The 72089-nt window shown below is 36.8% G+C and overlaps 1 protein-coding gene and 1 non-coding gene across 2 annotated transcripts; both read left to right on the plus strand.

The window, feature by feature from the left end:
• The first annotated feature begins 28234 nt into the window (after nucleotides 1–28234).
• LOC113313155 (paramyosin-like) lies at nucleotides 28235–33797 on the plus strand. The gene is made up of 4 exons (XM_026561886.1): nucleotides 28235–28393; nucleotides 28515–30249; nucleotides 31322–32297; nucleotides 33446–33797. Exons 2-4 carry the CDS (start codon nucleotides 28515–28517, stop codon nucleotides 33630–33632), a joined length of 2898 nt encoding a protein of 965 aa, XP_026417671.1. The 5' UTR covers nucleotides 28235–28393; the 3' UTR covers nucleotides 33633–33797.
• A 1731-nt stretch (nucleotides 33798–35528) lies between these two features.
• TRNAP-AGG lies at nucleotides 35529–35600 on the plus strand. The gene has a single exon. It is a non-coding gene; the product is annotated as a tRNA-Pro (tRNA).
• Nucleotides 35601–72089: the final 36489 nt, after the last annotated feature.

Below are 72089 nucleotides of genomic sequence, written 5' to 3' on the forward strand. Positions count from 1 at the left end.
TACTTGATTATGTGTAGGATATAGGTGTGATTTCATCCTAGAAAACTATGTATTATTCATTGGTTTAAGGAAGTAGATGTATGAACTTGTTTCATAATCGAAAGGCAAACCATGAGAGTGTTGGATCGGTTCTTCATTGAATATATGTGATGATCAACACAAGATCACAAGGTAGAACTTATCTTAACTTATGTTGAGAATCTAGGTATAACCAGTCATAGCCTACAGTGTGTAGCATGTTGTAATCGGTCACAAGCTACTTTGTGAAGCAAGGTGTAATCAGTCACAATCTACTTTGGGAAGCAAGGTGTAACCGATCAAAAGCTAATTTTGGAAGTAAGGTGTAATCGATCACAAGCTACTTTGGGAAGCATGGTATAACTGGTCACAACTTATTTTGGGAAGCATTGTATAACCAGTCACAACTTAAATTGTAAGTCATGGTATAACCGATCCCAATGAGAAAAACCGAGTTTCCAATATTCATGTATCTCTTTACATTTTGTGTGATTTTAGAATTTGGGTTTGCTGAGATGAGAAACTTCTAGATGTCGACATTATTTGAACATGTATATAACTCTTATCATTAATCGTTCAAATATATACCTTGATGCTCAAGGTGATCCCAAAGAGAAATATTGAAAATCATTTAATTATGATTTTCAAATATATATGTTTTAATTACCAACAACTAAAGCATATCCTCTGGAAAAGGTTATTAGTTAATGTGCAAAACTAATAATATAAGTTTTTAAGAGAGATTTCGGAAATATGGTTTGGCATTTAATTGGAAATAAGAAAACCGAAATTTGGTACTTCAATGTTAATATCTTGAGAATATTTTCGGTTTTGGAATTTCCTTGTTGTCCAAACAACCTTGGTCTATAAATACTTGAGTTTGCATTTCTTGCAAACTATCCTAAGAGCCAGGCAAACTTCATTTGTGTTGTGTTTGGTGGAGCTTTCTATCCGGAGAGGAAAGTACCCAAATTAAGCGAATCTCTTACTACCGCTCGTTTAAAGACTTTTGTGGGATCAAGAAGCTCTACGAGTACTGTTGGTGGGAAACTAGATAATTGCATCGTTATTATAGTTTTCCTTGCACCTAGTTTGATTATTCTTGAGAACCTTCTCTTCTAAAATAAGGGTCACTCAAACTAAATCAAAGTATCGATTGGATCTTTAGAATTATTTGCGGATCTAAAGATATCTTGTGATAATCCTTTGTTAACAGACTTCGTTTTGTGTGTGATTGATCATAAGAGGTTTCAAGTTTGTGTTTTATAGGTTATTGAGAAGCCAATTGAATATTTTCTTATTCGTTTCCGTATCTTGTGAATTTTGTGCACACACCTTGATCGGCTGGGATCCAACTAAAATCGTGTTTATCTTTGATAGACTTGATTTTCTAGCTGCGTAAGACCAACATCACTTTGTAGTTACTATTTGAAGAGCCTTTGTCAACATCACTTGGAGTTTATAAGTTTAAACGGAAGAGCCTTTGTCAATATCTCAAAATATCTTTTACCAAAGATTAATTAGAGTGGTTACCAAACAGATTCATTCCTTTGCTGTTTGGAATACGATCCAAAGGAATATCTATTCAAGTGCGTGACTCTAGAATTCGAAGGCGTATGGATACCGAGGAAACTAAGTAGCTAGGGGTAGTTTACTTGATCTCAACTATACAAAGTTGGCATTAGATTTTTTATAGGGGATTAATTCTGAGAGTATTCAAAATTGGATTAGGTCACATGGATTTTCTGCATTTGCGGTTTCCTCGTTAACAAAATCTCGTTGTGTATCAAATGAACACTTCGTTGTTGTATTGTTTCGATTTTATATCTATAGACGATCACACAAAGCGAATACCATAGTTGTCGCATAGGCTCGACTTTGTCCATAAACGATCACACTTGATATGACTTATAAGTTGATATTCAAAATAATTATGGTTTATTTGGGTACCCCGTATTTTCAGCATCGATCATCTAGCGAATATCAATCACTCGGCAAATAGAGAACGATTTTGACTACACTAATTTTATCACTTGCATTCAAAAAAGTTCATTTTCATCTGGCGAACTCTGAGTTAAACATATCAATCACCTTGTTCAAAAATGAGAAATTTCCCATCAAAAAAAAGTAGACAAAAAGTACTGAAAATGATTTAGTCCGAAATCCGGTCCGGGATAAATGGAAGAGTCCCAACTGGGATGCACGGACGCGCGAGATTTGATGCAGTGTCCGCATCTAACGCACCAGGGACGCGCCTACGACGCGGACTCGACGCGTGTCAGACGCACCACGTGCGCGTCCCACATGATTCCTGGGGTGGACGCTAGCTGGACACTAGGATGATTATTGCTGGTGAAGAGTTTCGAACCAGCAACCTCAAATTCGTTACACTGACCCCCAAACCATTGCACCAACTCTGTTGTTTTGATATTAATTTTACATATTTTTTATTTACCCATATTTACATTATTGTATTAATTAATTATTCAGGTTAATCAGATCCTTGAATTACCGATAACTGGAGAGAAAAAGTGCTTTCAATTTAGGAGAGATGAAGAGGAGGAGATTCTGAAACTAAGTTTATACAACTGGAGAGAAAAAATATTGAAATCTCGATTCAAACATCAGGTAATAAGAAGAGGGTGAAGATTTTGGATAGAGGAAGAGGGGGTTTTCGTGTTTGGTTGGAATTTTCGAGGGAGATGGTTTACTGGTTGATTAATAAGTTTAGGGTTATTTTCAAAGGGAAAGGTAGAGAAAAAATATTTGATAGAACTGAGGGTGATTTCGTCTATGAAATGAAGATGCAATCAAATGTTGGAGGAGACTATGTTAGGGTCTCACGACAACTGGTGGAGGATGAAGATAAGGTTTTTAGTTTCTGTATTCCGGCAGGTGAAAAAGGATGTTGTTGGAAAATGTTTGCATATGCTCTTGAGATGTTCATGGTGGATAATGGTATGAGGGAGAAGGAGGTACAGTTAATGCCTACAGACAAATATTTCCCAGTTGTGGAAACTTCTAGGAGGGAGAACATGAAAAGAACTGGTGTGGTCGTGGTTACTAAGAAGATGAATTGAAATCAAGTTGCTTCTCTGATTAAGAGAGAAATGAATATAACAAGATATCTGAAAACTAATTCCTTGACAGATAATGCAGCTCTTGTTCAACTGAAGGAGGAGGAGGAATGGAGAAGGATTTGGACTCCATTAAAATGGATGTTCAAAAATGTTGCTCTGAGACTTTCACAATGGACTGGTAATGTGAGTTTCAAAAATGGCACGAAGGTGGGAGGAGAAGAAGAAACAAATGTTATTCTCATTAGACAAGGTGTGTAGAGATGCTCAATGGTGGAAAATTAGAGGACTTCCAAAACAAAAATGGAGCTCAGATGCAAAAGTCAGAATTGCTAATGAAATTTCTAATGGAGAGGTTTCGAAGGTGGTTGTTGACATACTTAGACTAGAAGGTTTTCACTACTTTGGGATTGGTGTTGCAGGTGGTGTTAATCAGGTGTCGACGGTGTTGATTACAGAGGTGGGTGGTGGTAGGCTTCTAAAAATCCTACAAATGATAACCGCAAGTGCACGGTGTCGATTGAAGCTAATGTGCAAATACGGGTCGATCCACAGAGACTTGTGTGTGTAGTTGAAGTTTCCTAAGCTAAGCAGTGACAGTAAGTGACAGTGGCAGTGAGCCAAAGATGCAAAGATTGACAGTGGCAAAGAATCAAAGGCAATGAGCCTAAGGCAGTGAGAAATAAAGAACCAAGGAAGTAATGGCAGTGAAGCACTAGAACAAAGAAATAAAGAATTAGGGATTGAATCCACCACTAAATTAAGTTAAGTCATCCTAGTTCCATTATGTTCTTGTCCCTGGTGTAGATATCAGTGAGCTTCTAGGCTTGCTGACTATCTAGATGGCAGTGAAGGTTCAAGCCTGCTGCTCATCAAAGGGTTGTTTCAGGAGGATGGTTTAGTATCACTAAGATAATTATCTAATCCTAGTATTAGCTGTCCTCTCACAAAACAAACTAACCGCAGATCAATCACTTAGATGAGTAAGCAATCCTGAAGGATAATTTCAATCCAAGCATTCTTAGCACAACAAGACTATATCAAAACTTGAACTGAACTTAACAATGAATTAATGGTTTCATCTAACCCTAGCAGTGAACTCAGAACATAATTAGCATTAAAATGGAACTAAACATGATCATGTGAAATAACATTGCATTTAAACAACTAAACAGTGAATGAAAATTGCAAATGAAGAACCCTAAAAATTAACAGTGAAATCAAATTGACATTGAGAAATAAATTAACCCAATTAGGGGGTTTCTCGGATGACCCAAGAACAAGTTTTGCATTCTCTACAGCTTCCCTTTTATAGCTTACAACAAAATCCCTAATTTCACAAAACCCTAAATTTGCAAACCCTAACTTTTGGGGAAAATAAAATTCGACATACCCATGTGTGAATTATGCTCGACCCATGCCATGTTGATGTTCTACTGCTCCTCATCTAGCTCTTGTTGCGCTGTTGGCCTAGCCCTAGACTTCTGTGAACCCTAGCTTCTCTCACTGTCGAGTTTGTAGCATCAGGACTCGATGCTACAGACGAGAAAGGAAGAGACAAGGGTGGTGATGGAATACTGAGTTTGTCGGGGAAGGTGGTAGTGGTGGTGTTCGAGGTGGAGATGGAAGAGATGGTGGTGATGGAGATGGCAGAGTTTTCTCTGCAGACGGAGTGGAGGAGAAGAACTCGATGTTTGGGAAGAAGGGTGTGTTTGGTTTAGGTCGATGGGTTCGATGGCTAAGGTGTGAGGCGGGTGTATCAAAGGTTGATGCTCAGCAAAGCGAAAGTGTAGGATGAAAAGGTGATGGAATGATCCAACGACGCGATAGAAGCGACCGTTGGATGATGAGATACAACAAAACTGACGGCTTCAGATGGAGTTAGGTACTATAGTGTTTGACAGGAGCTTCGGATTTTGATGCACAATGATGAGGCGACCGTTGGATGACAAGATGGATCCAATCTGACGACTCTCATGGAAATGGGTATGGATAATGGAAATGGATTTGGGTAAGGGTTTTGGGCCTTGGGTATGCCAAGCCCATATCTTCTTTAAGAACAATTCTTCCTCTTCAAGCCCACTTCTCGTTGATCCAGCTCTTGCAAACATCATTCTTCGCTTCCTCCTAGCGAGAGTCTTTGCCGTTTCTTTGCTCTTTTTCGCTCCGTGAGTTAACCAGGCTTTATTTAGTACCTAAAAATGCAAAATTAATTAAGAAAAGTATTTATTCTTGAAAACAACGAAAATACAGAATATGGGATAAAATGTAGAATTAATGCACAAAGGATGAGTTAAATGCCAAGAAAAATATATAGAAATATGCACTTTTTAGCACTCATCAAATACCCCCAAACCTGAATTTTACTTGTCCTCAAGTAAAACAAAACTAAGGAAATCCTACCTATACCACTGTCGCTGGTCTCTCGAATGCATTTAGCGTATGCACTAAGCCTTTTAAACCACTAAGTGTCCCTAGTGGACGAGTGAAGTCTCGTCAAGGTTTGCTTAGAACGTACCTACAAAGTTCTAGGTCAAAATATAAGCTCAGATTCCATCAAATGTGACATGTGCAAGACAGTTTAAGCTCACAGCAAAATGGAGATGTCAATCTAGCTATCGAAGGCACAATCCTAGCACTGATAACAAATAAAGACATGTGATAAGAGTGTAAAGTGTATCTACACATGTGTAAAGAAAGATCGGATGTTATGACTACTAATCACCAAGAGATAGTTTCTCAGGCTAAGAACCAAGGTCGAAATCTAGCTAGCTGTCCGGACTTTACGAGAATTGTGAATGAGTAGGAGGTATTTCACATTACTCGCGTTGTACATCAATGGCATACACCCTTCCTTGCTTATTACAATGAAACAACAAAATGACTCTTTACATGACTCTTATTTACATTGACTACTCTTTTATTTTTGGAACAAGAGAGGATGGAATTGATAAATACTTGATTGATTTTTCATTTTTTTCATTTTTTTTTTTTGATTTTTTTTGATTTTTTTGTTTTTTTTTTTGAACAAGCAATACTTTTGATACATATACAAAAGGAAACAAAAAATTACATGACACTTTGCAAGAGGTAGCCCTTTTTGATGCACCCAGTTAAATTCGATGGTTGTCTTTCTTAATGTAACCTCCACCTTCTATCCCAACCAACCAAAGAACAAGCTAGTCAAGTTTCGTTCAGTATTCTAAAGTGATTGGCAATCGTGACTTCCTATCAAACACCTTGAAGATCGAGGCTATACATGTATTGGTAGATCGTGCGCGTGCAAATTTCTTATCACTATGTGAATTGTGCTAGAATCAGGGTGCCTAAATATCTAGACTAAGACTCCTAATAATTACATATTTGCACAAGACTATGTTGATTGACTTTCCTTTGCTGGGGGGTGCTTTCACTTGGTCAGATATGAAGGATGATCCCTTGTTATGCAGATTGGATAGATTTTTATTCATTTTGGAGTTGGATGAAGATTTTCCCGAAGCTGTTCAAATGGCTTTAACAAGAGTCTCCTCTGATCACAAGCCTTTGATGGTGGTTACAAAGACTATGGTCAGAAGCAAACCTTATTTTAAATTTGAGAATAGTTGGATTTTTCATAAAGATTTTGTGAAGAAAACTGAAGAATGGTGGGCTGTAATGGATTTTCAAGGTAAGCCAAGTTTTGTGTTCTTTAAGAAACTGCAAAACTTAAATTTTTTTCTTAAAAGATGGAGTAGAGTGGAATTTGGGTCTATCAAACAGGAGAAGAAGGATCGTACTTTGAAGATTGATAATCTTGACCAATTGGAAGAAGCAGGGAGGCTATCTAATGAGCAGTTGGAGGAGAGAACTATTAGTGCCTTGAAGCTTAAAGGCATTACAACTATGGAGGCAAGGAAGTGGTTTACAAGGGCAAAACAGAATGAATTCAAATTTGGAGACTCTAATACTTCCTATTTTCACAGGATTGTCAGTGCTAGAAGGAAGAGGAATACAATAGTGAAGCTAGAGGTGGATGGTGAAGAATGTTTTGATCAGGATAGAATCAAGATGGAGATGAGAAGTTTTTATAACTCCTTTTTTTCTGAATAGAATGATGCTGCCTTTGCCCTGAGTAACTTGGACTTTAAGAATATCGACGAGGAGGAATGTAGGCGGATGGAGAGGGAGTTTACAGAAGAGGAGGTCTTTGATGTTATTAAACATTTTGGAACTAATAAATCTCCAGTACCAGATGGTTTCTCTGTGGAGTTTTATAGATGTTGTTGGCATGTATTGAAGGAAGATTTTATGAAGATGATGCAGGAGTTTTATGTTGCAGAAACTTTATATTGGAGGTTAAACTGTTCTTTTTTGTCCTTGATTCCAAAGAAGGAGGACTCATGTGCACCTAAAGATTTTAGGCCACTGAGTTTACTTGGCAGTGCTTATAAAATTTTGTCTAAAGTGCTTGCTAATAAGCTGAAGATGGTGATGCACAAATTGGTGTCTGATTTTCAAGGAGCATTTATAAAGAACAAGCAAATTCTGGATGGGGTTTTGATTGCTAATGAATGTATAATTAGAAGACTGAAGTCTAAGATTCCAGGTTTGATTTGTAAGGTTGATATGGAGAAGGCATTTGACAATGTCAAATGGAAGACTTTGTTCTGTATTCTAGAGCAACATGGTTTTGGTTCTAAGTGGATTAATTGGTTCAGATGGTGTATTACTTCTTTACATATGTCTGTTTTGGTTAATGGGAGTTCTACTGATAAAATTAAGCCATCTAAAGGATTGAGAAAAGGAGATTCTATTTCTCATTTTTTGTTTCTTTTAGTGGTGGAAGTTCTTTCAAAATTGATGGATGATGCCGTGATGAGGAAACAAATTCATGGTTTTCAAGTGGATAAGAATGGCTTGGAGGTGTCTCATTTGCAATTTGCATATGATACATTGATCTTCATAAATGCAGAAGGGGATGGTGTAAGAAGGTTACTTATTATTTTAACAACTTTTTAAATGATTACAGGTCTGAAACTTAACTTGGAGAAAAGTTCAATGATAAGTGTCTGTGCTGACAATGTGATCAAACACCTGGCTTTGGAGATGGGGTGCAAGACTGAGCAGCTTCTAATTAAGTATTTGGGGATTCCTCTAGGAGATACAACTAGGAATGCTGGTGTTTGGGATGAGATCATTCAGAGGATTGAGGTGAAATTAGATGCTTGGAAAAAGAAATTTTTAAATAGGGCAGGTAGGCTTGTATTTATTAAAAGCTGCTTGTCTAGTTTGCCTATGTATTATCTGTCATTGATTCACATGCCTGCTAGTGGAAACTGAAGCTAACAAGGTTAATCATGAACTTTCTTTGGGATTCTGATGCAACTAAAAGGAAAATGTGTTGGGTTGCTTGGCCAACTATTTGTAGGTCTAAGAAATTAGGTGGATTAGGTATGAAGAATTCAAGACTTACAATTAAAGCTTTGAAAGGCAAACGGATTTGGAGATATTCATAGGAGAAAAAAGCTTTATGGAGGAGAGTTGTTCAAAAGCAGTTCAAGAATGAGGTTGAAAGTTTGATACTTGTTGATGATGGGAAACCTTATGGTAGAAGCATTTGGAAGACAATTCTTAAATCTTCTATTTTTTTACGTCAACATATGAAATTTCAGTTGAAGAATGGAAAGGGTATTAAATTTTGGGTGGATAAATAGACAACTAATGGTCCACTGAAGGACAGATATCCTGCAGCTTTCAAAGCTTGCAGTCAAAAAAAATGCCTCAATTGCAGACATGATTCAGAATGGGGCTCTTTGATTTAAGTCCAAAAGAAACATTACTTATCAAGAATAAATGGAATGGGGTTTGCTGTGTAATGAACTGGGTCCAGTGCCTATTTTAGTGGATGAAGAAGATGAGGTTTCCATTCGTGAAGAATATTCTGTGAAGAAAGGATATAAAGCTTAGTTGGAGGATGATGTAGCTTGAAATTTTGTGAAGTTTCTATGTGTTAGAGCATTGCTCGGTCGAAATCGCATGTGTTGCTATCTCAAGCATGTTTTTCAATTTTAGTTGTCAAAATTATATGTCTTGATTTCTATACTACTTATATTTAAGTCTCGATTTAAGACAGTTTAGTGTGGTTGAGCTCCAGACTTCATGGAGATCATCTTACGAAGACGAATAACTACTCAAGGAACCAGTGGAACTTCATCCGACTCAAAGGTATGTGGAGAATTGAACTTATCTATCACTCAAAAGTCTACTCTATCTCCTACTCTTGAGACAAAGTCGTATAAGTATGATAGTTTTCATACATACACATTTGCTATTTCGAGACGAGTTTACTCGCCTATCTTTTTCTCGAAATATGTGTTGGTAAGATTTCGCTTTAACCACTTTTCATCTTAACCCGTGACGAAAGTCATGATGACGTTTCAATCTTGAAAATAGCTTTGATGACGATAGTTGTGAATAACGACTGTTATAACATTATAGAAGAATGTTTCAATGATTGAAATGTAGAGTTGAGATTATGTAACCAACTATGGATATACGCATATATAGTGTGTTCGCACATTAGTGTATAAATCCATGTGCCGGAAACCTAGTGTGTGCATATGTGTGCATACGGTATTGGTGAAGGAGACATGTTGGGTACTGATAGACGCATTTATGTGTCTAATTTGTCCTCAATGTTCCGTATTGTTAGTACTCGATTTCGTACTAATTATGGTGTTTTGTGTGTTTGTAGGTATTTTTTTGGAAATAAATATTGTTGGAAAATTCGACTCGAAAAGTTGCTCGGAGCACCCCCGGAGGACATTTGTTATAGGGACCCCAGATTTGGCTAAGGGGCGCCCACGGCTATGTGTAGCCCAAATTCATCTTTAGCACCCATCTTCTTTATTTGAATTGTGGTTTTGGCGGGAACTGGTTTTCAAGGTGGAAGAATTAGGGTTGGACTTTTTGGCATGCTAGAAGGAGACTCACTAGATGGAAATTGTTGGGATGACGTGACTTGTCCTAACATGCCTGGTATGGCTTATTTTGTCGGATAGAATTGGCTTGATTATCGCGTTGAAGAAATCAGGGGATCTCGGGTTTGGTTAGTCCATTCCGAGTTCTGAGTGTGATTTTCGTGTGACTGATGCGTGTTTGACACTTCTGGATGATGACTGGATGTATTTGGAGTATTTTTACACGAATCATACAGCTGCAGACGCATGAAGAGGCGAGAAAGGAAAGATAATTGTCCGAGATTATTTTTATTTATTACCGAGCTATGGAAAGATTTTCTGGAGTAATGAGCGAATATTCTTGTCTTTGTGGGGTATATATAGGCTGTTGGGATTACATGGAAGGATTATCGAGAGAATTGGGAGGATTTGGAACATCACAGAGGCGAAAATACGATCACCAGAGAGACTTGATGCTAATGCTGTCATTGAAGAACACGAAGAACATAAGACCCTTACGGGGCAGTCTTAAAAGATACAGAGACTGCGAAAGTTCCATAGAAGTCTTAGAGCTACAGTAACCGCGACAGTTTGCATTTGTCGTTCTCTGTAATTTTAATGAATTAATGGTTTCATCTAACCCTAGCAGTGAACTCAGAACATAATTAGCATTAAAATGGAACTAAACATGATCATGTGAAATAACATTGCATTTAAACAACTAAACAGTGAATGAAAATTGCAAATGAAGAACCCTAAAAATTAACAGTGAAATCAAATTGACATTGAGAAATAAATTAACCCAATTAGGGGGTTTCTCGGATGACCCAAGAACAAGTTTTGCATTCTCTACAGCTTCCCTTTTATAGCTTACAACAAAATCCCTAATTTCACAAAACCCTAAATTTGCAAACCCTAACTTTTGGGGAAAATAAAATTCGACATACCCATGTGTGAATTATGCTCGACCCATGCCCTGTTGATGTTCTACTGCTCCTCATCTAGCTCTTGTTGCGCTGTTGGCCTAGCCCTAGACTTCTGTGAACCCTAGCTTCTCTCACTGTCGAGTTTGTAGCATCAGGACTCGATGCTACAGACGAGAAAGGAAGAGACAAGGGTGGTGATGGAATACTGAGTTTGTCGGGGAAGGTGGTAGTGGTGGTGTTCGAGGTGGAGATGGAAGAGATGGTGGTGATGGAGATGGCAGAGTTTTCTCTGCAGACGGAGTGGAGGAGAAGAACTCGATGTTTGGGAAGAAGGGTGTGTTTGGTTTAGGTCGATGGGTTCGATGGCTAAGGTGTGAGGCGGGTGTATCAAAGGTTGATGCTCAGCAAAGCGAAAGTGTAGGATGAAAAGGTGATGGAATGATCCAACGACGCGATAGAAGCGACCGTTGGATGATGAGATACAACAAAACTGACGGCTTCAGATGGAGTTAGGTACTATAGTGTTTGACAGGAGCTTCGGATTTTGATGCACAATGATGAGGCGACCGTTGGATGACAAGATGGATCCAATCTGACGACTCTCATGGAAATGGGTATGGATAATGGAAATGGATTTGGGTAAGGGTTTTGGGCCTTGGGTATGCCAAGCCCATATCTTCTTTAAGAACAATTCTTCCTCTTCAAGCCCACTTCTCGTTGATCCGGCTCTTGCAAACATCATTCTTCGCTTCCTCCTAGCGAGAGTCTTTGCCGTTTCTTTGCTCTTTTCGCTCCGTGAGTTAACCAGGCTTTATTTAGTACCTAAAAATGCAAAATTAATTAAGAAAAGTATTTATTCTTGAAAACAACGAAAATACAGAATATGGGATAAAATGTAGAATTAATGCACAAAGATGAGTTAAATGCCAAGAAAAATATATAGAAATATGCACTTTTTAGCACTCATCAAATACCCCCAAACCTGAATTTTACTTGTCCTCAAGTAAAACAAAACTAAGGAAATCCTACCTATACCACTGTCGCTGGTCTCTCGAATGCATTTAGCGTATGCACTAAGCCTTTTAAACCACTAAGTGTCCCTAGTGGACGAGTGAAGTCTCGTGAAGGTTTGCTTAGAACGTACCTACAAAGTTCTAGGTCAAAATATAAGCTCAGATTCCATCAAATGTGACATGTGCAAGTCAGTTTAAGCTCACAGCAAAATGGAGATGTCAATCTAGCTATCGAAGGCACAATCCTAGCACTGATAACAAATAAAGACATGTGATAAGAGTGTAAAGTGTATCTACACATGTGTAAAGAAAGATCGGATGTTATGACTACTAATCACCAAGAGATAGTTTCTCAGGCTAAGAACCAAGGTCGAAATCTAGCTAGCTGTCCGGACTTTACGAGAATTGTGAATGAGTAGGAGGTATTTCACAATTACTCGCGTTGTACATCAATGGCATACACCCTTCCTTGCTTATTACAATGAAACAACAAAATGACTCTTTACATGACTCTTATTTACATTGACTACTCTCTTTTATTTTTGGAACAAGAGAGGATGGAATTGATAAATACTTGATTGTTTTTCATTTTTTTCATTTTTTTTTTTTTGATTTTTTTGATTTTTTTTTTTTTTTTTTTTTTTGAAAAGCAAACTTTTGATACATATACAAAAGGAAACAAAAATTACATGACACTTTGCAAGAGGTAGCCCTTTTTGATGCACCCAGTTAAATTCGATGGTTGTCTTTCTTAATGTAACCTCCACCTTCTATCCCAACCAACCAAAGAACAAGCTAGTCAAGTTTCGTTCAGTATTCTAAAGTGATTGGCAATCGTGACTTCCTATCAAACACCTTGAAGATCGAGGCTATACATGTATTGGTAGATCGTGCGCGTGCAAATTTCTTATCACTATGTGAATTGTGCTAGAATCAGGGTGCCTAAATATCTAGACTAAGACTCCTAATAATTACATATTTGCACAAGAGTCAACATTTCAAGGTAAATGAGCTCCATTTTTATGTTTTTTTTCAATTTTTTATTTTTATTTTCATTTTTCATTTTTTTCAAAAAGAAGGAGTTCTTGTTTTCAATTATGGCATATTATCAAAGTATCTACTTTTCACCCCCAAACCTAAACTAAACATTGTCCTCAATGTTTCAAAATATGAACAAAATTATAATACAACATATGAAGAGGATCATGTTGAGTAGAGAAAAAGGAAAGAGAATACCCGATTTCGGCGAAAGCAATATTAGAACTCCGTTATTCAAGGCAAGAATCCAACATATGTCAGCCGAGATCATATTGGATTAAAAATATATACAAAAGGAACAAAAGGTTTTTAAGAAATTTTATCTACTGGATTATATACAAAAATTCACCATACACTAACAATCTAAAGAGTTGAGGATCAACCCAAAAGACAAAGTGTAGAGGTTTCAACAGCTTCACACAAATATAACAGGAAATAAACGCAAGTGAAACTGTGAAACAAAATGAGCTACCCCCAAACCTGGATTTTTCAACGGATAAAATTTTGGAAACAAAATCTCGCAGTTTTGGGGGTTCATCATGTACAAGGTCTAACTCAAAGTGAACTGTGCTAGGGACGGGCAAACATGCTAATTCCAACTGTGGTTCCTCAAATGTATTATACTTAGAATGCAAAATAGTCCAAAGGACTTGGGAAGCACACAGTTCCAAACCTAGATTAGGGACTCTCAGAAAAGTCGGTTTGACAATATGGGTACAAACCAAATCTAGGTTGGGTGGAAGGCCATCAGATTGTGACTTATGTAGGACGATAGGCACATCATTACTAATCACATCAACATCTCCTAAGTCTTCTACACGTGTCACAACATGCTCACAATCATCAAACAAATTGGCAAGATCACAATCAGAGTCATCAACATCATCAACAAATTTATTCTCATGCATCGGCAAATCAGGAGAAATATCACAATGTGACCTAGGTAGAGAATCAGACACATCAAATATATTTTCATGCATAGCATTAGTGTCTACAGAAGATTCAACTATTCCTATGTCATGCTCATCTTCACAGAATAATTGTACGAATCCCATGTCAATATCAAAATCATATGAATTACAATGAGTATTAGAAAAAACAACATTCATGAAGGTCGAGGGCGAGAAGCCATATGTTATTGAACCAACAGGTTCCACAATATTTTCATGTTCTTCTAACATCATATCATCATAATCATCATCATGGTAGCATGCATATTGGTCCTCATTAACAGTGGTGGTGTCATTAGTCGATTCATGTTCCTCTAAATTAGGTTCATATTCAACATCATTTACAGAATGGGACTAGACACTTCATTAGGGACAACATACATTTCCTCATGAATTTCCTCCTTTTGTAGGTGAAGCAAAATCTGATCTAAATATGCATGAATTCGTGATGTAGATCTATCAAAGTTTTGCTTACTGAGTCTTAAAGCTTCTGTGGTGGAGTCTAAATTCATGGGAGTACAAAATTCTTCATGTTCAAATTGTGGTGAATGGTACATGTGTGCATGGTCATTAGGGTTTACAAAATATTGATCGCAACCCTCAAAGGATTGATTATGGTCCCAATGACTACCATTCTCACAATTTATGGGCATTTCATACCTTGGATTTTCTCTAGATTGCCTAAAATTATGCAAAATATGACAATTCTCAACAGGGTGGTCTAAACTACCACATGCGGGACATGCATAGATTTCAGGTTGCCTAAGAAAATTAGATGTGACAGATTCCTCATGTGATTGCATTTCTAAAGCTGCGATTCGAGCTTCTAATTGATCGATCAGTGATGATTGTGTGAGTGAGGCACTAGCAAAATGTTCATTTTCACGTTGTGGTGAATGATGCATGTGTGAATAGTTATTAGGGTTCATGTATTGAGGCTCGGGACTTTGAAAATGTCCATAATAATTCCTATAACTATTGACATCATGGTCTATGGGAGGTTCATAACGTGGAGTATGTCCATACGCAAGTTCTCTAAGGGATTTGTTGTATTCCCCAACTGTAGACCAAGATCTAGACATGATTTGGCTCAAAAGCTAAGTAACTATGTTACAAAGCCCAAAATTTGGTTTTTAATGGGTTTGGATTTTTGGGAAAAATTTGGTTTTTATGGGTAACATTTGGTTTTGTCGGGTTTGAAAAAGAAATTTGGTTTTTAATGGGTTTTAGAAAATTTGGACTAATGGAAAAAGAAAACACTTTGGTTTATTGGGTTTTGAAAACTTTGGTTTTAGACTTTGAAGACAAAGCCCATTTGGGAGCTTTTGGTTTTGATGGGAGCAAATTTGGTTTTAAAGAGGTAGAAAAATTTGGTTTTTAATTGGGAGCAAAAATTTTGGTTTTAGTATTGGGAGCAAGAATTTTGGTTTTAGTGTTGGGAGCAAGCCCACATTGGTGGGAGAAATTGCTTTGCCAAGGGAAGGTGAACTAAGCCCACAATGTGTATGCAAACTGAAGCCCAATGTAGCTTTTGAAATAGCCCAATTGTTGCTTGTTTGGTCTGAGGCCCAGTTGGGCTTTCAAAAGTTCAGTTTTTCTAATTTAAAACTACAGGCCCAAATCAATCTAACACCACAAGCCCACAAGCAATTAATTACAAACCCAACAGAAAAATGGAAAAAATTATTACAAGCCCACAAATTAAAAATGGAAGCCCACAGGTTGGGTTCTCTTAATGGGTTTAGGCTTACTTGCTTAAGCACAGCCCAGCTGTTCAGTTTGGTTGCAAAAGCCCAGTTGGGCTTTGGATCATCCTAAGCTTTTGTCTTTGTTGAGGCCCAGTTGGGCTTGGCTTATGAATGGCAGCAGCACCACTTCAGGCCTAGCAGCAGGAGCAGATCAGCAGCAGCAGCAACAGCACAACAGCAGGCTTTGGGTCAGGTCACACAGCAACAGGTGCAGAAGGCAGCAGCAGGCAGCAACAGGGAAACTAATAGCCTCAGTTCCACCAGTTCACCAGCAACAGCAGAGGCAGCACAAGCAGGAGCACCACAACAGCTACAGCAGTAGTCTTGGCAGCAGCAGAGGCTGGCAGCAGCAACAGGAAAGAGGAAGAAAGTAGCAGCAAGTGGCAGGCCCAGCTGCAACTCAATCAGCAGCAACAACAAGTGGCTCAGCCAAGCAAAACAGAGTCACAACAGCACAGCAACAGGAGCACCTGGAAAGCTCAACAGAAGCTGTCAAGAACAACAAGAACAGCAAGGGAAAATGATGCAAAGATGAAAAATTATGCAAAGATGAAAATGCAAGTTATGATGCACTAAATGCTTATACTAAGATGCAAAGACTTCACTACACGACACCAAGTCCCCGGCAGCGGCGCCAAAAACTTGATAGGCTTCTAAAAATCCTACAAATGATAACCGCAAGTGCACGGTGTCGATTGAAGCTAATGTGCAAATACGGGTCGATCCACAGAGACTTGTGTGTGTAGTTGAAGTTTCCTAAGCTAAGAAGTGACAGTAAGTGACAGTGGCAGTGAGCCAAAGATGCAAAGATTGACAGTGGCAAAGAATCAAAGGCAATGAGCCTAAGGCAGTGAGAAATAAAGAACCAAGGAAGTAATGGCAGTGAAGCACTAGAACAAAGAAATAAAGAATTAGGGATTGAATCCACCACTAACTTAAGTTAAGTCATCCTAGTTCCATTATGTTCTTGTCCCTGGTGTAGATATCAGTGAGCTTCTAGGCTTGCTGACTATCTAGATGGCAGTGAAGGTTCAAGCCTGCTGCTCATCAAAGGGTTGTTTCAGGAGGATGGTTTAGTATCACTAAGATAATTATCTAATCCTAGTATTAGCTGTCCTCTCACAAAACAAACTAACCGCAGATCAATCACTTAGATGAGTAAGCAATCCTGAAGGATAATTTCAATCCTAGCATTCTTAGCACAACAAGACTATATCAAAACTTGAACTGAACTTAACAATGAATTAATGGTTTCATCTAACCCTAGCAGTGAACTCAGAACATAATTAACATTAAAATGGAACTAAACATGATCATGTGAAATAACATTGCATTTAAACAACTAAACAGTGAATGAAAATTGCAAATGAAGAACCCTAAAAATTAACAGTGAAATCAAATTGACATTGAGAAATAAATTAACCCAATTAGGGGGTTTCTCGGATGACCCAAGAACAAGTTTTGCATTCTCTACAGCTTCCCTTTTATAGCTTACAACAAAATCCCTAATTTCACAAAACCCTAAATTTGCAAACCCTAACTTTTGGGGAAAATAAAATTCGACATACCCATGTGTGAATTATGCTCGACCCATGCCCTGTTGATGTTCTACTGCTCCTCCTCTAGCTCTTGTTGCACTGTTGGCCTAGCATGCCTGGTATGGCTTATTTTGTCGGATAGAATTGGCTTGATTATCGCGTTGAAGAAATCAGGGGATCTCGGGTTTGGTTAGTCCATTCCGAGTTCTGAGTGTGATTTTCGTGTGACTGATGCGTGTTTGACACTTCTGGATGATGACTGGATGTATTTGGAGTATTTTTACACGAATCATACAGCTGCAGACGCATGAAGAGGCGAGAAAGGAAAGATAATTGTCCGAGATTATTTTTATTTATTACCGAGCTATGGAAAGATTTTCTGGAGTAATGAGCGAATATTCTTGTCTTTGTGGGGTATATATAGGCTGTTGGGATTACATGGAAGGATTATCGAGAGAATTGGGAGGATTTGGAACATCACAGAGGCGAAAATACGATCACCAGAGAGACTTGATGCTAATGCTGTCATTGAAGAACACGGAGAACATAAGACCCTTACGGGGAAGTCTTAAAAGATACAGAGACTGCGAAAGTTCCATAGAAGTCTTAGAGCTACAGTAACCGCGACAGTTTGCATTTGTCGTTCTCTGTAATTTTAATCATTCACATACTTTCATCATTTGTAAACCATCTTTGAGCATAAATGAAATCAACTTTTGAGCGTGTTTCCAACATGATGAGAGGCTAAATTCTCGCTTAACCAATGCAATGGATGAAGCTATTCACACATGAATAATGGGTAACTATTCCATTTTCTCTAATATTTAATTATAATTCACTCAATCACTGCTTCTGCAAAGTTCTTAAAAGTTTACATAATTTTCTTAATTACTTGTGATTCAATTTGATGGATTATACTTTGTTTAATCAATTGATAGTCTATGCTTAGGGAATACAATTAATATTTGAAAATATGTTTGATTATTTGTGAATTAAGAAATAAAGGATTGAAAGGCTAATTAGAGTTATGAAATATTTGACATCATTCATTCATGTGTAATAGTGGATTCTAATGTCTTGGATATCTTTAATATCTTGAAATTAAATTTTAAGTTAAGTTTTCTTTATTTTTTAAGTTTTATTAAGTCTAGAATCTTTTGCTTTCATAAGTCTCAACGAACTTTTTACTACAACTCAATTGAAAATCCTATCAGGTATGCGTACCAGCGGAAGTTTTTGAACCGAAAATTTCTGCTGAGTTTGTAAGTTTGCAAATTGTTAAACCAGTCACCTTAGGTACCCATACCCGTACGCGTACCCACGGGAGTTTTCGACCGAAAATTTCTGCTGAGTTTCTAAACTCAAATCCGGTAGTTATGGTACACGTACCCGTACGCGTACCCAAGATGGTTATATTTCTCAAATCGGAAGATCATGAACTTAAACAATAAATCAATAAGGAATGCAATCTTTGCAAACCGTGGCTATATTTTTCATGAATTGATTCAAGTGAATCAAACCGATTTTGTTTCAATTGTGTCTATTTATAAAGACCTAAGCAATTGAACAACTCTTCAACTAGTTCTCATGAGTCATTTGAACTAGTTATGTGAAGAAGATGAATATGGTTAATATGGAAGTACTCATATGGATAACCATTGGTAACTATTTGTGAACCAACCAAGTGTACACGTTTAGGTACGGTTACTGTAACCTAAATGAAATACATTTCATTTGTGTGTGACAAGCTAAGTTTCGATCTAACGGTTGAAAGATATTAGCTTGGTTAAATCAGGTTTTTCATCTAATGGTGAATATTGAATGCTTTGTTACCAAGGTAACTTGGATTGCAAACCCTGATTTGAAAACTATATAAAGGAGACATCTAGCAACTGGAAAAACTAATCCCCACACCTAGTTGGTTTTGCTAGAGTCGATTCTCCTCTAACCTTAGGTTTCTTCTCGAGACCCTATAGGTTAACGACTGGAAGACTTCATTGGGATTGTGAAGCCAGACGAAACTACTTTTCTTGTAGTTGAGCGATCTGATCTTGCCATTTTCTATCGTACGAGTTCAATTGAATAATTGACTTGAGATTATATCTCCGATAGGTCAAGATAAAAAGAAATCACAAACATCTTCGTATCATCGTTTGTGATTCCATAATATCTAGTTTCGCTACCATATGATTTAGATTATTATGAGGTGATTGATAATTCTAGACTGTTCTTCGGGAATATATGTCCGGGTTATCAATTGGTTTCTGTTCACCTTGATTTTATCAAAATACGGAACAAAACTCCTGGGTTTATCTGTGGGAGACAGATTTATCTATCATCGAAGACTTTTCTGTGTGATACAGATTTGTTTATTAAAGTCTTCGACTTTGGGTCGTAGCAACTCTTGGTTGTGGGTGAGATCAGCTAAGGGAATCAAGTACGTAGTATCCTGCTGGGATCAGAGACGTAAGGAGCGCAACTGTACCTTGAATCAGTGTGATATTTATTCGGGTTCAACTACAGTCCAGACCGAAGTTAGTTTGTAGTAGGATAGTGTCTGTAGCGGCTTAATACAATGTGGTGTTCAATATGGACTAGGTCCCGGGGTTTTTCTGCATTTGCGTTTTCCTCGTTAACAAAATTTCTGGTGTCTGTGTTATTTCTATTCCGCATTATATTTTGTTATATAATTAAAATATCACAGGTTGTGCGTTAAGATCAATCAATTAGAATATCCAACCTTTGGTTGTTGATTTAAATTGATTGACACTTGGATATTGGTCTTCGGTACCACCCAAGTTTATCTCTCTAATATTTGATAAAGACTCGCAGATTTCCATTTGCTTGAGTAAAGATCAAATCGAGAGATTGAGATACTAACTCTTTGATATACTTTTATCTAGATTGAGTTTGACTGTCTAGTTGATTCTCTAGAAAGTATATTGGATTTAGTCCATACAGATTTCTAATCGAAATATTGGGTGAGGTTGTTAGACCCCCGCTTTTTCAATTGGTATCAGAGCAGGCAAACACGTTCAAGACCTCAAAAGTCTGTGTTTGTAGCAATCTGATTATGTGGACAAAGTAGTATCTCTTATCTACGCATATTCTATGTCTTCCAATACTTCTAACTATGTCAAATGTCTTGGTCCTTCCTCAAAGGCTAACTCCTTAGTTGATTCTTCCGAATCCCGAGAAAGAAATGAGACAGTTGACAGAATGTCAGAAGTAGAAAGGAAGGTCAAATTGAGACGATTGACTTTCGCAATCATGCTCAACTCTTGGATGAATTTGAAAAGTCTTTTGCTCGAGAACGTGAACTATACAAAATCATTGAGTCATTCTCTAACAATATTAAAAAACTCACTTAAGAAAATATGCTTCAACAAGAGAAGATTACTATCCTTGAGAATACTGTTAAAGAAGGGACAATTAGAGAAAAACGTTTAATTGAGACACATTCATCAAATCTTAACAACCTTCGTGTTGAAACAAAGAACATTGCTGCATCTCTTCACCTTGCCCAACAAAAGTCGATCTCCTTAACTAAGGAAAACACTGTAGTGACAAATTCTTCTATATCACGGGCTGGTTCTCAATGTGAGTTGCATGTCATAAAGAAAAACTCATCAAAGGAAGTTCTTGCAGAAAATAAACGGCAGGCTTCCAAACGGGACATGGGTTTGAAATAGTTGCCTTTCAACAATTCTCTTCCACGAAATTGTTCCTTCTGTGGGAAAAGGAATCATAGTGCTAAACATTGTTTTGATAGGAAGAAACAGATCTCCGATCTTCGAAATCTTCTTCTATTTACCGTCAACCAAGTTAATCATCTGAAGACATCAACACTGGATTTCACTCCCACATAAAGCCAGAACTCTCATAAAAAGATTTTTAATGATCACTCATTTCAGAATCTTTACAGGGATCGTGTTTATTCTCATGGTGCAAACTACACCACAAAAACACAGTTTCCCAGTGTCTATGAGAACATGACTGGTAGATCTAAGTCTGGAAGGTGGAGATTTATCTCAGTAAATCCTCTAAAACCAATCTTTAGAGGTCATAGACTTAGTTATCAAAAAGCTCCATTTAATGGACTCTCAAAAGGGCTGTAAAAACTTGCTATGGAGTTGAAAACAGTTAAAAAGAGGTAAGAAATACAAAAGTCAGATTGTCAGGTGGTATTCCCAAATCGTCTCTCAACACTCATGGTGATATTATATCTCATCCTACTACGTAACTTTAGATATTGTCATCCTTGTGTCTAACTTGAGAGTCATAAGGATGTCTGTTTATGAGATGCTCAAGTCTTAGGGCGATTACCATCTGTTCTAAGTCTGATATCTGTTTTACAGGTTGAGATTTTTGTTTATTATTCTCTCTGTATCTAATGTATCTTTTTTTTTTGCTCTATCTATTCTGGTTAGATATTGAGCCCAGTTTGAAAGAGACATTGTGAAAAACAGTATGTATTTACTCTTGGGTCCTTCTTGATCTTCTGGTATCCATTTCGAGCTCACGAACGTCCAAGTCTTCTATAGGAAACTCTAGGGTTTTCACCTAAAGGTGTTTCTCTCTTGATTGATAACACATATATATACTTCTTGTATATGTTTATCCCCTTCCCAGAAAATTATTTTTATGGGAACCTCTGTTGAGCCTTAAGAAGAAGTAAACACTGTGATGGAAGAAGACTTCAAAGGATGTGATTCAGCTCAAGATCTGATCATGAAAAAGATGCTTGAAAGAAAAGAGTATAACTCTTGGATAGGAGAATCTGTCAAGGATTTAATTCTCGTTCAGAATGAAGTAAAGAATGAGCTTGCTAACCTTCAATTGCAGATAAACCAGCTTATTGATGGATAATCAAAGATTCTTGATAATCAAAACATCCTGATCAGGAACCAGACGAAAGTCATCCTTGAGCTAGGCACCTTGCCCGCATCGTTGACCGAAAAACTAATGTTCTAACTCATGAACATGGTGTTTCTACGGTCAAGAAAATCAAGGATATCAGTGATACTTTTTATTATGGACCATTTCAAAGGTATGAAATCATCAAAGAAAATTGTTTTTCTTCTTTTCTAGGAAACTTCTTAAGAGAATTTTTATTCTTTTTTTTTGTTTAAGAAGGATAACTAGGGTTTGGAATAGCCATTATTGTGAGTACATATAGCTATGTCCAACGTTTTCATCATGCAATGTTTTTAGATTTATTTTTTTAAATTCTAAAGTGATTTGGAAGATGATGTTTGCAGTATTAATATTTATGGTTTTATATATTGTAATATGTTATGGGATATGTGTGTTTGCGTCCGTGAACTATTTTTGTCCCATACGATGTCAAAAGTTATCTCTTTCATATGTCGATATGCATTATTGATACAAGATCGATGAACTTTTGACAAACAAAAGTTAAGCCTATTATGTCAATTCTTTGATGGAAGGTAGGTTAAAAAATTTTGTTTACAAAGACTATATCTATTATATGTCGTTATGCAAATAGTGGTGAAGATAGAATGAATCTTTGTATATTCCGCAGTATTGATCTTCCCTGATCCATATTTTATGTATATACTGTGCGGCTCCATAAGTTTTCTTATGTGATTATTTCCAACTAAACAAATCATAGATTCGTTTGTGATTAATTTGTTTGTCTATTCCGATTAAATTAATCATGTGTTCTCTTGTGATTAGTTTGATTGAGAATTTTTTGGATACAAAATCATTTATGGTTTATGGTGTCCAAAGAAATTCTTCTTTCTTGTAAAAGTAAGGTCGCTCTTGTTGTTCTTTCGGGAATGACATCAAATGGGGGAGAGTTCTTTTGAACTTGCGCTTAATTTCCATATCTTTGTGGGGAGTGCGGCTGTGGAATATTTTAGGGGTTATCTTGTATCTTTATAAACTCCTTGATGAATACATTTAACTCCGGCTTTATGATTGTATCTAAACAAGTTGATATGTACTTTTCTTTGGTCTTGAAGCATCTCCATGGAAATTTCATTAGGATCCCGTTTTCGTACTTTTGCCAATTTTATTGACAAAAAAGGGGAGAATTAATATGTAGTTCACGCTACAAATACATATGGTTTACGTGTTTTACAGACCATTATGTAAGGGGGAGTGGCTTTCATGTTGAGATGAAAGTATTGACTAAGGGGGAGTGATACATATCACCATAGTATTGTTGTCGAAGTTGTGATATAAGAACTTTGATACTGTGTAATAATACTATGTCATTGTATAACAATGATCGAGAGCTTTTGTTTTCTCATTATTATGACTACGGATCTTCAACAACTATGATGATAAATTGAACATCTATGGAATCATGGGAGTACTTGGAAAAGACGAAGTTTTCGAGTAATGTTGAAGCACCAAGGAGATCAAGCATGTGGACGAGAAGCTACAGAGTTTTATTTATTTTGTAATCCATATGTATTGATACTTTTGCCACTAAAATTGACAAATGGGGAGATTGTTAGAGCATTGCTCGGTCTAACTCGCATGCGTTGCTATCTCAAGCATGTTTGTTAAGTTTAGTTGTCAAAACTATATGTCTTGATTTCTAGACTACTTATATCTAAGTCTCAGTTTAGGACAGTTTAGTGTAGTTGAGCTCCAGACTCCATGGTGATCATCTTACGAAGACGAAGAACTACTCAAGGAACCAGTGGAACTTCATCCGACTAAAAGGTATGTGGATACTTAAACTTATCTATCACTCAAAAGTCTATCTACTCTACCTCCTACTCTTGAGACAAAGTCGTATAAGTATGATAATTTTCATACATACACATTTGCTATTTCGAGCTGAGTTTACTCGCCTATCTTTTTCTCGAAATATGTGTTGGTAAGCTTTCGCTTTAACCACTTTTCATCTTAACCCGTGACGAAAGTCATGATGACGTTTCAATTTGAAAATAGCTTTGATGACGATAGTTGTGAATAACGACTGTTATAACATTATAGAAGAATGTTTCAATGATTTAAATGTAGAGTTGAGATTACGTAACCAACTATGGATATAAGCATATATAGTGTGTTCGCACAGTAGTGTATAAATCCATGTGCCGGAACCAAGTGTGTGCATATGTGTGCACACGGTATTGGTGAAGGAGACAGGTTTTGTACGCGTACCAGCGAAAGTTTTCGAACTGAAAATTTATGCTGAGTTTGTAAGTTTGCAAACTGTTAAACCAGTCACCTTAGGTACGCATACCCATACGGGTACCCACGAAAGTTTTCGACCGAAGATTTCTGCTGAGTTTCTAAACTCAAATCCGGTAGCTATGGTACACGTACCCGTACGCGTACCCAAGCTGGTTATATTTCTCAAATCGGAAGATCATGAACTTAAACAATAAATCAATAAGGAATGCAATCTTTGCAAACCGTGTCTATATTGTCCATGAATTGATTTAAGTAAATCAAACTGATTTTTTTTCAATTGCGTCTATTCATAAAGACCTAAGCAATTGAACAACTCTTCAACTAGTTCTCATGAGTCATTTGAACTAGTTATGTGAAGAAGATGAATATGGTTAATATGGAAATACTCATATGGCTAACCATTGGTTAACTATTTGTGAACCAACTAAGTGTACACGTTTAGGTAAAGTTACTCAAACCTAAATGAAATACATTTCATTTGTGTGTGACAAGCTAAGTTTCGATCTAACGGTTGAAAGATATTAGCTTGGTTAAATCAGGTTTTTCATCTAACGATGAATATTGAATGCTTTGTTACCAAGGTAACTTGGATTGCAAACCCTGATTTGAAAACTATATAAAGGAGACATCTAACAACTGGAAAAACTAATCCCCACACCTCCTGTGTGATACTAGTTGGATTTGCTAGAGTCGATTCTCGTTTAACCTTAGGTTTCTTCTCGAGACCCTAAAGGTTAACGACTGAAAGACTTCATTGGGATTGTGAAGCCAGACGAAACTACTCTTCTTGTAGTTGAGCGATCCGATCTTGCCATTTTCTATCGTATGAGTTCAATTGAATAAATGACTTGAGATTATATCTCCGATAGGGCAAGATAAAAAGAAATCACAAAATCTTCGTTTCATCGTTTGTGATTCCACAATATCTAGTTTCGCTACCATACGATTTAGATTATTGTGAGGTGATTGATAATTATAGGTTGTTCTTCGGGAATATAAGTCTGGGTTATCGATTGGTTTCCGTTCACCTTGATTTTATCAAAAGACGGAACAAAACTCCTGGGTTTATCTGTGGGAGACATATTTATCTATCATCGTAGACTTTTCTGTGTGATACAAATTTGTTTATTAAAGTCTTCGACTTTGGGTCGTAGCAACTCTTGGTTGTGGGTGAGATCAGCTAAGGGAATCAAGTGCGTAGTATCCTGCTGGGATCAGAGACGTAAGCAGCGCTATTGTACCTTGAATCAGTGTGATATTGATTAGGGTTCAACTACAGTCCAGAACGATGTTAGTTTGTAGTAGGCTAGTGTCTGTAGCGGCTTAATACAGTGTGGTGTTCAATCTAGACTAGGTCCCGGGGTTTTTCTGCATTTGCGGTTTCCTCGTTAACAAAATTTCTGGTGTCTGTGTTATTTCTATTCCGCATTATATTTTGTTATATAATTGAAATATCACAAGTTGTGCGTTAAGATCAATCATTTAGAATATCCAACCTTTGGTTGTTGATTTAAATTGATTTACACTTGGATATTGGTATCTGGTACCATCCAAGTTTATCTCTCTAGTATTTGATAAAGACTCGCAGATTTCCATTTGCTTGAGTAAAGATCGAATCGAGAGATTGAGATATTAACTCTTTGGTATACTTTTATCTAGATTGAGTTTGAATGTCTAGTTGATTATATAGAAAGTATATTGGAGTTAGTCCATACAGATTGCTAATCGAAATATTGGGTGAGGCTGTTAGACCCCCGCTTTTTTCACTATTGAAGAAGGATATTCCACCAAAGGTAAGCTTTATGTTATGGGCAATCTTTCATAATTCCCTTCCCACTATGAGTATGTTGAAGCACAGAGGAGATGTTGTTCAAAATGACTTATGTAATGTCTGTAAGAAGGATATTGAGACTTCTGATCATCTTTTCATGCATTGTGATTATGCTAAGGAGGTGTGGAATTATTTATTTCAGACTTGTCATGTTAGTAGTGGCACTTATATGAATGTTTTGGAGTTATTTGAGTTTTGGGTTGGTGTACCAGTCCAAGGAAGTTGTAAGAAAGTTTGGGAGAAGATTATTTATGCTATTGTGTGGCATCTGTGGAATGAGAGGAACTCTAGAACTTTTGGTGGAAGAGGTAAAATGGTGGATGAATTGTGTTTGAACATTAAGCAGACTTTGATTTTGTGGTTTTTTGAGACTGATGTGTTTAGAGGGTTATCTGTAAATGACATTTTATTCAATTGGGAAACAGTTTTACACATGTAATTGAAGTGTGAGCTGTTTTGCCTAGCTGTGTACATATTTTTTTCTTTTATATAACCTTCTTTTCTCAAAAAAAAAAAGGTTAATCAGATCCTAGTTTAGATTTACTTAACATTTACATATTGTTTATTTTTTTGTACATGAATTTTATACTTAATACATTTATAATATTTTATATTTATGTTTATATATACGTGTCCGCGTTCTATTATTTTCAACATTTGGTCTGGTCCGCATCAGCGTCATGTCCGTGCAATCCAGGTCCCAAGTCCCACCCTCTAACCATTTTTTTTTTTTTTGCTTTTCTCTCTTTGATAAACACCCTCTGCCCAATTCAGAGAAGTAGAAATCAGTTTTGGATTTTTCCCAAATCCCACCCTTTTCTCTCTTTTCTCTTTGAGGTTTCATGCGTTTTAGGAGGTCTCAGGTTCGAGTCCCAGATGGCGCAATATTACAGAGTTTGACATGGACGGTAGAGTTAGCTTGCTCCCCTTTGCGACAACATTAGCCACACTTTCCGCTTCGGCTCCTCGGCTTTGTTCCTCATGAGGCTCGCTGGTACGCTAGCACTGCAACCTGTTTAACTAATGTAGTAGTACGTTGCTTGGAGCTTAGCTTGTCAGGCTTCCAATTAGTTAATTATGTAATAATATTAATAAAATTTAAAAGAAAAAAAAAGAATGGACTTTGCATGCTTCTAAGGCTGGGTTTGGTGATGCTTTTATTTTTCCAAAAGCACTTTCAAAACCTATATATGTCAATAATTTTTGAAATTGGTGTTTGGTAAAAAAAAATCAAAGTGCTTTTTACTCAAAGTACTTCCCAAATTCCTCAATTTTTAAAAGCTGGGGAGGAGGAGTTTTTAAAAGTTACAAAAGCATAAGTTTTGGTCCCACCAAAATTTAATAATTGGTTTATTCTTTTTGTCCCTATTTTATTTTGAAAATGACAAAAACCTTAAATATATGTACAATCAATTTTTATTTCTTATATTTATTCTTTAAATATTATTATATTTTATTTTCAAACTATTTTATGATACCATTTCATTTAATTTGTCAAAAATAAAAACAAATATTAAATAATTACTATTAGTTAATTTTAGTTTAATTTTTCGTTTGAAAATTCTATATATATATATATTAAAAAGTGGTTAAGTAAATTCTTTTTTTTAAATAATAATAACAGTACAATTAGTAAATTTAATATTTTGTATATTTATAATTAATAATAAAAAAAATAATTATTTTAAACTCAATAAAATTGAACAAAACTATGTTTTTGTTATTTGCCACAGTTGAATCTCATATTTTACCAAACACACTTTGATTGTTTTTTTAATGACTTTTAACTTTAATTAATATTTTACCAAACGTTTAACCGTTTTTCTCTCACAGCCCAGCACAGCAACACACATCAGAAAAATTCTTTTACAAAAGCTGCAACAATACCAAACCTAACGGATGCCACGATGGAGAATATGAACCGTCGCGATTCGTCAAAACGCCAATAGCGCAACTGAGTCGGAGTAAACAAATACGAGTAAAACAAACAAAATCAAACCCCTCCTTGTCTCCTCCTTTTGGCTTCACCGGTTGGTCCTACTCCGTGTTGTGCCTTTTCTTCATTTTCAGGGAAAAAGTTACCCAACTCTTTCCTTCTCGAATACAAGTACCACAAGGTTCGATTTTCTGGAAAAAGGTTCGGTTTGTCTTTATTTATTTCTTTTGTAGAAGTAATCTTTAACTATTTTTTCCTATAATCTCTTTTAGTTCGTAAAACCCTAGTTTTGATTTATCTCTGAAAATTGTCTATTTCACAGATGGATATAGAGATTCTAATAAGGGATTTCGAAGGTAGAATAAGAACGGCAGTGGAAAGTAGTGAATATTGGAAGCATCGTTTCTTACAAATGCAGAATGATTTAATACAAATGCAGACAAAATGTAAGGATTTTGAGGTTCAAGCAGCCGCGAGACCGAAATATGAACTTGAACTGTTGAAAACATCGCAAGAGTATAAAACTAAGTATGAGCAATTATCTTTTGAGTTTCAAAAGAAGAAATTAGAGTGGAGTGTAATTGAGGGTAAGTATGAAGTCCTAAGTATCAGTAAGATATCTGTTGAAAACGAGGTCAAGGAGTTGAAGATTACATGCAATCAGTTAGAAACACAGAATAAGCATTTAATGGAGGAACTCAAAGCGATATGCCAAAGAGTGACTGGAGAACGACTAAGAATTAAGATTCTGGAAGATGAATGTGATCAATATAGGGAAAAGTGTTCTCAACTCAGTGGTGAGATCAAAGGTTTGGAAGAGGAAAGGGATCAATTTAGGGAAAAGTGTGTTCAACACAGTGATGAGACCAAGGGTTTCGAAGAGGAAAGGGATCAAATTAGGGGAAGATGTGTTCAGCTAAGTGTTGAGATTAAGAAAATGGAAGAGGAAAGGGATCAGTTCAGGGAAAAGTGTGTTCAACACAGTGGTGAGATTAAGGGTTTGGAGTGCGGGAAGACGAAACTAAATGATGAAATTGAAGTTTTGAAGGAGAAGTTAAAGGAATCTGAGAGTCAAGCAGCCAAGCGGCTGATATGTGGTGTTGAATTGGGGAAAGATCTGGAGGTTCATAAAATCAAGTGCCGTGGTCTGTCTACCGAGCTTAAGGAGAAGGAAATGGAGTGTGTTGGGCTTGAGGTGAAGCTGAAGAACCTAATGTTAGTGAAGGTTGCTGTAGAAGATGAGCTTAACAAGTACAAGACAGCATTCTGTGAAATGCAAGCGAAAATTACTAGTCTAGAAAGACAGCGAGATGTTATGACTGATAGAGAGAGGATGGCTCAGGAAAGAAATGCTTACTTGGAAGGTCTAGTTAAGAAGATGGAAAACGATGAAAGGGAAACTCTGAGGATCACACAGGAAAGAAATGCTTACTTGGAAGGTGTAGTTAAGAAGATGGAAAATGATGAAAGGGAGACTTTGAGGATCACACAGGGAAGAAATGTTTACCTGGAAGGTGTAGTTAAGAAGATGGAAAATGATGAAAGGGAGACTCTGAGGATCGCATATGAAAGAAATGCTTACTTGGAAGGTCTAGTTAAGAAGATGGAGAATAATGAAAGGGAGACTCTGAGGATGGCTCAGGAAAGAAATGCTTACTTGGAAGGTCTAGTTAAGAAGATGGAAAATGATGAAAGGGAGACCGTTGTTCAGCTTAAGACACAGAACAGGGATTTGGAGTGTGGGAAACAAAGCGCAGAATGTGAAATCGAGACTTGGAAGAAGAGGTTTTCAGCGTTGGAAACAGAGGTCTTAAGGTTTAAAGAAGAAAATGCAACTTTGAGAGGCTTACGAAATGAAGTTTGTCGAGATGATAAATATAAGACATATATGAATAAAGAAACTTGCAGGAAAATGGGTGGTGAGGTCAATGTTGCTGCTGTGGATCACTCAAGAAAGAAAGATAATATGTTGAATAAAACTGCAACTATTCTTAATTCTGCTCTTCCACCCAACCCTTCTTCACTAAAAGAAAATATAAGAGAAGTACATAGATCAGGTATCAACAATATTCCTCTTGTTTGACTTTTGTTTTGTTTGTTTACTTTTTCCATTATATCCTCTATAATATATTGTCTTATGAGTTACTGCTTTTTAATAGAGTCGATAAGCCACCTCTTTCTTGGTGTTACCTTAACTGGTAAAACATACAGGGAACAACCAGTTGGAGGTTTTAGTAATTAGTTACCCAGAAGTTAACCTGAATAAAGGGTTTGATAGTTTGGTAACAGTTAGAGTTAGTGCAAATACTTGTTCATCTTTGTTATACTTGGTGTCTGCCACAAAAAAGCTTATTTAACTAATTTTATGCGTGGTAAAAATGGATTTACTAAAACAAATAGCCAACCATTTTCTCTTATAATGACATCATACATATTCTGCACGTCTCCGTTTTTCTTGGGTTACACGTGTTTGTTGAATTTCTATCGCAATCTAATGCATCTTTGCTGCTGGGGAGATCCATTTCTCCAACAACTTGGAGAACCAATAAATCTTATAAGGCAGAGAGGACTTGTCTTATTTTGACACTCGGAGAATTGTGTTTTTATTTTCCCAATATGGCTAATCTTTCCTGGTTAGGATTATTACACCTTATTAAGCAGCTGCAATTTATGTCCTCTTGGTGCATCATTGGCAAGCTAATGGTCCAAACTCTGAATTTTTGATTAATCTAATTATTAGTAGATGGGTAACCCGGGCCTAATGACACCATCTATTCCACCTTTTTGATGCTTATTATACTTGTCAGGCGGCCGAATTTTTGTTAAGAGATAATCTAGAGGAATATTTTTGTAATATTTCTCCATTCAGGTTATGTTGTTCTTGCTTGTTGTAAGTACTAAATAGGATTTGACTTAAAGTATATGCTCTGTGATACGAAGAACCAGTAGTTCTTCACACTATACGGCTATAGCTTTACTCCATAATTACTTTATCTCTGTCTTATATTATTGAGTTCAAAACTCAAAAGAATTCCTTTACCTAACTGCTTATGTATATCACCGCCCAATTTCATTAGAAGCTGATAATGTTATATCTTGATATATCCTACTTTGTTTATTGTTTTGCAGGCCCACCTTTTATCAGTAACCAATCTGAGCCTTCAGAAGCTATCAAGGATAAGCAGAAGAATATTCGGTTAGATTCTAAGGTGGAATCTGTCATTGCAGTTAAAAAGCAGCTAAGTTTTGAGACAGAAGGGAGCTCCAGAGAAAAGCTAGTTTTGATCAATCAAGGTACTGTAGCAACATCATCTACAGGTACTATTGAGATCGACGACAGTGGGGATGAAAAAGAGATTGGTGAAACCTTGAAAAGTTCTTCAGGTAATGGAAATAATCTGAGAGCCAAGAAGTATTTAAAGAGGCCATTATCAGCTAAGAAAAATGAGGAGTGTGAAAGGAATTTCGACGAGAATGTCACTTCAATCCCATTATCTTCAACTACAAAAAGACGTAGGATATGTGGAAGTAAGAGTCAAGATGATGACAAGATTCCAATAGGTAAGCTTCTGAATTTGTGCAATGGAGATGAGAAAGTCGAAAGACAGGAATCCTCTTCCAAGAGATCCTTTTTGCTGAAACAGTGCCAAAAGAAGAAGAATATGGTGAAAGGAACATCAAGAAATGAGAGTGCAACACTAAATGATTCAAAAATGAGTAGGATGTCATATCAGAAAGCAGCCAAGCCAACTTTTGCTGATGGACGAAAGAATGTGTTGGGAGAATTTGGTTCTAATAGAGAAGGTGAACATTTCGGTGGGATGATTGTAAAACCCTCTGAAAGTGCAGATAGCGGAGATAGTTCTAGTGATTCAGAAGATTTAGGAGATAGTGATTTTTCTTTTAAGCAGGTTGCAAAAATTATAAGATTGAGGCAATCAAAATGGCAGTTTGAGGCAGACTTGTTCTCTTCATTACAAAAGGACCCTGAACTCTGTATGAGGGCTATTTGTGCTCTTTATCGACAGCAAATGTCTAAAGAAAAATATACGAGGGGTTCATTGGATTCCAATGAGCGAGGCTTTAACGTGAATGATGCCCTCAGGTATGGTTATCAAGGCTCTTTCTTTTATTATAATTGAATCCAACGAGAAAGTGGGTGGAGCCTTCCAACACTCATGGCTCTGTATGATTTGTCTGGGAAGCATTTTTTTGTATATGCTCTTTTAGTTCGTTTTAGGTTATTTGGACTCCCTGTAAAGATGTAGTTAACTTGCAGACTATGAACAACTGGGATATTGTGTAGTCTGAAGATTAGGATTACCTGACATGAAATTATTCATATGCACATCACTTTAACCTAATTTATTTGCATGAAGTTGAGCCTTAGCTCAAAAATGTTCATGCATGGTATCTAGGGTACAGCCTTATCTCTCCTTAAAGAAACATGCACGATTCACACAAAACACTGATAGGTGGACTGGTTGAAGTATTAGACATCAAACATAGCCCAAGCCCCTTAGATATGTGTTGTGTATACGTCTTAGACAATCCTTCAGTTGCAAGACTGTTTTCTAGGAGAATTAGGTGTGACACTAAGTTGCTGCATCGTTAGCTTCTATTATTTTCTTACCTGATGCGCAGCTCATAGGTATGATATTGATTTGGAAACAGGACCTGCTATTGTAAAATACTATTGAACAGGTCTAGCTACCTTTAAAATAGCTAGACCTGGTTACTGTTGCTGTGATAAAGTATTTTCTTTCTTCTCTGAGACTAACTCAAAATTGGTGGCACTGGTACACTGGATTATGTTCCCTTCAGATATCAGAATGTGATGTAAGCTTCTGATAGTAACCCTAGCGCTTGTATCGCATTGACAGCTTTCACATTTTTTCTTCTTAGTTGTCTGTAAAGGAAAAATCTTCTTAAATTATTGTAAAGATGGAGATATAACGGTTATCATAGTATATATTTAGGGTAATATTGCTTGAACACAGAATGGCTAGTTTTTTTTTTGTTATTTTCTTTAGGCTAAACCATTGTGGTGAAGATCTTGCAACAGTTTATGTATTTACCAATGTAGGTTGAATTTGTGTAGCTATCCTATATATACATTTTGGAGTAGATTCTACGTTTTAATGTTTTATTGAACTAAAAGATGTGCTTGATGACAAGTTGGCAATGTTGCTGCTTCATTATTGTACAAAGTTTCTAGCTTTTATTAATACCTGTCTTCTGCATTTACTTCAGGGGAACCACTTTGGCCGAGTTTCTGATGGATGGGAACCACGAAGGTGACTTGAAGAAGTCCGTAAAGGAGTTGGAGATGTTCGATTCGAAAGCACTTGAGGATTGCAAAAGACTATCTATGTACTACTCGACGCAGTTATTCAGCATGTATCAGAGCAAAGATGATCCTTTCTTCCTTCCCTCCTAGTTCAACTGGTAGTTAAGAGATCAACTCGCAAACTCTTGTATATATTTTGTGTCTGTGAACCTGTTAATCTCCCCAAAGAGGTATTGCAGTCATTCCCTCCCTTTTTTGCTGTTGGTATGCATGTTATATATGCACGGTATCAGATAGAGAAGGGTCCTTTTGTTACTTCTACATATGTCAATCAGTTAATAGAGATTAGACTTCAGGCACCGTTAGGTGATTTGGATGTTGCTTTTGCTTTTTTTTTTTTTTCATGTGTCATTTATTCGACTCTGACCATAGATATACCAAATCACACTGTTAGTTCCCAAATGCGAACGGCGTATCTTGCCCTATCCATACATTCTAGAAGCAGTACAGGATGGAAAACATCTTTATCTTAAAGTTAATTCATGTTATAAACTCTCCAGGAATAGAAATTTTGAGCCACATTGAAAGATTGCTAAGAAAAAAATTATACAGAGTAATTGAATTTGCATACAATATTGTTAGTTGCTAAAATAACTGGACGATTGTCTATGACGGAGTTCTGTTTTCAACTGATCTTGAAAAGCCACTATGAAGCTGCTTCCCATCTACCGGTTTTATACACCATCTAAATACACCCCTATGTGGATGGCAGCGGTAGATGGGAAATGGTGGGTCTGGGAGAGGTTTCGGGGGACCAGTAGGGGGATGGGCACATAGGCGGGGTATGTTTTTGGGTATAAAACTGGAGTGATGCTACCAGGAGGAAATCCCGTGGTTCCTCCCGGGAGAAACAAAACTTCTGGTGGGCCCGCGGAGATTTGCAGGGGGTCAGGCTTAGTGGTGGAGCCCACCAATTTGTTGTTTCATCCTGGAAAAATCACGGGATTTCCTCCCGGTAAACGTAGCATTATTGCTAGATAAAACCGTTAGATGGGAAGCATTTTCGATGAATTTTTACTAACTCTTACACCTATTGGAAAAGCATGGACCGTCCCAAGAGTCATATCTGTTATTAGCTAGATAGGCATAGGGGAGATACAAGTGCTCTAAAACCCCAAACCACATTATTTTCTCTGTTTTTTTTATTTTTTATTTTAGTGATCAAGATCTAAGGACAAAATCCTTCGTTTTCCTCGTAAGCTGTTAAGAATTTAGCGAACTACCTCTTCTTCTTCTTCAATTTCTTTGACAAAACTTCAATTACATATCAATTTCTTATTAGATTATTATCTGTTGTCTAGATTTACTCTAGTATTAATAAGGGTAAATTTGGGTAACACTTAAATTAGGTTTTTATGCTTTCAATAAAACTTATCCTTGTTATACAGGGATTTTAGAATCGGTTTTGTACATATTTATCCTGATCGCCTTCTAATGACTGACTATTGTCATTATGAAGAATATAATAGCCTTAATGACATTTTGTTAACATGTGATGGTATATTCATGTGTATCATTGACGACGATCTCCTCCGGCGTGACGTTGATCTCTGCAACTCGATACAAGATCCATGGTTACCGGTTTTAATCATGATTATGATGTTATGTGCTTATTACTCCTTACTATGGGAGCATCAAGATTTGAAGAAGTTATCCAAATGGTTGGAAAGAGTTTCAAAACCATCCCTCAAAAACATCTGATTTCTATTTGAATATGTACTCAATACTTTTAATGTATCTTAGATCTTCTATTCTTCTGTATTAGGGGCTCTTATTAAATGTATTTTCTACTATTCTTTGTTGATGATGTATGAATTTCTGTCACTTGTTGACAATTTATTAATATAATTAATCTAGGGGCTATATGTAGCCCCTTTTTCTTAAAAAAAAAAAAAAAAAGACAAGAATTTAGAAGTTACACACCCGCCATAAGAAATCCTAAAGTCTGCAGTGTCCTGTGAACGGATAGTAAATAATTTCACTCAAGGGCAATTGGTCTAGTGGTATGATTCTCGCTTAGGGTGCGAGAGGTCCCGAGTTCAATTCTCGGATTGCCCCTATAGGTATTTTTTTTGCCTTCTTTTCCTTCCATGTACAGCAGGGTGATCATTTCATAGGGACTGAGTAGTTTACTTAGTCAATTGACAGCCATGCTTTCTCTTGCTCTGGAGATAAGCCTTCGACTCATATTTTAAACATCCCAAGGGATGCGCGAGTACTTCGAGCAAGTGATTGACTTTTAAGTATCTCTAACTTCGAATTTTGACAGACATTTCACATGATGGTGCACTTCCTCCCCTGATCATAAATCAATGAAGCGACGTCAATGCTTGTGGCGCAAATAGGGATTCTTAGTCGATGATCCAGACCAAAACATGCTGACGGCCGATGTGTATGGATTACTTTAGTTTGTTTCTTTAACTCTTTTTCCCGGTTGCTTCCTTGCCCATCTCACCAACATTTTCTTCTCTTACGCGGACCGCATTGATCCTCCGAGTCATGTCTTGTCTTCCACGCAGTATTATTTTAAACATAAATTAGACTTTTTGATGAAGCAGGTATATTAATTTGTTTTTAAACTTGACTTATACTTGCTTAGTTTAGGGGTTACCGATAAAGGTAGCGGACTATAAAAATATGCGGAAGCAAAAAATAACTAAGTTCATATCATTTGAGAAGAGACACAAAGAAAGACACCAGAGCAGAAATGCTAAGTTTAGTGTGCGATATTCCAATTTTATATCTTTATCATTTTGTCTAAGCTGTGTTCCTTCTAATCAATCCATTGAAGCAATCATGGAAGAAGAAGCTCAATTTCTGAGAGACGATGCAGAAATTAAATTCGAGGCTCAAGATTTTGCTGGAGCATTATGGTTAGCTAACATGGCTCAAGATTTGGATCCTAACCTCCAGGGTATACAACAGTATATCGCGGCTTACAGTGTTCACGTTGCTGCTTATGAAAGCAGTATAACTACTTTTGTAACCAGCAGAACAGCCCAAAATACTGTAAAGTACACCAAGGTTAAAGTACCAGATTGGTACGCAATGTTGGAAATTTTCGATGATTCGGCTGATTCAGATACTATAAAGAAACAATACAAAAGAATGGCACTGTTGGTTCATCCTGATAAAAACGGTTCAATTGCGGCAGAGAGTGCTTTCAAACTCATCCAAGACGCAAATGAAATATTATCTGACCCTACTACGAGAATGGGTTTTGAGTTGAAACGAAACCGATCAAAACCGCCGCCGCGAACACCGACTGCATCTACATCATCAACAAAAGCAAGTACGAAACCCTCTGTAAACCAGCATGACGATAAATCTAAATACAAGTCTGGACAATCGAGTTCTTATTATTATGATGATTGCGAGTATGACGAGGATACTTGGCCCGATGAAGAGGAGGATGAAGAAGACGTAAAGTCCGAAATCAAACCATGCCCAACTTGTTGTTATCCTTGTTATGCGCAGACTTACGAAAGAATGTGCTCTTCCATACTTACTTGCAAACATTGCGACAGGAAATTCATGTTCTCCCAAACAAGTTAAACTCAGTTACGTGTTTTATAACATAGATGTTGTTTCTTAACTTTTAACTTCTGTAGTTTGGTTTGAAAGGTCTTAAATTACTGTATTCAATTTTCCTTCATATGTAAGTATTTTTGTATATATGTGTTAATCTAATAAGTACTCTGTACTCTACTTTTGTTTTTAGCTAATTGTTGATCTTTTAAAAAATGGTTGATTAGCTGAATACCCAAGATGAATAACATGAAGTTAAGCCAAAACATCAAGATTAAGTATATGCTTGTTTGGTAACCATTACAAACTTATTTGTAACCCATAATCCCCCGGGATAATCCTTCGAGTATGGAATTATAGTCTGTTTGTTTTTTTTGTCTAATCCCATTGTTTTCTGAATTGACTGATACTATTAAGTTACCTTGATTTAACAGCATGGGCTATCATTTGGCCCACCAATTTAGGTTTAGCGCGCCAATTGTAGGCAGTCTCGACTCTCGAGCATGAGCCGGTATGGACCGGTTTTCATCTCAGCCACATCCGATCTAATTCTTTACGGATTTTAAATTTGACATCCGTATCGAGTTCAACACTCAATGGATATGCATCAGTGGATGCACGGATTGACCGATTGGATGCTGATAATCCAACAAATTTCTATTGTAATTAAATTTAAATTTGAAAAAAAAAAAACAAACAAAAATGACTTGATCATACAACGACCAATCAAGCAAAAAGCAAAAAAACTTGAATTTGCATCTCAATTTCAAGCCCTAAATGTTTGATGGAAAAAAATGATGAAGAGATAAATTTGTTATATAGTGGACTATCAAAAAACTAAACTATCCTCATATTTTTTTAAAATACCATAAATATTTTTAATTTAATGGGGTGTCCAATGGATTTTTAATAATGTATCCGTACCCAATCCAAAATCCGTTGAATTTCAAAAATTGCATCTGCTCTGATGCATCCAATGCATTGAACAGTTTGACAACTATCATAAAAATGCGATTGGTCCGGATCGAATCGGCAGATTCCGCACCAAACGCTCACCCCTAGTCTCACCAAAAAAATGGTTCTAGTATATGTACACTCGAGTAAGTTAAAAACAAATGACAGCTCATGACCCCTTATGTATGAGATAGAGTGGTCCAATGTAAGAGTGACACCTATACTAACAGACTATAACTAATACAAATAGAAATGAAAAATACACTTTTATTACACTTACAATACTCGCCCTCAAAATCATGTGATTGCAGTCGCATGAAGTTTGTTTATAGGAAAACTAAATCTTGGAGTTGCCAAACCTTTGGTAAAACATCGGATACTTGATGAATTGTGGAAATATACTTAACCTGTAAAGTGTTGTCGTGAACAAGTTTCCTGACAAAATGAAAGTCAATGACTACGTGTTTTATACGACTATGAAACACTGGATTAGATGCGATGAAGCCTTTATTATCAAAGAGAACAGTTGGAGCACGAGGTACAAATATGTGCAAGTCTCTAAGCAATTGACATACCCAAACTACCTCAGCAGCGGTAGATGCAAGTGATCAAGTTCAGCTTCAGCACTAGATCTAGCAATACTCGGTTGCTTAGCTGACCAAGATATAAAACCTCACTAAAAAATAAAAAATATCCACTAGTAGATCTTCTACTATCAGGGTCAGGCCCAAACAACATCAAAATAACCATTTAGAACTTGAAACCCTTTTCCAAAGAATAAACCATGACCAAAAGTGCTCCTAATGTATCTAAGAATTATGTTAGCTACAAGAGGATGAGCAGAACTAAGAGAATGCATAAATTGGCACTGCAAAACAGATTTTTGGCCTAGTCCAAGTAAGGTATTAAGGAGCATTGAATTCAGTTGGATTAACAAGTAAATCAATGTCATCTTCCTGAGCTCGAAAGATGCAGGAGAAGGAGTAAAACATGGTTTAACACCAAATAAATTTTTCTTCTAAAGTAGTTCAAGAGCATATTTAGTCTGAAATAGAAAAACACCAACAAAAGACCTGTTGACTACTAAGCCAAAGTAAATAGTGTGATGGTCCTAAGTATTTGATAGGAGAATATTGTGAAATTAAGATGACTAGTGATATATGAAAATATGAACTGACAGTATTGATAATGTCATTAATATAGACTAACATTATTGTAAGTTGATCCCCCGTACTGTGAATGAATAATTAAGAATCAATAAGAGATGGTTGGAAATCAAATTCCATAAGTACATCAACTAACTTTTCACACCATGCACTAGGAGTTGGTTAAGGCCATAGAGGGATTTTTTCAATTTGCAAATATAATCTGGATGAACAACATCTATGAATGATACATGTGTATCTTCCTCTCTTCGGGGACTAACGATCCTCAAGACGGATTGAGGAAGAATCTGATATTAGGAAGGATTACTTATTTGGAAAGAATTCCTAATTAGGAAAGAGTTCTGTTTTAAGCAATAATCTTAGTTTAGGAAAATAGACTCCTAATTGAAGTCTTTGATCGACTAAGTACGACAGGAAGCTATAAATAGAGATGTTTAGCTCACAGCTAAAAAAATCTCAGTAGTGTGGTTTGACACCTAGGAAAGGAGGTTAAACACAGACCTAGGGAAAGCTTGTAGACAAATACTTGTGTTATTGTCAAAGGCAAGCTTAGCAAACAGTTTAGGTTTAACTACTGTTTAGAGAGATTGTGAGGGTAACAAAGAGAGAATTGTAAATCGTTTTCTTGTTCATAATCTAGAGAAGATATATTTCTTCGAATTACTACTTTGTGTCCTGTTTTCTAGTTTTCGTCTATTATTATTCTGAATTCCGCCTCTATAATAATAGTCACCAAGGTACAAAGATCATACATATCAAGTTGGCATCAAGAGCAAGGTTAGTTACTAGGGTAGATCCATGTGGTTTATGGTTTTCACTAGATCTCTCTACATAAAGCTTGGTGAGGTACTCGAGAAGCTAGAAGACATTAGGAGAACAAGGGGATCAAGGATGACGAAGTCAGATGATGAACCTAAGCAAAGCGAACCACAAACTATGGAAGAAAAGGTGGCTACGCTACAAACAGACATAAAGTCGATTCAAAACACCCTTGAAAAATTGACTGAATGTGTTCGTTCTCATACACCCAAGCCGAAAACGAAGAAAAATATTACACCTTCACCTGAAGTTTTGGAAGAAGAGGACGGGGAAGAATATGAAGAGGATGAGGACGAAGAAGATGAGGACGAAAAAAAGAAGAAAAACGAGTTTCTTAAAAGTCCTACATCAACTAAACTTTATGGTAAGAATCTGAAAATTGATTTTCGTGTTGATATTCCACTTTACGATGGGAGTGTCGATGTAGAAAAATTAGATGATTGGATTGAACGTCTAGGGACATATTTTTCTTTTTTTGAATATGGTTCAAAGGAAAAGATTGCTTTCACGGAATTGAAGCTATAAAAGCATGCTCTAACCTGGTGGAAAGCTTATCAAAGACAAAACCTAGGTAAGGGAGTATTGACGTGGAAAAGATTCAAGGCAGTTGTAAGGATACAGTTTTATCCGGTTGGCTACCTTGAGGAGAGATGGTTCAAGTGATATAACTTTAAGCATTCTTACAACCAAACCGTGCAAGAATATACTTCGGAATTTCAGAATCAAGCTATGTTTTGGATTTATACTTGGGAGATTATGTTATTTATACGAAGTATATCTCCGGGTTCCATGAGTATATACGGAAGGAGTTGAAGATGTTTTCGGTGGATACTATCTCCGAAGCAAGCATAAAAGCTAATGTCATCGAAGGAAGGCTTAAGAAATCAGATGTTGATGGAAACACCAAGGGGAAGTCTGGAAGTTTCGTCATTAAAGGAGATGAAAGGATCAAAGAGGATAGGAAGTCTAAAGACAAAGAAGGTTTGATTTGCGCTCATTGCAAACAAACAGGACATGTTGTCGACAAGTGTTGGATGAAGTATCCTAATATAAAACCAAAATGGTTACAGAAGAGAGAAGCCATGATGGAAACACTAGTCGCACAAGCTCCAAAAGAAATCCAAGGACTAACATAACCAAATAAAAATCTCTCTCTAATGGAAGGAGAGATAGAAGAACTAACAAACGACGATCCTAGGGAACGACTCTTCACAATTAAGATGCAGGTTAAGACAACACTTATAGATGTTGTCATTGACCCGGGAAGTCGGAAGAATTTACTTCCACATTCTTTGGTACATAAGTTGGGTTTGAAAACTTTCAAACATCTGAAACCCTATCCTTAGGGTGGCTTCAAAAGGAAGGTGGGATACAAGTTGCGGAGCAGTGTACGTTCAAGTTTTCTTTTGATGAGTCATACATTGATGAGGTTACATGCGATGTGGTTCCACTAGATTTTTTTTAGGTTTTACTTGGTAGTCCTTACTTGTGGGATCGAGATGCGATTTTACACAGGAGGAACCAGAAGTATACCTTTACCCAAGATGGGAAAGCTTTTGTAATACGAGCTATAGAATCTCCCCTTGATGGAGCGAGCTTGATTACAGCCACTCAGGCTAAACGGTTGGTGACTTCTAGTACGAAGTTCATCATCCTTGTGACCCGTTCTCTTGAGGAGAAGCCGAGTAGAGTTTGTTTGGAAACCCTAACCAAATAACAAAAAGACAACCTAGAAAGGTTGAAGATTTTTGAACTACCATTACTAGATAATGATGGAGATGACAAGATGATCTTACCACACATGGAAGACTTGTGGTTTGACCGGGAAGGACCACTCAAGGAAGATTGCATTATGGAGCGAAGAGTGACTAAGACTCGACACAAAGAGGATAAGATTTTCCTAAAAAGAGGTCAAGGTCAAGTTCCTAGCAAAGAGAGATGGTTCAACAGGGAGAAAAGGGACTCTCGAGTTCCCTAACCTCCAAATCTAACTTTCACATGAGCTCAAGTACTTGAAAGGGGCCGCATGATACATGTGTATCTTCCTCTCTTCGGGGACTAGTGATCCTCAAGACGGGATTGGGGAAGAATCCGATATTAGGAAGGAACACTTATTTGGGAAGAATTCCTATTTAGGAAAGAGTTTTGTTTTAAGCAATACTCTTAGTTTAGGAAAATAGATTCCTAATTGAAGTCTTTGATCGGCTAAGTTCCACATGAAGCTATAAATAGAGATGTTTAGCTCATAGCTAAAAAAATCTCAATAGTGTGGTTTGACACCTAGGAAAGGAGGTTAAACACAGACCCAGAGAAAGATTGTCGACAAATACTTGTGTTATTGTCAAAGGCAAGCTTAGAAAACAATTTAGGTTTAACTACTATTTAGAGAGATAGTGAGCGTAACAAAGAGAGAATTGTAATTCGTTTTCTTGTTCATAATCTAGAGAATATATATTTCTTCGAGTTACTACTTTGTGTCCTGTTTTCTAGTTTTCGTATATTACTATTCTGAATTTCGCCTCTATAATAATAGTCACCAAGGTACATAGATCATACATATCAATGAAGCCTGGTGGATGTGACATTTAAATATCCCCCTTGATACTGTCATGTAAAAATGCATTGTTAAAATCAAGCTGGTTGAGAGTCCAACACTAGGCTTTGGTCTAATATTTGTCCAACGTTAGGGGTTGGTACCTGGACTGAACGTTGACCCTCGTCGACTAGGTTAAGTCTTAACTTTTGTTTAATAATTATTAAAAATTTTACATTAAATATAATTACTAATAAGTTTACTCTCTTACCCTTTAGCTTTTTTTACATTTACAGAATTCTTAGAGTAAAGAACCAAAAATCGTTATTTTTTTCTCTTCCTTCTCCAAACCTTCACCACCACCACTTTCTCTGTCTCCACTCTCCATCTCTCTGGAAATCACCAGCACAATCACAATCTTTTCTTCCATCCAAAAACCTAATAAATCTTATATAAAGTGGAATCAGTAGTTGGGTAATATCAACACACGACTGAATTGATGCAATTAGGGTTTTGATTTTTATTTTTTGATGGGTTTTATGCAAGAATAGTAGGTGAAGAACATGAATCTGTTGATGGGTTTTATGCAAGAGATGATTTGGAGAAGTGATGTGGGTGTTTGATGGTTTGTAACATTCTCTATCTTTGATTTCATATTCTTTCAATTGTAACAGATCTAAATTTGGTGCTGTTTTTTTCTGGGTTAATGAATTTGCTCAAATTTGTAGTGCTGATTTGAGATGATTGTTAAATTTGCTTCTTTTTTTTGGGAAAATTTTTTGTTGTTTGTTGAATTCGCTGGTTTGATGTTGATGAGAGTCTAAGACGATTGTTAATTTGGTGGAATTAAAGATTGGAGGAGTAATGGAGTCTAGGGTTCTATTATGATTGAGAAAATGATGATGCTTCCGAGAAGACAAGGCATGGATGAACTCAAGGGAAGTTTAAATGGGCTTTGGTTAGAGTTTCAATCCATGGAGTTTTTGACAGAGATCTTGAAACCGAGAAAAACAATGGGATTTGGTTCTGTTTTAGTCAGTGAATATTTGATTCGAAAAATAGGGGGTTTGTTTGATTCAGAAATTAAAGTTTCCATTTAGTGAAATTATGGGTTTGATTTGATCTGTAAATTGAGATTTTGTTTGATTCAGTAATTCGGGTTTTGTTTGATTCGGAAAATTAGGGTTTTTGTGAGAAAGAGATGATATTGGGTTTTGTTTGATTCTTTGTTGATGATATTGAAATCAAGGGATTTGGAAGATGAATTTACTGATATGGTTTTGTTGTTAGTTGAGAAATTAAAACGAAGAAACTGAGAAGTTTCTGGATTAGGTGCAATTGAAGAGTATGGGTGTTACTGGAATTGATCAGTGATGGTTGAGGTGCAATTGAAGAGAATGGTTGTTGCAGAAGAAGAAGATCGAGATGGGGATGGAGGCGGAGGAAGAAGAGTTGGGAATTATGTTTAATTGGTCATCCTGGCCGTAGACTATTTTTTTTCCGATCGCTAAATCTTAGTCTCACTTTAGGGATAGACTTGTAAACTCAGTATTTTTACTGTTTTTTATATTACAAAATTAATTAAAATAAGGTGATAGACAGTCAACTCGAGTCAATTTCCAGTCCATGTACCAAGTCCTAATATTGGACAAATGTTAGACCAAAGTCTAGTGTTGGACATAACCAGAGTACCAAAAGCCAATTATCCCATTTGAGTTAGCAATAAATGAAATAACAAGCTTGATGTTAATTATTTTAACAACATGGCTAAAGGTGTCCGTCTAATCTATAAGTTTCCCTGAATTCAACATGTCTTAAAACATAAATCTCACCAGAAGAAATATCTAAACATCTTTATCCTTTATGTTGATTATTATAACTAAGAAAAACAAAAGCTTTGCTCCTAGGTTCTAGCTAATTACTCTTGGTATATGGTTTTAACCAAGGGGAAAAGAGGCATCCAAATACCCCAAGAAACTTATAATGTGGTGATTTTTGTAATAAAACTGCATAAGGAAAATTCATGTGTAAAGACTTAATTAGTAATTTGTTCATTACATAGTTAGAAGAAGATAATGATTTAACTCAGAGTGTGTCTGGTACACCAGATTCGATGAAAAAAGTTCTAGTGATTTCAATGAGATTTTATTCTTTGATTCTGCCATAACATTTTAACTTGTTTATGACAAGTTATCTCATGACCAATACCATGTGCTGGAATAAAAGAGCCTAACTCATTGGTTACAAATTCATCCCTGTCAAATGTTCTCAACATTTTGATTTTGCAAGAAAATAGATTTTCAACTAACTAAGGTCTTAAGATGAAAGAAAATAACTTTGAAATCTGACTTAGCATCAAGAAGATATACCAAACTAAATTTTGTGATATCTTTTATTATATTGACATGGTAATTTTAACTAGATACAAAAGTAACAAGCGTATGACCTCATGCACATCAAGATAAAGTAACTCTAATGAAGTATAAGTTACAGAATCTGACAACATGAATAGTTGTTTATGATTCCTAACTAGCTTACACTCAATAAAAATTATAGCCTCATGTAGAATAAGAGCTAATTATAATATTATACAAACTTTATTCATAGTATTAATTAAAAGAATGTTGGGATAACTTTTGTGCCAGGTATAAGTGGGAACTTTGACACAAGTATTAGAGCACTGCTCGGTCGAAATCGCAAGCGATGCTATCTCAAGCTTGTTTGTCAAGTTTAGGTGATCAAAACTATAAGTCTTGATTTTTAGTCTACTTATAGCTATGTCTCGGACTAGGATAGAATGTGTAGCTGAGCTTTAAACTTCACGACGTTCATCGATTGAAGACGAAGATCTACTGAGGAGAGCTTGGAGGAACTTCATCAACAAAAGGTATGTGGAGACTCAAACTTATCTATCACTCAGAAGTCTATTTTATTCTATCTCCTATTGAGACTAAGTCGTATAACTAAATAGACTTTACATTATATACATTTGATATTTCGAGCTGAGTTTAACTCGCTTATATCTTTCTCGAAATATGTGTTGGAAGCTTTTTGATTTAGCTACATTCTTCATTATTCTTGATGAGTTTAGTTGGAAATAATTTATTGGTTGGAAACTAAATAATGAGTCAAAAGATGATTATGTGAAAATTGCCTTGAAACATCTTACATGATTTGCTTGAGACAATCATTTGATGTAGACTCGTAATGTTTCGTATTGATCATTCGATCACTTGAAAATTACTTATAAGCTAATAGTTTGTGTGAGACATCTATTGTTGTCTTCAAAGGATGTTTCAATGATTGAAATGGGAGTTTAGAACAATTTACCATTGTCTGGATATAGTACAGTATGCATACCAGTATGCAAACTGTTGTAGTATGATTCAGGTCCGGAAACCAAGTTTGCATACCAGTATGCGAACGGTTTTAACTGTTAAAGTCCGGGAACCAAGTATGCATACCAGTATACGAACGATTCTACCCGAGTTAGGTCCGGGAAGACAATATGCATACCGGTTTGCGAACTGTCGGACATGATCAAAGTCCGGAACTTAAGTTTACGTACCCTTTTGCAAACTAAGTTGGTTTAAGTTCTAAAATCGGTTAAGAATGATTTCATACTCATGAACAAATACATATATAAATTAAGGAATGCAATCTTGAAAACCATGGCTTAATGTTCATGAATTGATTCTCTTGAATCAATCCGATTTTGTTTCAATTGTGTCTTGTATACTTCTATGAGAATATAAACAATTGAACAACTCTATGATTGCATAGTCTAAACAATTACTTTGGTAGTTGTTAAATAGATTGATCTAGAACCCGACAAAGGAATTTATTGGTTAAACGGAAGATCCTTTTGTCAAACTCATATCACGTTGATTGAAAAGAGTTGTTACCAAACAGATTTGTTGTTCCTTTACTGTTTGGAATGCGAACCAAAGGAATTGTTCCAAGTGCGTGACTTATTGCAAGTTGGAGGCGCAGGGATACTGAGGGAACTAGGTGAACTATAAGTTTAGTTGCTTGGTCTCAACTATACGAAGTTGGTTTAGATTTTGTATAGCGGCTTATCTGAGAGTATTCAATTCTGGACAAGGTCCCGGGATTTTTCTGCATTTGCGGTTTCCTCGTTAACAAAATATTGTTGTGTCTTTTACTTTTCTATTTCCGCAATTATAATTGATTTACTATAATTAGAAGTAAAATACACAAATATTAATTCCTAATTACTTGATAGAAATCCTATAGTGTTTGGTTAAGTCCGAACCTATTATCAAGTAATCATACTTCGTTGTTGTATTGTCTCGATCTTGTATCCATAGTCAATGACGCAAGATATCTTGTTATTGTATTGTCTCGACTAAGTCCATAGAAAATCACTTTCGGAGAAAGAACTTATAGGTGGAATTTTTTTAGATTGAGGTATATTTGGGTACCCTCGTCTTTTCAGAATGCATGAGAGATTTTTGTTTGTGGTATACTTGCTATTAGCATCTGGATCTCTTGGATCATATTATTTAGATACCATGGTAGTTGTTTACCATTGTTGTTTAGCCATCTTGTTGCTAATAGAAGTCCCCATGTCTCTGTTACTATCGCTGTTGTGATCTCTAGCACTGCTGCGAAAGCCATTAGTACCTCACCGATGTGATCTCTGCATACACATCATGTTCCTGTGGGTCTTGGATTTCCTCTAGCTGCTCCGTCCATGTTGATTTTTACCCAATCTTGCGCTGGTACCTGCCATCTTACTTGTATCGTGATATCGATGTATTCCGTTGTAGGTTTCCGTTGGGGTGAGCTTGTGTATTCTGGAAAATATGGGATAATGTGATGTTGTGACCAATTGTATTCTTCATACATCGTCAGAACTATACTCTTGATCTGTTGCGGGGTTTATCGAACTTTCTTATAAACCTGCATGTTTCTAACTAACCAGAGATGCCACACCGTGAACCAATATATTGTTGTCGTAGTTATTTCCAGTTTCATATCAAGTATTTCATTGACTTTGGTTGGTATGAAAAAGTGGTGATTTTGGTATTGGTTGTGATGGGGATGATGGTTGGTGGTTTGGTGGTGGTGGTTGTAGTTGTGATTATGGTTATCGTGGTGGTGTTGATGATGATGGTGATGGTGATGGTTGTTATTTCCATTATTTGGGCTTCTTGGTAAATGCGTGAGGATTAGCCTCCATACTTGTGTTGCATGTGTGCACTTCAAAAATAGATGTTATGTTGTTTCTACCTGGTTGCTGCAAATTGGACAGATATTTGATGGGGGTGATGTTGATGTGGTGGAGTTTGTCGAAGGTTGGTATGCCTTCTAAGCTGACTTTCCATAAGAAAAGCCTGATTTTTGATGGACAATTGAGTTTCCAAATGAATTGAAAGTCCACAATGGTGGGTAATTGGAGGGTGTTTTGGTGGGTGTGTGGTGGGGCTACGGTGGTTTGGGTGACTGATGAATCTGTAAGAATTTGATAACCAGTTTTTGTCGTACAATTTCCACATTTTGAGTAAGGCCAAATGAAGGTTTCTTGGGTTGGTTCTCTGGGGAGGTGAATATTGATGATGCTTTGGGAAGTTTGGGTGTTGAAGGCCATGAAGATAAGGTTATGATTTCATGTGTTTGAATCGGAGTTGATGAGTACCTCAACCTTTGTATCTAGTGGAAGATTGGTGGTGGGTTGAGGTATTCAGTTTCTCTTGATGTTTGTTTTTCGGTCGTTACCTATTTTCCTAAAGCACTTTTCCTGCAAAAAGAAACCAAGTTAGTAAGATGGTCCAGTATGGGCTTGCTGCCTGAGTTCTTGAGATGGTACTAGTATTCTCCAAGATAGGTTTATTGTGACGGTATTTCTCAACGCACATGTTTTTCCAGATGTATGTTGAATATTGTGCATGTGCTAGACTCGCTTGAATAACAATGCTTGATTGTGTTCTTTGCTCTGTCGTATTCCTGCACCTCCTTGGCATTTTGGCTTTGATAGTTTGTCCCAGCCTATCGTATGGAACTTTTGAGTTTGGTGGTCATGACCCCTGAAGAAATTCCTTGTGATTTTGTCTAATTTCTTGTGAGCATGATCTAGAAACATTTGAGTTTGCATCAGGTGGTTGTCTGTAGGGGTGAGTACAGTATTGATTAGCACTAGTATACCTACAGTTCTAATGAACCCCCAGTCGAGACTGCCATATGCTTTCCTGATATCCAGCTTAAATGCTACTTTAGGGTGCTTCGATGGCGGATATGGTGGAATAGCTCGCTTGCTATGGAGATGTTATCATGAATTTCTCGGTTCAGAACAAATGCACTCTGGTAATGCCTATTGATGAACTTGAGTATTGGTATGATTCTGTTTACCAAGATTTTTGCAAAAACTTTGTAAACCACATTGCAGGGCCCAATCATTCGGAACTGGGGTGGGGTGGGGGGTGGATGATGTTTTGGGGAAGAAGGTGATATTTGTATTATTGAGTGGTTATTGAAGGTGGTTGTGAGTAAAGAAGTGGTTCATCATTGTTATGAGCTGATCTCCTGATAGTTGCCAGAATTGTTTAAAAAATTTACTTGTGTATCCATCCGGGCCTGGGGATTTGTCTGGCTCAATTAAGAGTAAGGCCTATTTGATTTCTTCAGTTGTAATTTCTTTGGTCAGCTCTAGGAATTGGTGCTATGTTAAGCGTGGTTGTATGCACTCGAACAGTTGCATATCAATCCTGGTTGGTGGGGCCCTGTATTGGTTATCAAAGAAATGGAGCAAAAGATCAGCTACTTCATTAGGAGTTTGAGTCCAAATACCTTGATCAGATTGTAGCTGGTATATGTGATTAATTATCCTATGGACCATAACTTGCATGTGGAAGTATGTCGTATTTAGATCTCCTTGTTGTAGCCATTACATTATTGACCTCTGCTTCCAATACATCTCTTGACAATGTGCTAAAACTAGATTTTTGTTTCTATCTTCCTTTTCTTTATTTTTCCAGCCAGTGGTGTAAAGTTGTGCATGTTGATGTTGCACATAAAGTTAGAATTGGTGGATGTACAGTTCTGCAGCTTTAATGAGGGACAGTAAGTTCCCCGAAGCGGATTGGTTCTGTTAGAGCATTGCTCGGTCGAACTCGCATGCATTTCTATCTCAAGCATGTTTGTCAATGTTAGTGATCAAAACTATAAGTCTTGATTTCTAGTCTACTATAGCTAAGTATTGGACTAGGATAGAAAGTGTAGTTGAGCTCAAGAAATCCATGCGATCATCATACAAGACGAAGGACTACTCAAGGAACTGGTGGATCTTCGTCGACTAAAAGGTATGTGGAGACTTGAACTTATCTATCACTCAAAATTCTATCTACTCTATCTCCTATTTTGAGACAAAAGTCGTTTTGCTATATAGACTTTGATTATACACATTTTCTATTTCGAGCCGAGTTTATCTCGCCTATCTATTTCTCGAAATATGTGTTGGTAAGCTTTTGCTTTGGCCAATTTCATCTTTACCTAGTGACGAAAGTCATGACACGTTTCAATCACCTTGAAAATTGCTTACTTTGACGAAATGTCCTCTAAGAATGTTTCAATGGTTGAAATGAGAGTTTAGATTATATAACCAATGATGGATATAAGCATTGTGTGGCAACACATATATGTATAAGTCCTTTTTCCTTGAACCGAAGTTTGCGAACTTTGTTGATCAAGAAAACCGGAACAAGAGCCGTGAACTCAGCCCGCGAACTCAGTCCGCGAAATGGCGGAAGTTCTCGACCCGAGAAAATCTGCTGGAGTTTGAGAACTCCTTCCGGGAACTTAAGTCCGCGAACTAAGTATGCGAACTTAAGATGGTTATATCTAAAGACGATTTTTTGTGAATGTATTTATATTAACTAAGGAATGTTAAATGCAAACCGAGGCTATATACTTCATGAACCGATTCGAGTGAATCAAATTTTTTTTGCTTCAATTGTGTCTTGTGTAGTTACATAAGATTTCCTTGCAATTGAACAACTCTCTAACTAGTTCATTTGAGTCATTTGAACTAGTTATGGTGAAGAAGAACATGGTTGATATGAAAGTGCTCATATGGCTAACCATTGGTTAACTATTGTTGAACAAACAAATGTTCATGTTTGGGTACGGTTACATAAACCAAAAATAGTACATTTCATTTGTGTGTAACAAGCTAAGTTTTTGATATAACGTTTGAAAAACACTAGCTTGAATCTAATCAGGTTTTCATCTAACGGTAAATATTGAATGCTTTGTTACCAAGCTAACATTGATTGCAAACTATGATTTGAAAGACTATATAAGGGAGAACTCTAGCAACTGGGAAACCTAATCCCCACACCTCCTGTGTGATACTAGTTGTATTAGCTAGAGTCGATTCTCCTTTAACCTTAGGTTTCTTCTTGAAAACTAGGTTAACGACTTAAAGACTTCATTGGGATTGTGAAGCCAGACCGATACTACTTTCTCGTAGTTGTCTGATCTGATCTTGCATCTTCTATCATTTTGAGTACAATCATAACGATTGGCTTGAGATTTATATCTCCGATAGGCAAGATAGAAAAGTAGTCACAAACATCTTTGTCTCATCGTTTGTGATTCCACAATATCTTCTTTCGCCGCGTCGATTAAGATTATTGTGAGGTGATTGATAATACTAGGATGTTCTTCGGGAATATAAGTCCGGTTTATCAATTAGTTTTTTTTCACCTTGATTTATCAAAAGACGGAACAAAACTCGTAGATATTTTTGTGGGAGACAGATTTATCTATTCTGTAGACTTTTCTGTGTGATACAGATTTGTTTATTAAAGTCTTCGACTTTGGGTCGTAGAAACTCTTAGTTGTGGGTGAGATCATCTAAGGGAATCAAGTGTGTAGTATCCTACTGGGATCAGAGACGTAAGGAGCGCAACTGTACCTTGAATCAGTGTGAGATTGATTGGGGTCAAACTACAGTCCAGACCGAAGTTAGTTTGTAGTAGGCTAGTGTATGTAGCGGCTTAATACAGTGTGGTGTTCAATCTGGACTAGGTCCCGGGGTTTTTCTGCATTTGCGGTTTCCTCGTTAACAAAATTTCCGGTGTCTGTGTTATTTCTATTTCGCATTATATTTTGTTATATAATTGAAATATCACAGGTTGTGTGTTGTATCGATCAATTGTGAAATCCAACCTTCGTTTTTGATTGGAAATTGATTGATCCTTGGATATTGGTCTTTGGTACCATCCAAGTTTATTATCCTTGTATTTGATAAAGATTCGAAAATTCTTATTTGCTTGAGTAAAGATCAAATCAAGCGAGAGAGATATTAATTCCTCAATATACTTTTCTCTAGATTGAGTCTGGCTATCTAGTTGATTCTCTAGAAAGTATATTGGAGTTTGTCCATACATATTGCTAAGAGAAATATTGGGTGTGGTTGTTGTACCCCCGCCTTTTCAATTGGTATCAGAGCAGGCAAACACGTTCAAGACCTTACAAGTCTGTGTTTGTAGCGATATGATTATGGACGAGTCTATCTCTAATAACGTACATGTTCATAAATTACCAGATGATTTTCAAAGCTTAGATTCACTGGAGAGTACTGTCACATCAAGGTCAGTATCTAAACATTCTCTTAATGTAAAACCTGTTGAAGTCTGGGAAACACGCCTAGAAGAACAATTGGATGAACTTTCTGATGAAGGTGATTCAGATATTAATAGAGATGTTGATGAGGAAGTCTCTGAGTATGTGAAGGTTTTGAATTCGTAAGAAAAGAAGAAGATGACAACTTCTCATGTCACTCCTCTTCTGACTCCTCTCTGTCGAGAAAACAAGAAATTGAGAAGATGTTACGCAGGTGTTTATGTTTCGAATCGTTCTAACGAATCGATCCTCAAATATTCTGAGGAAAACCTCCGTATGTAGTCACTTGAATGTGATAATCTCAATCAAAAGTATTTTTTGTTGGAAGAGAAACTTTCAGAATCTGAAGCAAGGATAAACTCCCAGCAAACAAGTTTTGACGACATAGAAAGCGCTTATCTCGCTCGAGAAAAACGCCTTGAGGATGATTTAACTGCTGCTCTTGATAAAATCAAGATGTTGGAAAATGACTTGAAAAAGTTCAATTCTAGTTCAAGCAAATTAACCACTATGCTATGAGCAAGTAAAAATCATCGTGATACACGAGGATTGGGCTATAAGGGAATAGATACTCCAAGTACTAGCAAAGAGGTAAAATTTGTCAAGGCTAGTGATGCTTCTCAACAAAAGGTTTCCACTGATGGAAAAAGTGAAATACCTTCACCGGCAGTTAAGGTTCGAAAGAGAAAAGTATATCAACCTCCAAAATCAGCACACACGGATCGAGGTAAGAACATTCCTTATGTTTGTCACTATTGCGGAAATAAAGGTCACTTGGAAAGGAGAAGTTGTTTCCGTATAAGGAATGAGAAACTTCATAATGTTCTTGTTTGGGCATCACAAGAAGTTGTGAAACCAAGATCATATGTTAAGACTAATCCCCTTAACGCTACAGGTTGTAACTGTCCAACCTTTAGGCAAAGGAATCAGTGATGTGATAAATCTAGATTTGCCTATAAACGTCATAAGAATCCTTTTCACAATCGTAATGGTTATCAAAAGGATAACTTCGTAAAGACTAAGACAAGATTCAATGCTCTCAATTGGAGAAAGACTAACTTGCAAAAGAATTGTCAATCCAATTCTCTTCCGAGAAATCTTGAAGAGAGTAATGGGAAGAAGGTTCCGGTTTTTCCTAAACGCACTCAGAAGTGGGTACCAAAGAAAACAAATGATGCTTTGAGTGTGAAAAGGAATGATCTTCCAGAAAATTTCATGACTATGGAGAAGGAAGTATCCATGATGTTGGAGCTTAACAAGTTTTTTGGAAAAATGGAATTGGATGTGAAAGGTTCTAAAAGCGATCTCTTTCATGATAATCCAACGGTAACTTGTGGTGAGAAAGACATTTTTCACTCCAATGCAACTTGATTGTGTTGTAAGTGCATCCTCATCAAAGAATGCCCTGCTATTTATACGGTGAAGGAAGCACGAGAATTGGGGCACACAGATTATGTTCGGTAAGGCTGTAGAATTCGACTGGATTCTTCTAAAAAGGTATGTCTATAAACCCGAGCAAGATTTATGTTTTTATTTGCTTAGAGTACTTATAATGATCCATGTACCTTGCTCATTGTTCATTTCTACCTAACTTGATTTGTGTTTAAGGTTCTTAAATGTTTAGGTTTGAAAATAGTAGTTCGGGATGTTTGGACTTCATGGAACACATATCAAGTGTGAATACCATCATTTAAAGTCAAAATCCAGGTACTTAAGTACGTATACCCTTTTGCATACTACTCCAGGTCACGAAAATTCGTTTGCAAACCCTTATGCATACTGGCCTGTAGACGTCGATATTCGGTAAACTTGTTTTGGCCGTATCTTCTTCGTCCAAACTCGGAATGACCTCATTATTTTTGCATTCTCTTAATCTTTGAATTCTCTTCAAGATGGAGATGAGAAAACTTGAATTTGGATTAGTTAAGATTGGTATTTGTCATGTCTCTTGTTTTTGAGTGTTTTGCTCCGTTTCGTCGCACTTGTTCCACTTCTCTTGGACTTGGGCACTTGGATTCATGGAGTACTACTATTATAAGCTCATTTGTAACTTTTACAAGAATGTTGTTGGTGAATCACAAAGAAGGAAATTCAAGAATGGGTAGTAGTACGCATTACTATGGGATTCTTGAATGTTCACAATCATTTTATGTGAATTGTGGTGCATGGTCGTTAATGACTTTGTATGTTCTTCTTTGTTAAGAAAATCTTTTTTATACGCCTTTGGTAACCACTATTGGTGTAAATCTGTGCGAAAATGATTGATTCTACCTTCAAAGGGCATATTGTTTTTGCAGTATTAATAATCTTTATTGGTTTTATATATTGCAATTTGTTATGGGATATGTGTGTTTGCGTCCGTGAACTATTATTGTCCCATACCTTGTCAAAAGTTAAGTCTTTCGTATGTCGATATGCATGTATTGATAAAAGAATGAATGAACTTTTGACATTATAAAAGTTTGAAGCCTATTATGTCATTATGATGGAAGATAGGATGAACTTTTGTTTACGAGGATTATGTCTATTGTATGTCGTTATGCAAATGGTGATGGAAAATAGAATGAATCCTTATGTATTCCACAGTATTGATCTTCCCTGATCCATATTTTTATGTCTATACTGTGAGGCTCCATAAGTTCACTTATGTTGAGCATTTCCGATTAAATTAATCATGGTTTCTCTTGTGGTTAATTATGTCCAAAAAAATCCTTCTTTTCTTTTGAAATTAAAGTCGCTCTTGTGGTTCCTTTGGGAATGACATATTATGGGGGAGAGTTCTTAATTGAACTTGTGCTTAATTGGCAAATCTTTGTGGGGAGTGCGGCAGTGGAATATTATAGGGGTTATCTTGTATCTTTATAAACTCCTTTATGAATGCATTTAGCTTCGGCTATATGATTGCATCTAAATAAGATGATATGTGCTTTCTTTTGGTCATGAAATGTCTCTTTTGGAAATTTCATTAGGATCCCGTTTTCGTACCTTTGCCAATTTTATTGACAAAAAGGGGGAGAATTAATATGTAGTTCACACTACAAATACATATGGTTTTCGGATCATTATGTAAGGGGAAGTGGTTTCCATGTGAGATGGAGTATTGACTAAGGGGATACATATCACCATAGTATTGTTCTCGAAGTTGTGATGCAATTGAACTTTGATGCTATATAATGATACTATGACACTGTATAACAATGATTGAGAACTCTTGTTTTTTCGTTGTTATAGCTACGGATTTTCAACAACGACGATGCTGAACTTACAACCTTTGGGATCATTGGAGTACTTGGAAGTGACGAAGATTTCGAGTAATGTTGAAGGTTAGGCATGTGGAATAGGAGCTACAAAAGTTAATTCATTTATTTTTGTATTCCAAATGTATTGATAGTTTTGCCACTAAAATTGACAAAGGGGGAGATTGTTAGAGCATTGCTCGGTCGAACTCGCATGCGTTGCTATCTCAAGCATGTTTGTCAATGTTAGTGATCAAAACTATAAGTCTTGATTTGTAGTCTACTATAGCTAAGTCTTGGACTAGGATAGAAAGTGTAGTTGAGCTCAAGAACTCCATGGCGATCATCATACAAGACGAAGGACTACTCAAGGAACTGGTGGATCTTCATCGACTAAAAGGTATGTGGAGACTTGACCTTATCTATCACTCAAAAGTCTATCTTCTCTATCTCCTATTTTGAGACAAAAGTCGTTTTTCTATATAAACTTTGATTATACACATTTGCTATTTCGAGCCGAGTTTATCTCGCCTATCTATTTCTCGAAATATGTGTTGGTAAGCTTTTGATTTGGCCAAGTTCATCTTTACCTGGTGACGAAAGTCATGACACGTTTCAATCACCTTGAAAATTGCTTACTTTGACGAAATGTCCTCTAAGAATGTTTCAATGGTTGAAATGAAAGTTTAGATTATCTAACCAATGATGGATATAAGCATTGTGTGGAAACACATATATGTATAAGTCTTTTTTCCTTGAACCGAAGTTTGCGAACTTTGTTGATCAAGAAAACTGAAACAAGAACCGTGAACTCAGTCCGCGAACTGGCGGAAGTTCTCGACCCGAGAAAATATGTTAGAGTTTGAGAACTCCTTCCGTGAACTTAAGTCTGCGAACTACGTATGCGAACTTAAGCTGGTTATATCTAAAGACGATTGTTTGTGAACTTATTTATATTAACTAAGGAATGCTAAATGCAAACCGTGGCTATATAGTTCATGAACCGATTCGAGTGAATCAAATCGTTTTTGCTTCGACTGTGTCTTGTGTAGTTACATAAGATTTCCTTGCAATTGAACAACTCTCTAACTAGTTCATTTGAGTCATTTGAACTAGTTATGGTGAAGAAGAACATGGTTGATATGAAAGTGCTCATATGGCTAACCATTGGTTAACTATTGTTGAACCAACAAATGTTCATGTTTGGGTACGGTTACATAAACCCAAAATAGTACATTTCATTTGTGTGTAACAAGCTAAGTTTTCGATCTAACGGTTGAAAGATATTAGCTTGAATCTAATCAGGTTTTCATCTAACGGTGAATATTGAATGCTTTGTTACCAAGCTAACATTGATTGCAAACCCTGATTTGAAAGACTATATAAGGGAAAACTCTAGCAACTGGGAAACCTAATCCCCACACCTCCTGTGTGATACTAGTTGTATTAGCTAGAGTCGATTCTCCTTTAACCTTAGGTTTCTTCTTGAAAACTAGGTTAACGACTTAAAGACTTCATTGGGATTGTGAATCCAGACCGATACTACTTTCTCGTAGTTGTGTGATCTGATCTTGCATCTTCTATCGTTTTGATTACAATCGTAACGATTGGCTTGAGATTTATATCTCCGATAGGCAAGATAGAAAAGTATTCACAAACATCTTCGTCTCATTGTTTGTGATTCCACCATATTTTCTTTCACCGCGTCGATTAAGATTATTTTGAGGTGATTGATAATACTAGGCTGTTCTTCGGGAATATAAGTCCGGTTTATCAATTGGTTCTTGTTCACCTTAATTTATCAAAAGACAAAACAAAACTCGTAGGTATTTCTGTGGGAGACAGATTTATCTATTATGTACACTTTTCTGTGTGATACATATTTGTTTATTAAAGTCTTCGACTTTGGGTCGTATCAACTCTTAGTCGTGCGTGAGATCAGCTAAGAGAATCAAGTGCGTAGTATCCTGCTGGGATCAGAGACGTAAGGAGCGCAATTGTACCTTCAATCGGTGTGAGATTGATTGGGGTTCAACTACATTCCAGACCGAAGTTAGTTTGTAGTAGGATAGTGTTTGTAGCGGTTTAATACAGTGTGGTGTTCAATCTGGACTAGGTCCTAGGTTTTTTCTGCATTTGCGGTTTCCTCGTTAACAAAAATTTTGGTGTCTGTGTTATTTCTATTCCGCATTATATTTTGTTATATAATTGAAATATCACAGGTTGTGCATTGTATCGATCAATTGTGAAATACAACCTTCGTTGTTGATTGGAAATTGATTGATCCTTGGATATTGGTATTTGGTACCATCCAAGTTTATTATCCTTGTATTTGATAAAGACTCGCAAATTCTTATTTGCTTGAGTAAAGATAAAATCAAGCGAGAGAAATATTAACTCCTCAATATACTTTTCTCTAGATTTAGTCTGACTGTCTAGTTGATTCTCTAGAAAGTATATTGGAGTTTGTCCATACAGATTGCTAAGCGAAATATTGGGTGTGGTTGTTGTACCCCCGCCTTTTCAGGTTCCATTGTTGTAGGACTCCTGTTGTGTGAGACATTTTGTTAACGAGGTTCTGTGGTGGTAGTTGATGGTGAGAGTGATTCCAAGCCATCTCAGCGGTTCCTTTGAATTGTTGGTGGAAGAACCACATATACTCAAAATTTCGAATGTTCGAGATGTTGGTTTTCTAATCTCTCTGTGTAGCAGCATGAGTGGGGCATGGTTTGACGAAATTCTAGGAATATGCATAATAATTGCATGATGATACAGGTACAGCCATTGATTGGACAATCCTCTGTTGAACCTTTCTAAGATGAAATTTTCTCCCATTTGCTTGTTGGACCAAGTAAAATGTTCCCCTTGATATCCTAAATCGATGAATCCATTGATGTTGATTAGATTGACGAAACTTTGAGTTTGTGCAGGAGTGACCATATTTCCTCCCTTTTTTCCTCTTGACAAATGATGTCGTTGAAATCTCCCATTAGGATCCATGGTGAATTAGGAATTGGTATAATTGAGTTGAAATCATTTCAAAAATATTTTCTCCCTGGTTGGTGTGGCGGTCCATACATACCATAGAAGTACCAAGGTTGTTGAGAATAGTCAAACGAGATTCAAGCATGAATTACATTTTTATTTTCTACTAGGATTTGAACTTTAAGGTGCGCCTTCTACGTTAGGCATATACCACCTTTCCGTTCAGTACAAGGCATTACAAAGCAATCATGAAATTTAAAGTCATTACATGAAAGATGCATAGTAGAGCTAGAATCTAGAGTTTCAGACAAGAAAATTAAGGAAGGTTGATAAGTGCGTGTATACTCACGCAGGTTTTGAACGTCAAGGTGTTGTTGATGCCTTGACAGTTCCAGGCCAACTGATTTATAACTCTTGCGAGTGTTGGTCTTGGCCAATAACTCTTGCCTCTGTCTTGCTTCTCTGCGACTGCATCAGTCCCTTCATCCAAGGATAGGTGTCAGGACGGTTTGGTTGTTGTGTGATTTGGGTTGCTTGTGGATGGTGGTGGTCTGGTGGAGTGGATGGTATTGTCAGAGTGCAGAAATCTGGTGGATCTGGGTTTACGTGTACTGGTGGTGTGTACTTCATGTTGTGGTTGAAGTGATCTGGTGGAATGAGGGTGGAGTGAGTATGGAGACAAACTTCCTTACTTTTGGTGGTGGAGGTGGGGCTGCAAAGTCCGGTGTTGGAGCTATGTTGAGGTGTTGTGGAGTGTCTTTTCTCTTATAAGTTCTAAGAATGGATGAAGGGTTAGGTGGGTTTGGGGTAGGTGCAATGAACTTGTTATGAGTGACATTTACTTGTGGGACACCATCATATTTATCTGAGTATCTTTCTCCTCGAGAAAAGACTCCAAAAAATTTGAGTATTGCTGTGTAAAGAAATGTCCAAGTGGTTTTCTGGTGCAGGTGCTTGATGAGTGAAACATGCTCTGCTGGGCTTCTCCTGTGTGACTATGGAATTGTTTAGGTTGTCCCACTGGATTATGTGTCGCACCTTTGGTTAAGTTGAAAATGCTTAGTCTGCCAACACCTGGGACTATGGTCTTTGTGACTGGGACTCTAAAATGAATAGGGCCTTGAAAGTGGGTGCAGATTTCAAACATGTTGTTGGTGTGTGTTGCTTGGCCTTCTTTTGCTGGTGTGTAGGGTATGTTTTCAGGGTTGACATTCTCAAGTACTTGAATATTGTTTTTTTGGCCTCTTGCAGCAGCCGAACCTGCACCTTGTCCAAGGACTGAAAAAGTATCCGTATTAAAAGGTATTTTTTTTCTTCAGTATTTCCTACTTTTTTCAGGATGTTTTTGTGGAACTAGGGTCCATTTGAGGCCTTGCTGAGTCATGATGCTGGAGAGGTGAGTCGGGACTTTTGAATCATTTGATTTCGCTTTTGACTTGGTCCTATCTGTTGAGCTGACTTAGTTTCCTGAAACGCAAATTGCACCTTGTCTTGCCTTAGTTGTGGTGGTTTGATCTGTGTATGGCATGACTATTGATTTGGAGATGATACTACTGCAAGTGGAGTTGATGGTGGGGAGGAGATGGAGTTGGTGTGATTTGGACGTGGGAATCTTAAGTCCTGTAGAGCATGCTCTGTACTGATGAAGTTTGGGCAGTGTTGATATACATGTCCTGTGTAACCGCACTTGAATATGGTTAGGAGATATTCATAAGAAAAATGGACCCAAGTCTTCCCATCAACATCTAATAAAACCCCTGATAAGAAAGGTTTTTGCAAGTCCATCTCTACCTTAGCTCTAACCAGTTTTCCTATCAGATCAACATCTAGTTACCTTCCAGTATTGATTATGAGTTGTTCAATAGCAGTTTTATCAACAAGATATCCAAAAAGATGCAATACTTGAATCCAAAACACATCCTTAGTAAAACAGTCATTAGGGTTTCCCAGGTACTTACCATAATCTTCAAAAAGAAATACCTGGTTGTCGATGATCCATGGTTGGTGCGCAAGAATGATTTTTTTGTCACTTTCGTGAAACATAATGACTTGATAAGCTTGTATATTAGATATTGTTTGGATGTGCTTGTAGCAGAGGGGGTGCCAGTTCCTTCTTATCGTCGCCTTCGGATCAGAGTATGAAAGATTTCCTGCTAGGATATGTGCTTCTAGGCAATTTTTCTAGTGCTACTGCATGAGGTCTTTCATTCTTGCAGTGAGCTGGAATATATGAGTTTCTTTGATGGTTTCTTTTTGGCTTGGATTCCTTGCACTTTTAGTGAAAAGTTTTTAATTCTCTTTTTGTTGGAAAGGTAATCGAAGCTTTTGGTTTAGATTCTGGTTATATGTGTTACTTTCTTCTCTGCTTATCACACGGTGTTTATGTTTTTCTTTATGAGAAAAGTTAGAAGCAGTGGAGTAGAAGGGGGAGGAAGATGTGGACGATATCGAAGATGATTTTTGATTATTAAACTATGGCGTGGAAGAATAGAGGGAGTGTTTGCAGTGTTAAAATCATTACATGATTCTTCTAAAAAAATTGTTGGATGTTGTGAAAGTGAATCAGGCGTGGGGGACTATTGGATGGTGTTGTTATTTTAGTGGTGAAGCTGTGTATCCATGCATTTGTGGAGTTGGGCGACGGTGATTCTGTCATTGGTTGAACTCGAATAGAATAAGATTCGAGAAAGGATGAGTAGTGAATGTGTTTGGTGAAGAGTAACCTCAATTTTACCATGAATGGAATTTTATGAGATTTAAAAAAATAAAAAATTAACAAAAAAAAAAAGATCAGGGTGCACAATTAAATGTGTTTGGTGAAGAGTAACCTTAATTTTACCATGAATGGAATTTTATGAGATTTAAAAAAAAAAAAAAGATCGGGGTGCACAATTTTCACCTTGCAAAGTAGCTTGGCGCGGCATGGTGATAACCAGCCCATTAAAAACCTCGTTTAATTGGGGGGGCCCTAAAAACAATTAGGGGCCCTGCACTACATGACAAAAAGGGTCATGAAATAGCAAATATGGGTTAACCCTTATCCCATTCTTTAAATGTCTAAACTACCCCTAAATGATTAGTGTTAATGATTAGTTAAGCTAAGTTAATTAGTTTGTTTAAGTTAAAATCAGATTTAAGAGTTAAAATTTGGGGGGGGGGGGGAAGGTAGTGTTTTTGTGTGTTGAGAAGAAGAAGAGGGGTTATTGTGGGAAAAGTTAGGGTTTTTAGAAATGAGTGATTCTAGTGGAGGAAATGATGTTGGTGAACCTTCAAATAACAACCATGATTGTGTTGATGGTGAGATTGTCTCAACTAATCCCATGGATTGGATGTTTGAAGAAGAAATGTTAATAGAGGAAGCCATGAATAATGGTGAAAATGAAGAACATATTTCTCAAAATGAAGGAACCAATCCTCGATATGAAGAACCCGAAGCTCAAAACAATCAGGTAAACTTCCTATACTCTTCTAATTGTCTGAATGGTGCTCCAAGTGGTCGATTCATGGTCACTATGAAACTACTCAGAGTGAGGGTCGTTATAGTCGAGTGTTGTATAAACTAACGACTCTTTAAGGTCGTCAGTATATTCACACTACCAATGACGACTTAAACCTGCAACTTTTCCAGGTTATGAAAAATCGTTAGGGTAGTGTGATAAAGACTGACGACTCTTTTAGCTAGGTCAGAAAGGGTCGTTATTTTTTTTTGTTTACAGACAAATGACTCTAAAACCAAAACTATCAGTAAATAAAACACTTAGAGTCGTCATATATTTATTCATAGAAGATGACGACCCTAGCCAGCCATTTCAAATTTTATGTAGAGTCGTTCGGTTTCTTAATTAATATGCTAACGACCCTTGCACTGGATTATCATAATTTTTGATTCCATAGGATCATTTCATTGAATCGTAAAAGGCATACATCTTGCATAGCGTTGCATTGAAGGAAATGAAATACAGTAGATAATAACGGCGCACTGATACACTTAACCATAAATGGCATAATTATACATAGTGCCTTCCAAGATAAAGTAGCAATCGTCGAACCCAAACTTTTTCCCACGAAGCACCTCATATCGCGCATTAGCCTTCCCCAACTGAAAACACAAAACAAAAACTTAGTTAGTATTGTTCAAAGGTTTTGATAAGTTTTACCTCTTGTTTAAATACTTACTCTTATAACATCCAACAAATTGGGCATGGCTTCCCTTACGGCCTTCATTTCTCTTTTGAAAGCATCACATTCCAATTTTATCTCCTCGAACCGTTCCTTGATGAGTTTCAAAGACCTTGAGTTGCGATTTCCGTCCAATGCCACAAAAACGATGAATACGCGGTTCCACCAAGCATCCGATGTTTGATCAATGTCTTTGTCTTGATCTTCGAAGTGGTTTGTGACTGTTTTCCAAGCTCTCACAATGGCACAATTCTCCTCAACAGTGTAGGGAATACTCATGGTGTTTCCTCTTGGATGATAAATAAATGAGAATGAATGTAAAGGTTGAGAATTATGGTTTGGGTGAAGAAGGGGTGAGATATGGGTCTCTATTTATAGAAATTTACGACCCAACAGTCACTTTTTTGAATTTTTAACTGTTACCCGATTCAACCACATTTGGTGAATTCAAAATTCACATTAACTGTTATGTGGGTCGTTACAGGATATATTAACAGTGTGACGACTCTTGCAGGTGACCAGAGTCGTCTTTTTATATGTTTATTGGTTGACGACTCTAGTATCAAAAAGTCTCTGTGTTTAGTGACTTTTAGAGTCTTTAATATTAGTTTGTCCAAAAATGATGACTCATACATAATATTTCAAATAACTTTAAAGTCGTCATTTGTTTATGTATAACCCATGACGACCCTTGTTTGGAATATTTACTGAAAAGATAATTGAACTCGTTTTATTCAATTGAAAAAAAACATACATGTACTATGAAATAAAAATATAAAGGAAAAGACATAAAATAGTTCAATACATTGTGCTTGAAAACCTATACGAGATTAATTATATTGGGCGAATTTCCATTCAACTTCCTCCAAGAGAGTGTAGCAGTCCTCGTGCAAAAACTCATGGTCGTACTCTAATTCGTATTGGCTCCGACCCAAAGTATACTAGAAAAATAATTTTTTTTAATAAGTTAGCGTTGTTGAATAATCATAACCAAATAAATAGTTTTTTGACTTATTTATTCACCAACTTACTCTATCCATTCGAGATTCGTTGGGAAGAGCATCAGCCCGAGCTTTCAATTCGTCTCTCAGCAATACACATTCATTGTACAAATAAGCGTACCTTTCCCTTATCTGCTGGAGCGTCCTCCTATAACGATTTCCGTTTAGTGTTTTAAAAACCTTAAACACATGTTTCCACCAAGCATTGGATGTTTGATCCATGTTAAGGTGCGGCACTATGGTTGGGTCTTGGTTAGCGGCCACCCATTGCGCTTCCTCAAAGTCGTGCTTCGTGAGAGTGGTGTGTGCTCTAACAATAACAACATCTTCTTGATTATTGAACGGAGTTGGATCCATTTTTAGTGTAGGAAAGTGATGGGTGACTGATTTAGGAAGATTTAAAGTGATGGGTGAATAAGTTTAGAAGCGATAGGTCTCTATTTATAGAAAAAATGTACCCAACGACTAGTTTTTTTTTAATAAAACCGTTTCTTTATTCAGAAAAAAAGCAATAACTGCTCCTAGGAATCAAATGTAAATTTGATTTTCAAATTCTGCAATAACTGCATGTAGAGTCGTCACTGATGATATTTATAACCTAATGACTCTTTGAGAAAACTGAAAAAAATTGTGTGCCTTTGTATGTAAAGAGTCGTTATCATACTGTTAGTATTAGAGCATAGCTCGGTCAACCTCGCATGCGTTGCTATCTCAAGCATGTTTGTCAATGTTAGTGATCAAAACTATAGTTGTGTGATCTGATATTGCATCTTCTATCGTACGAGTACAATCGATTGATTGGCTTGAGATCGTGAGAGTTCTCTGATAGGCAAGATAAAGAAGTCACAAACATCTTCGTCTCACTGTTTGTGATTCCTCGAAAATCCGCTTGTGTAGTCAGGAAGGATTGTAGAGAGGTGATTGATTAATCTAGGCTGTTCTTCGGGAATATAAGACCAGATTATCAATTGGTTCATGTTCACCTTGATTTTATATGAAAAGACGGAACAAAACCTAGGGTTTATCTGTGGGAGACAGATTTATCCTTTTATAGACTTTTCTGTGTGAGACAGATCTGTTTATTATCAAGTCTATGATTTTGGGTTACAGCAACTCTTGGTTGTGGGTGAGATCAGCTAAGGGAATCAAGTGCGCAGTATCCTGCTGGGAATGCTACCTGCTCAAAGGTGTGACTGACATACGTATGATTGAGCCAATTGGTTTTCGTACCTATCCTGTGAATGCTACCAGGAATGTCAGTACAGTGAGTTCCTCCAATGTTCAAAGGCAGAATAGACGTCTTAATAAATATCATCCTAAAGAAGTTAACCGCTGTGCTTCTTAAAGCAACGTCGATCCTGTTGAGAGAGTCATCCCAGAAGAAAGGAAAATCAATGAGATGAGAAAAGATATTAAAAAGATAGTTGGAATATATAAAGAGCTTGTCGACAGATTATCCTCTTCCTCATGTCAAGGCACTTCCGGTAAGAACTCTAACTATGTCTCTTATTTTGATGACAGTAAATTTTATGATAATTTCTCATGTCAAACAGGATCCCTTTCTAAGACTAAGAGGAAATACAAACTTAACCAAAGACATAAACCTCGTAATGAGCCCGGGGCTCGTACTTGTGCTAATTAATCACAAGGTTCGAGAACTTACTCATATAAAATCATGTTGAGTAAGTTGTGTTAAAAACAGGTATACTTGTTGCTTGCATCTGTTGAGTTAAGCTATTTTCTTATCGTTCATAGCTAAACTTGTGTTGACAGATTCGCTAAAATCAAGTATTGGTTAAGTCAAAAAAGTTGTTGCATACTGTTTTAAAACGTGTTTTTAGGTCATGTTTTCAATTTGTTGAAGGACTGTATTTCTTGGGTACTTGTTGTACTCGAATGGATTATGTTCTGGCCCGAGTCAACAGTTTCTGTTTGAAACCCTAAATTGTTGTCCCCAAAGAATATATATTCAACTTCTTAGGGTTGCAAGTCACGTACGTGTACTCCTGGTGGTTTTTGGATTTTCAAGAATGTATTCCTCCTCATCTTGCTATGGTGGTTTTGAAAAAGGATTTCTTCACAAAGGTGTTGAGGTTGATTCCAAGAAGAAGAGAACACTTGTAGATGAAGATCATCCCAGTGCTTCATGCTTCTTTTCTTATTCTCATGAAGATGTTGAGAAGGATGGTATGATCTCTGCTAAAGTTGTTCATGACTTTCTTAAGTACTTTGGGGAAGCAAAACAACAGCTTGTTGATACTCTAAAAGGTCTTGATAAAGTGAAATATGAGTTGGAAAAGGTTGTATCTGACCTTGGTCTCATAATATCTCAAATCAATGATCTTCGTAAAGAGAATCATATCTCTGATAATGCAGGGAAGGCTGTCGTTCACAAGCCGGAAGACTCCTTGTCTTGTGAGGATCCAGTTGTGCACTTATCCCTATTCGCTGTCAGGGAAACAATGGAGTCTGATTCTCTCTAGCTTGTCTTTTTAGATGCCTAGGATGTCTTCGTTTTGGATTAGTTGGAAGAATAACTAGTGCTTTGAATAGCTATGATTGTGACTACACATAGCTATTTTTGTTTTCATCTTCTTATGTTATTTTTTTAAGTTTTTTAGTATTAAATTCTAAAAATATTTGGAGGATGATGTTTATTGCAGTATTTTAATGGTTTGTGATATCGCAATATTTTTATGGGATATGTATTGTTTACGTCTGTGAACTTGAAGGTCCCATATTGCAGTCAAAAGTAAAGTCGTTCATGAATCGGTATTCGTATTGATGAAAGGACGAATGGAATTTTGACATATACAAAAGTTATGCCTATGCAGTCATGTATTTGATGGAAAATAGGATAAAATCTTTTATTCAACAAGGATAAAGTCTATTATGTCGTTATGATGGAAAATAAAATATATCCTTGTATGTTATCCACGGTATTGATCTTCATTGATCCATTTTATTATGTTTTACCGTGAAGGCTCCATTGTGTGTCTTATGTTGAGCACCTTACAACTAAGTCGATTTACCTTGGCTTTGTTGGTTGTTCCATAAGATGTTATATGTTGAGCATTAGGAACTAAATTAATCAACTAGTTTGGTTATTTAGTTAGTACTCCATAAGTCTTCTTTCTTATATTGAGTACTTGTACGGTTAAAGTTGCCATATTCTATGATGAACTTAGTCGGGGTTCCATAAGTTCTCTTATGTTGAGCCCAAAATAATTAAATTAATTACTTCGGTGATTAGTTTGGTTGTTTGTATTCCAATTAGATAATTATAGGTTCTCTTGTAATTAATCTAGTTGAGTTTTCATATATTCCACAAGTTCTTGTGTTGAGTATATGAAAGGCTACAGTATCATGTTCTTTGGTTAACGTAGTCATATATTCCGTAAGGTTTTCCTTATGTTTAGTATTTGAACGGTTAAGTTAGTCATCTCCGTGTGATTGACTTAGTCGTAGCTCCGTGAGTTTACTTATGTTGAGCACTTTCAATTAAATTTATCACTTTTGTGGTTTGATTTAGTTGCATATTCCAATTGAATTAATCATGGGTTTACTTGTAGTTAATTTGGCTGAGCTTTGGATATAGAAAATCATTTCTATGGTTTTTGGTGTCCAATAAAAAAAAATCCTTCTTTTCTTTCGAAATTAAGGTCGCTCTTGTTGTTCTCTCGGGAATGACATCAAATGGGGGAGAGTGCTTTTGAACTTGTGCTGATTGGTAATATCTTGCGGGGAGTGCGGCTGGGGAATTTTATAGGCGTTATCTTGTATCTTAAAACTCCTTGATGAATTTTGTTAGCTTTGGCTATTAGATTGCATCTAAATTAAGTTGGTATGTATTTTTCTTTTGGTCATGAAATGTCTCTTGTGGAAATTTCATTATGATCCCATTCTTGTACCTTTGCCAATGTTATTGACAAAAAAGGGGAGAGATATTGTAGTTCACACTACAAATACATATGGTTTTTGGATCATTGTGTAAGGGGGAGTGGTTTCCATGATCGAGATAGAGTAGGGGGAGTGATACATATCACCGTAGTATTATTGTTAAAGTCGTGATACAATTGGACTTTGATGGTATATAATAATACTATGACACTGTATAATAATGATCGAGAAACTCGATTTCTCTCATTGTTATAGCTTCGGATCTTCAACGACGATGGTGCTAAACTTACAACCTTTGGGATCATTGGAGTACTTGGAAGGACGAAGATTTCAAGGAACGTTGAAGATTAGACTATGGAATAGGAGCCACTGAAGTTTATCTTTTTTGTATTCCATATGTATTAATAATTTTGTCACTAAAATTGACAAAGGGGGAGATTGTTAGAGCATAGCTCGGTCAACCTCGCATGCGTTGGTATCTCAAGCATGTTTGTCAATGTTAGTGATCAAAACTATAAGTGTTGATTTCTAGCCTACATAGCTAGGTCTCGGACTAGGATAGAAAAGTGTAGTTGAGCTCAAGGACTTCATGGTGATTCATCATACAACGACGAAGATCTATACAAGGAACCGTGGAACTTCATCAACAAAAAGGTATGTGGAGACTTGAACTTATCTATCACTCAAAAGTCTATCTCTTCTATCTCCTACTTCTTATGAGACAAAAGTCGTATGCTATATAGATTAGATCATACACATTTGACATTTCGAGTTGAGCATTCATTGCTTATCTTTTATCTCGAAATCGTGTGTTGGTAAAGCGTTTCGCTTTGATTAAGTTTATCTTCACCTAGTGACGAAAGTCATGAAAAGTTTCAATCACTTTGAGAATTGCTCTGACGTGAATCGGTATGTGAATAACGGCTACATAGCGTCCTCTGAGAATGTCTCAATGATTGAAATGAGAGTTTAGATTACATAACCATGTATTCCTTGAACCGAAGTTTTCGAACTTTGTTGATCAAGAGAAATCGGGAGGATTGTGGAATTGGCTTGCCAAGTCCGCGAACCTAATTCGCAGACTCAGTCCGCGAACTGTCGTAAGTTCTCGACCGAGAATTTCTGCTGGATTTTTCTAAACTCGTTTGTGTCATAAGTCCGCGAACCCAGTCCGCGAACTGGCGGAAGTTCTCTTTCCGAGAATTTCTGCTGAGTTTGGAAAACTCAACCGATTAACTTAAGTCCGCGAACTTTTTTGTGAACTTAAGAGGTTATGATCTAAAGATGTGCTCTGAACATGAAACATTAAATTACTAGGGAATGCTTTATGCAAACCGTGGATATAATGTTCATGAGCCGATTCAATCGAATCGAATCATCTTTGTTTCAATTGTATCTTGTGTAGTTATATAAGATCTCATAGCAATTGAACAACTCTTTAACTAGTTCATTTGAGTCAATTGAACTAGTTATGGTGAAGAAGAACAAGGTTAATATGAAATGCTCGTATGGTTAACCTTTTGGGTTACTATGTTGAACCAACATACACGTACACGTTTGGGCATGGTTTTCACGAACCCAGTAAACGTCTACCCAAGTGTGTGTGACAAGCTAAGTTTTCGATCTAACGGTTGAGAAATATTAGCTTGAATCTAAATCAGGTTTTCATCTAATGGTGAATAAGGATTGCTTTGTACCTAAGGTAAAACCATGATTTGAAGGCTATATAAAGGAGACATCTAGCTTGTGCAAAACTAATCCCCACACGTATGTGTGCTACTAGTGCGCCCTCTAGAGTCGATCTCCATTAACCTTTGATTTTCTTCTCTAAAATCAGGTTAACGACTTAAAAACTTCATTGGGATTGTGAAGCCAGACCGATACTACTTTATCGTAGTTGTGTGATCTGATATTGCATTTTCTATCGTACGAGTACAATCGATTGATTGGCTTGAGATCGTGAGAGTTCTCCGATAAGAAAGATAAAGAAGTCACAAACATCTCCGTCTCACTGTTTGTGATTCCTCGACAATTCGCTTGTGTAGTCAGGAAGGATTGTAGAGAGGTGATTGATTAATCTAGGCTGTTCTTCGGGAATATAAGACCGGATTATCAATTGGCTCATGTTCACCTTGATTTTATATCAAAAGACGGAACAAAACCTAGGGTTTATCTGTGGGAGACAGATTTATCCTTTTATAGACTTTTCTGTGTGAGACAGATCTGTTTATTATCAAGTCTGTGATTTTGGGTTGCAACAACTATTAGTTGTGGGTGAGATCGGCTAAGGGAATCAAGTGCGCAGTATCCTGTTGGTATCAGAGGCGTAGGAGTACAACTATACCTTGGATCAGTGGGAGACTGATTGTGGTTCAACTATAGTCCAGTCCGAAGTTAGTTTGAAGTAGGCTAGTGTCTGTAGCGGCTTAATACAGTGTGTATTCAATCTGGACTAGGTCCCGGGGTTTTTCTGCATTTGTGGTTTCCTCGTTAACAACATTTCTGGTGTCTGTGTTATTTCTTTTCCGCATTATATTTTATATAATTGAAATAATACAGGTTGTGCGTTCGTGATCATCAATTGGAAATCCAACCTTTGGTTGTTGATTGATATTGATTGATCCTTGGACATTGGTCTTTGGTACCGTCCAAGTATTCCTTGTATTTGATAAAGACTCGCTATTGTTTTTAGCTTGAGTAAAAATCAAATCAAGAGAGAGATATTAACTCCTTGAGATACTTTTATCTAGATTGAGTCTGACTGTCTAGTTGATTCTCTAGCAAAGTATTTCGGAGTTAGTCCATACAGATTGCTAAGCGAAATATTGGGTGGTGTTGTTAGACCCCCGCTTTTTCAATTGGTATCAGAGCAGGCAAACACGTTTAAGACCTATCAGTCTGTGTTTGTAGCGATCTGACTCTATGGACAAGAGTACTATCTCTGATAAACGCGTCACCAGTAATAAAGATTCTCTCTCGTCTAATTCTATTAAAGAGAAAAGCTATTCTATCTCGAATATAGAAAAACCTTGTGGTTCGACGAGACAGACAAACAATGGCAGGTGTGTTCTTGATCTCCCTTCGAAAGAGACCTTCTCTTCTAATGAGTGGGATACAACTGAAGAGAGTAAATTGATTCTAAATCTTGTTAGAATTCAAGCTGTCAGATTGGATCGGCTAAAACACCATGTCAATGTTCTTCTTGGTGTTGTAAGAGATTGCAAAGTCCATGGCAATGCTGAAGATCATTCTTCGTGCTTAACTCTTAAGGCCAGCCTCGAAAAGGATGCTTTGGATATTGAACGCCGTTTGAATAAACTCTCCGTTCAAGGTTGTTCAAAGAAATCTAATATACCAAGAACTTCCGATGCTTTACATTCAGAAGTAAAAACAGGTGTTCCTAATATTTCCACCAAACTTAGGTCATTCTATAAAAAGCACAAATCTTCTGATGATGATATTAAGACAATTTCCTCCAATCATTCTTATGATCAAAAGGTATGTCTCGTCTGTGAGACCAAGAGTTATGTTAGCAAAATGAGAAACCCTAAGCTGAATAAAGACTCCTTAGTTCAACTTCGACACACCCTAGATTTGATTCTCAAAGGTGTGACTGACATACGTATGATTGAGCCAATTGGTTTTCGTACCTATCCTGTGAATGCTACCAGGAATGTCAGTACAGTGAGTTCCTCCAATGTTCAAAGGCAGAATAGACGTCTTAATAAACATCATCCTAAGGAAGTTAACCGCTGTGCTTCTTAAAGCAACGTCGATCCTGTTGAGAGAGTCATCCCAGAAGAAAGGAAAATCAATGAGATGAAAAGATATTAAAAAGATAGTTGGAAGATATAAAGAGCTTGTCGACAGATTATCCTCTTCCTCATGTCAAGGCACTTCTGGTAAGAACTCTAACTATGTCTCTTATTTTGATGACAGTAAATTTTATGATAATTTCTCATGTCAAACAGGATCCCTTTCTAAGACTAAGAGGAAATACAAACTTAACCAAAGACATAAACCTCGTAATGAGCCTGGGGCTCGTACTTGTGCTAATTAATCACAAGGTTCGAGAACTTACTCATATAAAATCCTGTTGAGTAAGTTGTGTTAAAAACAGGTATACTTGTTGCTTGCATCTGTTGTTAAGCTATTTTCTTATCGTTCATAGCTAAACTTGTGTTGACAGATCGCTAAGATCAAGTATTGGTTAAGTCAAAAAAGTTGTTGCATACTGTTTTAAAACGTGTTTTTAGGTCATGTTTTCAATTTGTTGAAGGACTTTATTTCTTGGGTACTTGTTGTACTCGAACGGATTCCGTTCTGGCCCGAGTCAACAGTTTCTGTTTGAAACCCTAAATTGTTGTCCCCAAAGAATATATCCAACTTCTTAGGGTTGCAAGTCACGTACGTGTACTCCTGGTGGTTTTTGGATTTTCAAGAATGTCTTCCTCCTCTTCTTGCTATGGTGGTTTTGCAAAAGGATTTCTTGACAAAGGTGTTGAGGTTGATTCCAAGAAGAAGAGAACACTTGTAGATGAAGATCATCCCAATGCTTCATGCTTCTTTGCTTATTCTCATGAAGATGTTGAGAAGGA

This window comes from Papaver somniferum, chromosome 9 (assembly GCF_003573695.1).
Source record: "Papaver somniferum cultivar HN1 chromosome 9, ASM357369v1, whole genome shotgun sequence".
Classification (NCBI taxonomy): Eukaryota; Viridiplantae; Streptophyta; class Magnoliopsida; order Ranunculales; family Papaveraceae; genus Papaver; species Papaver somniferum.

Bases quoted from the DNA above. Each gene is read 5' to 3' on its own strand.
- LOC113313155 (XM_026561886.1), top strand. From the start codon at position 28,515: ATGGATATAGAGATTCTAATAAGGGATTTCGAAGGTAGAATAAGAACG. The intron at 30,250-31,321 runs GTATCAACAATA...ATTGTTTTGCAG, and splicing joins AAGAGAAGTACATAGATCAG to GCCCACCTTTTATCAGTAAC. The intron at 32,298-33,445 runs GTATGGTTATCA...CATTTACTTCAG, and splicing joins AACGTGAATGATGCCCTCAG to GGGAACCACTTTGGCCGAGT.